At 44.9% G+C, this 72,089-nt stretch overlaps 1 protein-coding gene across 1 annotated transcript; it reads right to left on the bottom strand.

Annotated features, from left to right (window-relative positions):
* Window positions 1–12,183: 12,183 nt before the first annotated feature.
* LOC124046657 (actin-histidine N-methyltransferase-like) lies at window positions 12,184–65,773 on the bottom strand. Its single transcript, XM_046367282.1, has 13 exons — window positions 65,627–65,773; window positions 53,350–53,480; window positions 53,063–53,155; window positions 51,740–51,888; window positions 50,978–51,050; window positions 50,554–50,810; window positions 40,187–40,245; window positions 35,414–35,528; window positions 34,121–34,195; window positions 32,308–32,474; window positions 27,401–27,486; window positions 14,715–14,875; window positions 12,184–13,156 (listed from the first exon to the last, which is right to left on the bottom strand). The coding sequence occupies exons 2-13, from the start codon at window positions 53,450–53,452 to the stop codon at window positions 12,479–12,481; spliced, it is 2,016 nt and encodes a 671-aa protein (XP_046223238.1). The 5' UTR covers window positions 53,453–53,480; window positions 65,627–65,773; the 3' UTR covers window positions 12,184–12,478.
* Between the last annotated feature and the right edge of the window lie 6,316 nt (window positions 65,774–72,089).

Below are 72,089 nucleotides of genomic sequence, written 5' to 3'. Positions count from 1 at the left end.
AATTATTTCCAATGTATCTAGAAATTAACAAAAAAACAGCAAACTATTTGTCCCTAAACAGAGAGAACACAGTGGCAGAATACCTGAGCACTGACTCAAAATTAAGGAACTCTTTGACTATGTACAGACTCAGTGAGCATAGCCTTGCCACTGAGAAAGGCTGCCGAAGGCAAACCTGGCTCTCAAGAGAAGACAGGCTATGTGCACACTGCCCACAAAATGATGTGGAAACTGAGCTGGAATTCCTAACCTCCTTCCAAATGTATGACCATATTAGAGACACATATTTTCTGACCCACAAAGAATTCGAAAACAAATCCAATTTTGATAAACTCCCATATCTACTGGGTGAAATACCACAGTGTGCCATCACAGCAGCTAGATTTGTGACCTGTTGCCACAAGAAAAGGGCAACCAGTGAAGAATAAACACCTTTGTAAATACAACCTATATTTATGTTTATTTATTTTCACTTTTGCACTTTAACTACTGTATCTGCACATCATTACAACACTGTATAATGACATTTGAAATGTCTATTCTGTGAGTGTCATGTTTCCTGTTCATTTTTGATTGTTTATTTCACTTTCACCTTTTATTTATTATATATGTTAAATATAAACATATGTTGCCCATGCAAATAAAGCTTAAATTGAATTGAATAGAGAGAAAAAGAGAGAAAGAGAACAAAGAGAGAAAAGAGAGGGAGAGTGCTCACTATGAAAACATGAATCCAACTGGACTGACAGGAGGTGGCATTAGATGGGCTAATGAACTAATGATCTTACAATGACACTCACTCACTGATTGTAGTTCCCTCAGTGATCTCCTTCCTTGTCTTCTGCCCATGTTTGTGTACTGGAATCTACTTCACACAGACACACACACACACACTGAGCCTGCCACTGGGTGATGTATTGAGTAGTAGAGTGTGTCTGGAGGTTGTTAAATGTAGATGCTGTTGGATGAGAGTGTAACGCAGCGTAGCTGTAGCGTTATGAGAAAGCATGATTAATGTTAGATTGGACTGGATATTGGGCCCTACTTACTCCATCACGATTAGACTAATGGATCTTCATTTGATACTGATCACCCCTTCTATTCTATTCCACCACTAGCACTTCCACTCAGCACACAATGTATAGGGAGACAGGAGTTGGGATAGAATACATTAGAATTAGGGTTGTAAATTAACTGACTTCCCCCAAATTCCCAATTTAACGAGAAATCCTAGTTGGACGGTTCCCTGAATCAAGAGGGGATAAGCAGGAAATTCCAAATTCCTTCAACTAGGATTTCTGGAAAACCAGGGAATTTAAGGAAAGTGACTAATTTTGCAACCCTAAATAGAATAGAGAAATGTACTGTCCACCAACAGTGGATGTAATGGCCCCATTTCAGAGGGAAAATGTCAACAAGACAGCCTTTTCTTCTGGTTGTTCTCTAGGTTTGCAGGCTACTAAACTAGAAACATCTGCAAAGGCCTGATCCAAAGAACAGAAGCTACAGTATTGTTAGTCACTCCTCTACGTCTAAATCTGCATTAATTCCAATGCAGTGCAAATTAAGTTCGTTGTGCAAGAGATGTTATAGCTAAAACGACAGTAGCATGTTGTTTTTAAATGTGTGCTTTTCTCCTCAGGGCTGATTCAAAGGGGGTGCGGCAGATTTGAAAACTTTTCAGAGAAGGACTCAGGTGGGAGACACGATTATCCTAAATGAAAAGGTGTCTATCGAGGAGGGCTCTTCCGTTAGCCTACTAACGAATCGACATCTCCTTGACCACTCAACCACTCATCGGTTTCAAGGTAATGGAGGAGAGAGAACGGAGGAGAGGGTGGAGGACGGACTTTGCCCAAATGAGAAAAGGCCTCTCCTTTGTCCTTGGAAGGAAGGATGGAAGGGCCTGGAAAGGGTTAACCATTCCCCCCCACTTCTCATCCTACTCACTTGCTCCTGACTTTCCCTCTCTCCCGCCATCCCCCTCGCTCTCCCTGCATCCATTTGCAAATGATCTCGCTTGTCTGCATATTGTCACTTGCAGCCTGCCCGGTCATTCATCAGCTGTCGGCCGACTCGCCATGCGCTCCCCCCACTCCCTTCCCTCCCGCTCCTCCAACCACGCTCCCTGTGCCCTACACGCTTAATTGTTCCCTCTCTGACCTGGGAGAATAGAGAATGATGTTCTCCTCTTCTCTCTCTCCATCCCTCTGTCTTCCCCTGCTATCATTCTCTCTCTAGAAGGTGAGGAGGGGCAGAAGGCCCCCAGAATTAACAACTCTGTAGGGACGGCCGTGCCACGAGACTGTCTCTCTCTCCCTTTCTCTCCACCCTGTGTCTTTGGGGCATGGCCCTATCTGATATTGGAGGAGAGATGAGAAGAGGAGGAATCTTAAGAACAAAAAAGTAGAGGACCAGTGGACGAGATAAGGACTTTTCTCTGGCGACTGAGAATCAATCTACCTTTCCTGGTTATTATTTTTTTGGCCCCCCTCCCTCCATCCCCTCACCTACAGCCCTTTATTCCTCCTGTGAGAGTGTGCCTCAGTGTTGGGGAGGGAGTGGGTGTGGGGGGTGTACAGACAGATGACGGCAGAGGGCGTCACACACTGGATTATCAGCATGCCATTTGCATCAGTGTTCAGCTAGCCCTCCATCTCCCTCTTTCCCAGTCTCAGTCTTCCATCTCTCCCTTCTCTCATTCTTCTTCCAATCCTCTATCCACCCTTCAGTCTTATTCTCTCCAGCTCATGCCTCTTCCCCCTTCCCCAAGTCTCTCCTCTCTCCCTTACCTCTCTCTGTGTGACTGGGCAACCAGATTTGATCCATGTCCATAGCGTCTTCCATGCATCACTCTGGCTCTGAAAACATGCCCACTGCATTAGCAAATACAAAGCATCCATTATAGATGCCGTGCAAAATGCTGTTTCCAGTTGGCTTAAATAGGATTAACAATTCAATGTTACTTGCTGTGGAGTAATACCAAATCATCTTGAACTTGTGCCAGTTGGGAGGGTGGCCATTTAGAACACAGGGAGGGAACACAGGGTTGTTTGCATGTGTGTGAGCTCCTCTGTGTCCATGTAACAGAAGGGCATGCAGGGCAGTGCAACCATGCAGGGCAGTGCAACCATGCAGGGCAGTGCAACCATGCAGGGCAGTGCAACCATGCAGGGCAGTGCAACCATGCAGGGCAGTGCAACCATGCAGGGCAGTGCAACCATGCAGGGCAGTGCAACCATGCAGGTCAGTGCAACCATGCAGGTCAGTGCAACCATGCAAAGTTAGATTTAGTTGACACCAAGGTTATTATACTAAACGTAAAATAGAAACGAATCATGAAAAACTATTTCTTGAACTGAAATAAAATTAATAAACCAGTTTGAAAAACTAAAACTATACTGAAACTATTGTTTTTGAGTGCAAAACTAACTAAAATAAACAGTTTTAGTTTTTTAAGGGCCAATGCCAAATCTATTCAGCTGTTGTGCCGTCTACCACGGTGGAGATCTGATTGGTCCATGTGTGATTGGTCTAACATATTTTCTTTCACCAGTCTTGGCACTAATCCTTTTAAATCCAAGTCATATTGAGAGTGACTTTATCATTTAAAACCTTACCAGTGTCCTGACCCATCACCCTATGCATTACTGCTCCTCAATGGCAAGAAGTGACATCACAAAAAAACACAAACAATACAACAAAAAATGGCTTATAGCGAATTCCTGCATGAAACTGAAACGGAATTTAAAAAAACAAATAGAAATGTTAATAAAACTTGAAAAAAATAAAAACTAGTAAAGCAGGTCTGAAAACTAACTGAAACTAAACTGAATTTCAAATTAAATAAAAAGGAAATATTAAAACACAAAACTATAATAACCTTGGTTGATACTAATGTGTACAGAAACCAGTAGCCATGCATATCTATTTCAGAGGTACAAGTCAAAAGACTAAATAATTAAATGAAAAAATCAAATGCAGTGAAAATTGATATCACTTCCTCTCTCTTGCTCAATTCATTCCCAAGATGCCCCTCCTCTCCGTTTCAGTATGGCCTCTTTTACCGTGCTCATACACAGAACACAGCTGAGATTAATCCTGCTTTTGTTGTATCACTTCACCTATTTAAATCTTAAACTAGAGGGAAAGAGCCCGAAAGAGAGCAAAAACGCACCCAAAGTTCCCACCCACCCACTGCCTCGATTCACTTTCTCTCTCTCTGTTCTTAAATTGAGCCACTCCGCTCTCTCTATCCCGTGCACTATTCACACTTTTTCAACGCCAAATACTTCGCTTGTCAATCACTTTTTCCACATGTCACTTTCATGAGGCAGGCGCATGGAGATCCGAGCCGGTCACGCTAAGCCAGAGCCCCTCCAACCCCTCCTCTTTAATAATACATGGACACTTCCATTATGAGCTCTGATGCTGCCTTCAGGCTCAGGCAGACTACGGGGGTGAGAGGGGCGGGGTGAAGATGAGTTTAAGTTGTGGTGAGGGAGGGAGGGAAGAGAGACAGGGGATAGAGCCAAACTCTAGCGAAGCCCACCTCAAAACAGACACACATATACATACACACAAAGTGCCGGTCAAAAGTTTGGACATAACTACTCATTCAAGGGTAACCAAGAAAGTGTTAAACAAATCAAAAAATATTTTAGATTCTTCAAAGTAACCACCCTTTGCCTTGATGACAGCTTTGCACACTCTTGGCACTCTCTCAACCAGCAGCACCTGGAATGCTTTTCAAACAGTCTTGAAGGAGTTCCCACATATGCTGAGCACTTGTTGGCTGCATTTCCTTCACTCTACGGTCCAACTCATCCCAAACCATCCCAATCGATTTGAGGTCGGGTGATTGTGGAGGCCAGGTCATCTGATGCAGCACTCCATCACTCTCCTTCTTGGTCAAATAGCCCTTACAAAGCCTGAAGGTGTGTTTTGAGTCATTGTCCTGTTGAAAAACAATTGATAGTGGGACTAAGCGCAAGCCAGATGGGATGGCGTATCGCTACAGAATGCTGTGATAGCCATGCTGGTTAAGTGTGCCTTGAATTCTAAATCACAGACAGTGTCACCAGTATAGCACCCCGACACCATCACACCTCCTCCTCCATGCTTCACGGTGGGAACCACACATGCGGAGAGATTATCCGTTCAATTACTATTCGTCTCACAAAGACACGGGTGGTTGGAATCAAAAATCTCAAATTTCTCAAAGGACAGATTTCCAACGGTCCCCATGAGAGTCAGTTCATCATAATACTTGATGGTTTTTGCGTCTGCAAAACTTTCAAAGTTCTTTAAATTTCCAGGATTGACTAAGCTTAAAGTAATGATTGACTGTGGTTTGTCTTTGCTTATTTGAGCTGTTCTTTCCATAACATGGCCTTGGTATTTTAGCAGATAGGGCTATCTTCTGTATACACCCCTACCTGATCACAACATAACCGATTGGCTTAAACACACTAAGGAAAGAAATTCCACAAATTAATGTTTAACAAGGCACAGCTGTTCATTCAAATGCACTGCAGGTGACTACCTCACGAAGCTGGTTAAGAGAATGGTACTGTATATATTTTCCCCAGAGTGCACAAAAATTAGGAACACCTGCTTTCCATGACACAGACTGACCAGGTGAAAGCTATGATCCCTTATTGTCACCTGTAAATCCACTTCAATCAGTGTAGATGAAGGGGAGGTGACAGGTTAAAGAAGTATTTTAAAGCCTTGAGACATGGATTGTGTACCATTCAGAGGGTGAATGGGCAAGACAAAAGCTGTAAGTGCCTTTGAACGGGGTATGGTAGTAGGTGCCAGGCGCACTGGTTTGAATGGGTTAAGAACTGCAACGCTGCTGGGTTTTTCACACTCAACAGTGTCCCGTGTATGAAGGACTTGACAGAACTGTGGGAAGCATTGTAGAACGCTTTCAACACCTTGTAGAGTCCATGCCCTGATGAATTGAGGCTGTTCAGAGGGCAAAAGGGGGTGCAACACAATATTAGGAAGGTGTTCCTAATGTTTTGTACACTCAAATAGATAGGTGTGTGTATATATCTATAGTAGTAAATGGCGGGCAGGGAAGCAAACCCAGGTCGCAGGCGTGAAAGACAAACACCCTACGCATTTCACCAATATGATTATCCCACTTGGTGGGACTTGTAATATAGCAAAGATCACTTAAATATACAAACTGTACTTTTCAGATGCTTTACCGGTGCAAAACAGGGTGTGGTGTCTGACGAACTCTTTTCTTGAAATATAGTAAGGCTAACTGACTACAACATGTGTGATTATCAGACAGCCTTTGGTCACACGGACAGATGCCACAATGCATCTTTCACTGACAAAGTTGATCAACTTGTTTTGGAAACCACTTCAAAACAGACAGAAAACAGACCAATGGACAAACAGATGGGTTATCTATGGAGACTGACAGAAGCACAGCGGACATCAGAGAACCCAGACTCTCTGACTGTGGCTTGCGTCAGAAACATGACCGTTAACCCCCAAGACATGCTGCTGTCGTCTTCACAAACCTCCATGTGGGCTTCGTGTATCCACCGAGGTTAAGATGGGTTAGGGGAGGCCCAACCACAAGAAGACAGTAGCATTATATTGTACTCTCACATAGCGCAATCCCACACATACTGTAAAGATAGTGTCTCTGTGTGAGACAATAACAGCCTAACCTCTAGCCAAACTCTAGCTGTAAGCGTGAACAGACTGAACTGTAGTTGGATATAGAAGCGTAATGGGCAGTGAGCAGCTGCTGATGTTTTTAGCACTGTACAGTCCCATCATCTCTTATCCATGTGGTTGCAACAGACTCACAGCCGATGTCTGTCTGTGAGCGATACCGTACATACGAGCAATGGCTCAAGAGTGAATGTGTGTGTAACATGCATGCCTGAGTATGTTTTTGTATCAGTCTGTATCCTACCCTCCTCTCTCCCCATCCCCCAACAAAACTCCCATCTCACCCTTCTCTCTACCACCCCTTCCCCTTCTCATAAACACTTGCATGACAAAATGGGCCCTAGCGTTTGGCTGGGCTGTGGCGGCTGCAAATCTATATTAAATAGGTACAGTTAGGGCCTCCCGAGTGGCACAGAGTGCCACTAGAGATTATGGGTTCGAGTCCAGGCTCTGTTGCAGCCGGCCACGACCGGGAGGCCCATGGGGCGGCGCACAATTGGCCCAGCGTCGTCCGGGTTAATGGAGGGTTTGGCCGGCAGGGATAGCCTTGTCTCATCGCGCACTAGCGACTCCTGTGGCGGGCCGGGCCCAGTCCACGCTGACACGGTAGCCAGGTGTACGGTCTTTCCTCCGACACATTGGTGCGGCTGGCTTCCGGGTTGGATGGGCATGGTGTCAAGAAGCAGTGCGGCTTGGTTGGGTTTGTGTTCCGGAGGACGCATGGCTGTCGACCTTCGCCTCTCCCGAGTCCGTACGGGAGTTGCAGCGATGAGACAAGACTGTAACTACTACCAATTAGATACCATGAAATTGGGGAGAAAAATAAAATGGGTACAGCTGAAGTCAGAAGTTTACATACACCTTAGCCAAATAGATTTACTCAGTTTTTCACAATTCCTGACATTTAATCCTAGTAAAAATTCCCTGTTTTAGGTCAGTTAGGATCACCACTTTATTTTAAGGATGTGAAATGTCAGAATAATAGTAGAGAGATTTATTTCAGCTTTTATTTCTTTCATCACATTCCCAGTGGGTCAGAAGTTTACATACACTCAATTAGTATTTATCCTTTAAATTGTTTAACTTGGGTCAAACGTTTCAGGCAGCCTTCCACAAGCTTCCCACAATAAGATGGGTGAATTTTGGCCCACTCCTCCTGACAGAGCTGGTGTAACGGAGTCAGGATTGCAGGCCTCCTTGCTCGTACACGCTTTTTCAGTTCTGCCCACAAATTTTCTATACGATTGAGGTCAGGGCTTTGTGATGGCGACTCCAATACCTTGACTTTGTTGTCCTTAAGCCATTTTGCCACAACTTTGGAAGTATGCTTGCGGTCATTGTCCATTTGGAAGACCCATTTGCGACCAAGCTTTAACTTCCTGACTGATGTCTTGAGATGTTGCTTCATTATAGCCACAATTTTCCTCCCTCGTGATGGCATCTATTTTGTGAATTGCACCAGTCCCTCCTGCAGCAAAGCACCGCCATAACATGATGATGCCACCCCCGTGCTTCACGGTTGGGATGGTGTTCTTCGGCTGGCAAGCCTCCCCCTTTTTCAACGATGGTCATTATGGCCAAACAGTTCTAATTTTGTTTCATCAGATCAGAGGACATTTCTCCAAAAAGTACGATCTTTGTCCCCATGTGCAGTTGCAAACCAGTCTGGCTTTTTTATGGCAGTTCTGCAGCAGGTGCTTCTTCCTTGCCAAGCGGCCTTTCAGGTTATGTCGACATAGGACTCGTTTTACTGTGGATATAGATACTTTTGTACCCGTTTCCTCCAGCATCTTCACAAGGTCCTTTGCTGTTGTTCTGGGATTGATTTGCACTTTTCGCACCAAAGTACGTTCATCTCTCGGAGACAGAATGTGAACAGAATCCTTCCTGAGCGGTATGACGGCTGCGTGGTCCCATGGTGTTTATACTTGTGTACTATTGTTAGTACAGATGAACATGGTACCTTCAGGCGTTTGGAAATTGCTCCCAAGGATGAACCAGACTTGTGGACGTCTACAAAAAAAATGTCTTGGCTGATTTCTTTTGATTTTCCCATGATGTCAAGCAAAGAGGCACTGAGTTTGAAGGTAGGCCTTGAAATACATCCACAGGTACACCTCCAATTGACTGAAATGATGTCAATTAACCAGAAGCTTCTAAAGCCATGACATCCTTTTCTGGAATTTTCCAAGCTGTTTAAAGGCTCAGTCAACTTCGTGTATATAAAATTCTGACCCACCGGAATTGTGATACAGTGAATTATAAGTGAAATAATCTGTCTGTAAACAATTGTTTGAATAATGACTTGTGTTACGCAGAAAGGAGATGCCCTAACCAAATTGACAGAACTATATGTATGTATGAAACTTCTGACTTCAACTGTAGGGGAGTTTATCATTTATGGCAAAGGATTACTTTGGAGTCACTGGTCCCAGGCCTGCTCCTGTCCCTCTCCTCCTCATCCCTCCTTCCCCCTGCTCTCCCACTACAGTAGGCTGCTGACACAGAGAGTACTAACAATAGCGGACATGTGTAGGACTGCCGCTCTCTCCACTGCCCACCCCCACGGCCATTATAATAATATATTCAAGGATTAAAGGGGTTTTATCTTGGAGCTCCAATGCATTATGAATGGGGAATTTCAAAATTTAATTGCCCCGAATTAAATGATTCAAGATAATGTTTCTTTTATAAATTTGTAATAGGGCCAGAGAAAGGGAAAATACATTAAATAAAACTTTTTCCCCCAACAAAGGAGAAGAGAGGGAGAGAAAAAGTGAGAGAAAGAGAGAGAAAGATCAAGAGAAAGCGACATCAGAAGGGATGGTGACCTTGTGTCTCTGGAGGAGAGGATGGGCTGAAAGACAGGAGACAATGAGTGAGAAATTAGAACTTTAATCTGTTTCCATGTGGACAGTTTCATGACTGTATTCTGTCCTCCATAGTTAGTGTACATCACAACCTTCGGTATCTCTCACAGTCAGAGAAACAAGCCCAAAACTGCTGCATATCTGGATGTGCTGTAGCACAGTGTAACAACTATTGTACTTACTACATTTTTCACTGTACTTACACTGTATTTAGGGTAAGGGTTAGGGTCGGCTGACACAAATCTTATGTGGTTGACAGAATGTGAGAAGCCTTGGCTTCCGAGGGTTGAGGGGCCACAGTAGCTGTGCGCTACAGATTTCAACGATGAGTATGCCGTTCCTCCTCTCTAAAGCCCAGGAAGCTCCAATTCAAACTCCCATTAGACAGCTCTGCAAGCGTTATGTCAAAATACTTTTGTTACTCACCAAATATGGAGTGTCACTGAGCAATCGTCATCATCATCATCATCATCGTCATCATCATCATCATCATCATCATCATTTGAACTTCCAAAAAAAAATCTAGATCAAATGCCCAAGCAACTGGAAAAAATACAAATTTGGCGTCTCATTACTGCCACCCACAGGTCAGGAGTCTACAACAGCTTAATATAGTGGAGGCATGGTTTTCAGTTGCTTCTCAGGTAGCCTTCCACAAGTACATACCGGTCATAATGGGACGAAATGAAGAAATGTCTAATGGGAGTTTGAATTGTAACTTCCCGGGCGTTGGAGAAGAAGCACGTCATACTCATCGTCAGCATCTCTAACACACAGATACTGTGGCAGGGTTGGGGATACTGCTGTACGTACATTAACAATGTTCATACATTGTACTTGCAATATTAATCAAACAGTAATGAGGACACTAAAGTCCAATGTTACCACTAACTATTAATGTCAGAGGACGCACGTAGAGTACAGACGTGGGACCAGAGTACCAGTCCGTTTGTGCCATCATGCCAACTCCTTGTCACTCATTGGTTGGACAAGGACAGCTCTGGATACACCAGGTGCTGTGAATTGCTTGGAGAGTGCGATTGGTTAAAGCAGTCGGTAGATTCTCAGTAACAAGAAAAAACAAAGTCTTTAGAAAAGCAGCAGGTTGATTTGACCGGTAGAGAATGGTACAAATGATGAGTGAATGAAAATACAGAAAGGAAACAGTCCATGATGCAGAAACCAACATGGTGATAGTTCAATTAAAAGTTACAAAACTAACCCCTTTTAGTTTTAAACTACACAGTAGAATAGACTCAGATCTCAGAACTCTTTCACTTTGAGGTTGGTAACAGCATCAACTTATAGATAGACAAGTTATAATAAGCAGCACTAGCTAACACTTTGGGAGTAAGGTTAACTTTAACTAGTGAGGTGGTAATGGTGCCCCTCATATCCACCATCCATCACATGGCTTATTCACAGGGGGAGAACGCAGACACCAATATTCTGAATTAGCTCCCTCGGCTGTCCCGACATGATAACAGATAACATGATAATATTAACAACAGCTGGTGTACTGAAGCTAAGGGTTATTTAAGCGCTTTACATCGAACAACGAGAGCAAGCTAGACCTCCTCATGTCTCACTGCTATTCAATGCTAATAGAAAACCAACCGAGGCTTTGAAATGCAGAGCAGAGATCATAAAGACAAAATAAAAACATGGAGAAATAGCGACTGGATGAGAGACCGCGTTATCGATGTTCTGTTTGTTTTCTTTCTGGAGTGGAGAAAGGAGGAGTCAAAAACACTAAGGATGTCCAACAAAACAATAATCTAACAGAAATGAGTTGAAGTCCTTCATGTGAGACACGTCTAGGAGGTCACATGACATCTCTTGCTCTGTCTTGCTGATGAAGAGGTTTGAATTAGTTTCCATTCTGACTGTTATGGCTTTTTCATAATAGACTATAGCATTAGTCATATTCTTCATCAAAGCCGCAACGCATCCTCAGGCGATTAAACTGCAACTTGGAGAGCGGAGGTACATTCATAATAAAGTTGAACATTTTAAACATTGTTATTATTTAACGTTTTCAAAAACGACCCAAAACACCTTTTAGTCATCTAATTTCGCTCAATAAACACACTTATTATCCTTCAATTTTCCATCACATTTCAAAATTGTACATTATTCTCCGAGTAGAGAAATAAAATGCTGATTGCTCCCAGAACAAGAGCACAGGACATATCCGCGATTTTGTGTCAAAAGTTTCCTTCAGTTGTATTTTAAATGCTATTGAGTGAAACCAGGAAGTGTAACGTGAAAAGAGGGGCAGCGATGGTCTCAAACAACGAGCAACAAAGAACCGAATACACCACTGAAGAAGATTGTCAAGTGAAATTATAGCAGTCGTATATGGAGATAAACCACAGTAATAAACTGAGTGAGGAGTGAGGGGTAAAGCTGTTAGGATAAGATTTGGCTTGCTGAAGATAACATTAAACTCAATTCAATCTGCTCTTTCTTTCTGTTCACCCTACAGTAGTGGAACTGAAACCAGCGCTGCCATTGTTACTAACTACCATTGTCTCACAGCTCGTGTGTCAATAATCTCAAGGTAAACCAGTGAAGCACTGTAAAATAAAAAAAACAAAGCCAGTTGTTCATAAAACATTAGAAACGTTTACTGCTCAGATAAAAGGGAAAGGGGAGGGACATTGACTGGCACTGTGCAGTCTGCTGCGGTACGGAGGTAAAACTAACAAAGCAGTGGAAGGAGGGATGAACCAACCAACAGTGTTCAGTTTTTTACATCGGAATTCTTCATTAATTCTCCTTTATTTCTGTGAGTCACTTAAGAGACAACACTGACTGGCTGACTGACTGGCTGACCGACTGGCTGACTGGCTGGCACTGCTCTTCTTCTGCAATAAGGCCTAGCTAGATGATGATTACACCTATACACTGTTCACATTGGGCACGTCTCCAGTTCGTTCTGCACTCAGGTCCACGTCCACTTCCTGTGAGAGAGAAGCAGTAGCATTGTCTCCTCCGTTCTCCGTTTGGCCTTCTTGTTCCCGGGTGGTAGCTGGGTCAGCAGCGTCTGGCGTGGTGAACTTAGCAACCATACCATCCTCCTCCTGGGCAGGGCTAGCACTTTGGCCAGCGTCCAAGGAGGTTAAGCTAACTTTTTTGCTAGCCTCCTGATTCAGGCTAGCGTCCACACCAACCTCCAGGACTGGGCTAGCGTCCGTACCATTCCCGTTGACTACCACCTTCCCACCATCCCCGTTGACTATGAGGGAGGCTAGTTCCCTGGCTGCATCCCCTTGTCCCAGCTGCTGTACCTGGGCTAACACCCGTTCCACCGCTGCCTGGTCGTCGTCCTCCTCCTGAAGTTTCCTCAATATGAGAGGCAGCTTGGTGTCGGCCTCTGCGTTCTCCAGAAGGGAGATGTCGCTCTCCTCATAGCGGGGCAGCGGAGCGCCCTCCTCCTGCTGCTGCTGGAAGTGCAGGCGCCTGGCCTTGCCGCTGGCCACAACCTTCTCCAGGATCTGCTTCTCAGCCAGGCGTAGCTGGATGGCCACACGGGAGTGGAAGGAGAGGTCAGGATTCTCCAACACACACTGGTCATCCTGGAGGACGGAGGGAGGTGGGGAGACATTGGGCAGAGAGGAAGGGAGTGAGGTAGAGCAGACACACACACACAGAGACAGACAGAGACAGCGGGGAGAAAGCAGAGAGAGAAAGGGAGTGAGGTAGAGCAGACACACAGAGACAGACAGAGACAGGGGGGGGGGGCAGAGAGAGAAAGGGAGTGAGGTAGAGCAGACACACACACACACAGAGACAGGGGGGAAGCAGAGAGAGAAAGGGAGTGAGGTAGAGCAGACACACAGAGACAGACAGAGACAGGGGGGGCAGAGAGAGAAAGGGAGTGAGGTAGAGCAGACACACAGAGACAGACAGAGACAGGGGGAAGCAGAGAGAGAAAGGGAGTGAGGTAGAGCAGACACACAGAGACAGACAGAGACAGGGGGAGCAGAGAGAGAAAGGGAGTGAGGTAGAGCAGACACACACACACAGAGACAGACAGAGACAGCGGGGGAAAGCAGAGAGAGAAAGGGAGTGAGGTAGAGCAGACACACACACACAGAGACAGACAGAGACAGGGGGGGGCAGAGAGAAAGGGAGTGAGGTAGAGCAGACACACACACACACAGAGACAGGGGGGAAGCAGAGAGAGAAAGGGAGTGAGGTAGAGCAGACACACAGAGACAGACAGAGACAGGGGGGGCAGAGAGAGAAAGGGAGTGAGGTAGAGCAGACACACAGAGACAGACAGAGACAGGGGGGATGCAGAGAGAGAAAGGGAGTGAGGTAGAGCAGACACACAGAGACAGACAGAGACAAGGGGGGAGCAGAGAGAGAAAGGGAGTGAGGTAGAGCAGACACACACACACAGAGACAGACAGACAGCAGAGAGAAAGGGAGGGGGGAAAGACAGACAGAGAGAAAGACAGACAGACAGAGCAGACAGACACACAGAGACAGACAGACAGACAGACAGACAGACAGACAGACAGACAGACAGACAGACAGACAGACAGACAGACAGACAGACAGAGACAGACAGAGACAGACAGAGACAGACAGACAGAGACAGACAGAGACAGCAGGGGGAAAGCAGAGAGAAAGGGAGTGAGGAAGAGCAGACACACACACACACAGACAGACAGAGACAGGGGGGAAAGCAGAGAGAAAGGGAGTGAGGTAGAGCAGACACACACACAGAGACAGACAGACAGACAGACAGACAGACAGACAGACAGACAGACAGACAGACAGACAGACAGACAGACAGACAGACAGACAGACAGACAGACAGAGACAGACAGAGACAGACAGAGACAGACAGAGACAGACAGAGACAGCAGGGGGAAAGCAGAGAGAAAGGGAGTGAGGTAGAGCAGACACACACACACAGAGACAGACAGAGACAGACAGAGACAGGGGGGGGAAAGCAGAGAGAGGAAGGGATAACATACAGAAGGCAGAGGAAGAGTTTGTTAACTTATCAGGTTGAGAATGGGTCCTGTTGAAATATACTAAACATTACTTTATACAACACTGATACAGAGTAGACACGCTGACCCAAAACAACACAGTGAGGTGGGTGAAATCTTCACTGACTTGGGAGCTGGTCTTGTAGGTCTGGAGCAGCAGGGCAGCCCTGGTCTCCAGGAATGTCCAAAGTTTCATCTCATTGTCCCAGCTCACTGGGAACTCCGTGTTACCTAGTGTGAAAACCTTATTGATGGCATGTTCACCTACCAGGTAGTCCTTCAGCTCCTCTGTGGAGAGAAACAGTTAAATGGCAGTGAACCAGAATGGCAGGACCAATATGATTACAGAGGGAAAACACAAGTACACAATTCAGGTCTATTCATCCTAGGGACAGATTTTTATAGCTAAACAGGTACACATATTTGTAAAGATGTCCATTTAGTTTGGTGACATTAATTTAAAAGAATATCAGACTAAGGTTAAGATAAGGGACTGTTATTCTACAGGTTGACTGGTAGCCAACTGCTGTTTTCCAGATCTTTCTTTTGATCTGCGATATTATGTAAGGCTCAATTACGCTGGAGGAGGAGACATGAAAGGAGAGGACATAAAAGGAGGGGAGGGTGAAAAGGAGGCGAGGGTGAAAAGGAGGGGAGGATGAAAAGGAGGGGAGGGTGAAAAGGAGGCGAGGGCGAAAAGGAGGCGAGGGCGAAAAGGAGGCGAGGGCGAAAAGGAGGCGAGGGCGAAAAGGAGGAGGGCGAAAGGAGGGGAGGATGAAAAGGAGGGGATGATGAAAAGGAGGGGATGATGAAAAGGAGGGGAGGATGAAAAGGAGGGGACATGAAAGGAGGGGAGGATGAAAAGGATGGGAGGATGAAAAGGAGGGGAGGATGAAAAGGAGGGGACATGAAAGGAGGGGAGGATGAAAAGGAGGGGACATGAAAGGAGGGGATGATGAAAAGGAGGGGACATGAAAAGGAGGGGAGGATGAAAAGGAGGGGACATGAAAAGGAGGGAGGATGAAAGGAGGGGACATGAAAGGAGGGGAGGATGAAAAGGAGGGGAGGATGAAAAAAGGAGGGGAGGATGAAAAGGAGGGGAGGATGAAAAGGAGGGGAGGATGAAAAGGAGGGGACATGAAAAGGAGGGGAGGATGAAAAGGAGGGGACATGAAAAAAGGATGAAAAGGAGGATGAAAAGGAGGGGAGGATGAAAAGGAGGGGAGGATGAAAAGGAGGGGACATGAAAGGAGGGGAGGATGAAAAGGAGGGGAGGATGAAAAGGAGGGGAGGATGAAAAGGAGGGGAGGATGAAAAGGAGGGGACATGAAAGGAGGGGAGGATGAAAAGGAGGGGAGGATGAAAAGGAGGGGACATGAAAGGAGGGGAGGATGAAAAGGAGGGGACATGAAAAGGAGGGGAGGGTGAAAGGAGGGGAAATGAAAGGATGGGAGGATGAAAAGGAGGGGGAGGATGAAAAGGAGGGGACATGAAAGGAGGGGGAGGATGAAAAGGAGGGGACATGAAAGGAGGGGATGATGAAAAGGAGGGGACATGAAAAGGAGGGGAGGGTGAAAAGGAGGGGACATGAAAGGAGGGGAGGATGAAAAGGAGGGGACATGAAAAGGAGGGGAGGGTGAAAGGAGGGGACATGAAAGGATGGGAGGGTGAAAAGGAGGGGAGGATGAAAAGGAGGGGACATGAAAGGAGGGGAGGATGAAAAGGAGGGGACATGAAAGGATGGAAGGGTGAAAAGGAGGGGAGGATGAAAAGGAGGGGAGGATGAAAAGGAGGGGACATGAAAGGAGGGGACATGAAAGGAGGGGAGGATGAAAAGGAGGGGAGGATGAAAGGAGGGGAGGATGAAAAGGAGGGGACATGAAAAGGAGGGGAGGATGAAAAGGAGGGGACATGAAAAGGAGGGGAGGGTGAAAGGAGGGGACATGAAAGGATGGGAGGGTGAAAAGGAGGGGAGGATGAAAAGGAGGATGGGAGGATGAAAAGGAGGGGAGGATGAAAAGGAGGGGACATGAAAGGAGGGGAGGGTGAAAGGAGGGGAGAGTGAAAGGAGGATGGGAGGGTGAAAGGAGGGGAGGATGAAAAGGAGGGGATGATGAAAAGGAGGGGATGATGAAAGGGAGGGGACATGAAAGGAGGGGAGGATGAAAAGGAGGGGAGGATGAAAAGGAGGGGACATGAAAGGAGGGGAGGGTGAAAGGAGGGGAGGGTGAAAGGAGGGGAGGGTGAAAGGAGGGGAGGGTGAAAGGAGGGGAGGGTGAAAAGGAAAGTATATTTTAGTAATTACATTTACTTTTGATACCAAAGTATATTTGAAACCAAATAGTTTTAGACTTTTACTTAAGTAGTATTTTACTGGGTGACTTTCACTTGAGTCACTTTCTATTAAGGTATTTTTACTTTTACTCAAGTATGATGGGGGGGAACTTTTTCCACCACTGCTCATCTCTGTACCCCACACATACAGATAATTGTAAGGTCCCTCAGGCCGAGCAGTGAATTTCAAAAAAAGATTAATCCACAAAGGTTTTCCAATGCCTCACAAAGAAGGGCACCTATTGGTAGATGAGTAGAAATCCAATAAAACAAGGCCAAATATACAACGTAGTTGCTTACCAAGACGACATTGAATGTTCGAGTGGCTTTAGTTACAGTTTGGACTTAAAATCATTTTGAAAATTCTATGGCAAGACTTGAAAATGGATGTCTAACAATGACTAACAACCTACTTGACAGAGCTTGAAGAATAAAAAAATGAATGTGCAAATATTGTACAATCCAGGTGTGCAAAAGCTCTTTGAGACTCTGTAATCGCTGCCAAAATGTGCTTTTAACACATATTGACTCAGGGGGTTGAGTAGTTATCTAATCAAGATAGTGTTGTATTTTTCATAAATGATTTACAAACGTTAGAATTTTTCATCCACTTTTACAGAGTATTTTGTGTAGATCGTTGACACAAAAATACATAAATACAATTTTTTTTTTAAATCGACCAAGTCGTCGTCTGTTCTTTCGTCCAATCGATTGGTCAATTTAAAAAAATCATATATTATTCAATATGTTGACACGTGTTTTAATCAAATCAACTATATTCACTGAGCTTGTCTGATGCTTTAAGCACACTGTTTGATTAAATAATTAAGACACACAAATAACTACATGTACTCCGACCAGCAATTGATTTGATTGTGCCAGGCTCAGACTTGCGAGTGACTGTGACTAGAACCAGTTGTCTCTCTCTCCCCCCTGCTGTAGCGACCACCACTGAACATCAAAGTGTTTATCGAGCTGTCCATGTTGCTGAAACTGCAAGATAATTACAGCTATTTCTGACTGAAAAGTTCTGTTACCGAAATCCCCAATTTGTTTAGGAAAAACTTTCCATATTCCCTCAATCCTTGCTCTCTTTCCGTGACACAAGTATGCATCTCATGCACGTGACCAAAGACCTAATGGCACGGGACTAGTATTCCTACAGATCGTTGATCGTTGGTTGTGTTATTATTACTCCAGAACGTCCATTATTCAGGATAACTAGTTGGGCGGGATAGTTTTTTCCCTAAACTAGTTGTTTTTTCTAATAAATGGACAGTTATGACGAAAGCCTGGAGGTTTTATTATAGGTGTCAAGATGCTGTATTTCCACATGTCCAGGTGACAGGGCCACACTGATAACTCCAGCTTGGATCCCAAGTTTCTAAACCATACCAAACCAGCTTTCCTATAGTGTCACCATATTACTGGAATTGAGGAAGTGTGATCATAATCATTAGGATATTATAGCGATCTGTAGTACGTCCTAAATGCCCCCCAGTCTTCAGATGTGAGCTAAACAGTGCAATTGCACTTGAGATGCCTTTTAAAGTGAACTCATCATTTCCAAACGTTTAGGGCAGTTGAATGCTGCTCTGTGATCTATTAACAGCAAGGATTGCATTAAATAGACTGAGTTTGCTTTAGCCTGCCTGGAGTACCAGGACTTTTCCCATTAACTTACATTTACATTTAAGTCATTTAGCAGACGCTCTTATCCAGAGCGACCTGCAGGGGCAGTATTGAATAGCTTGGATGAAAAGGTTCCCAGAGGAAACTGCCTGCTCCTCAGTCCCAGTTGCTAATATATGCATATTATTATTAGTATTGGATAGAAAAACACTCTGAAGTTTCTAAAACTGTTTGAATGAAGTCTGTGAGTATAATAGAAGTCATATGGCAGGCAAAAACGAGAGAAAAAAATCCAACCAGGAAGTGGGAAATCTGAGGTTTGTAGGTTTTCAACTCATCACCTTTCGAATACACAGTGGGATATGGGTCATTTTGCACTTCCTAAGGCTTCCACTAGATGTCAACAGTCACTAGATGTCAACAGTTAGAACCTTGTCTGATGCTTCTACTGGGAAGGAGGAGCGATTGAGAGCTAATTGAGTAAGGTCTACCATGACCTGAACATGCGTTGACCACGAGCGTTCATGTGAGAGCGAGCTCTGTTCTATCCCACTTCTGAAGACAAAGGAATTCTCCAGTTGGAACATTATTGAAGATTTATGTTAAAAACATCCTAAAGATTGATTCAATACACTGTTTGACATGTTTCTACTGACTGTTACAGAACTTTTTGACATTTCGTCTGCTTTTAGTGAACGCGCTTCGTGACTTTGGATTTGTTTACCAAACGCGCTAACAAAAGTAGCTATTTGGGCATAAATGATGGACATTACCGAACAAATCAAACATTTATTGTGGAACTGGGATTCCTGGGAGTGCATTCTGATGAAGATCATCAAAGGTAAGTGAATATTTATAATGTTATTTCTGACTTCTGTTGACTGCACAATATGGCGGATATATTTTTGTCTTGATTGGGCTGAGTGCAGACCTCAGATTATTGCATGGTGTGCTTTTTCCGTTAAGCTTTTTGAAATCTGACACAGCGGTTGTATTAAGGAGAAGTGGATCTAAAATTCCATGTATAACACTTGATCTTTGATCAACGTTTATTATGAGTATTTCTGGAAATTGACATGGCTCTCTGCATAATCACCGGATGTTTTTGGAACTACTGAACATAATTATACTGAGATTTTTTTTATATAAATATGAACTTTACTGAACAAAACATACATGTATTGTGTAACATGAAGTCCTATGAGTGTCATCTGATGAAGATCATCAAAGGTTAGTGATTAATTTTACATCTATTTGTGCTTTTTGTGACTCCTGTCTTTGGCTGGTAAAATGGCTGTGTTTTTCTGTGATTTGGAGGTGACCAAACATTCATTTGTGGTGCTTTCGCTGTAAAGCCTTTTTGAAATTTGACACTGTGGTGGGATTAAGAACAAGATTACCTTTAAAATGGTATAAGGTAGTTGTATGTTTGAGGAATTTTAATTATGAGATTTCTGTTGTTTGAATTTGGCGCCCTGCACTTTCACTGGCTGTTGTCATACCGATCCCGTTAACGGAATTGCAGCCCTAAAATTTTCAACAAGTTAGCCAATCAAGTAAAGTATTTGAAATGATTTCAAACTGTATTTGAATCCTGGTCTGCCCAGCTTCTAGCCAGAGGACGCTAGCCTGGCAGTGAGATTTATGTCATCAGTCACTAGGTGTTTCAACATGTGAATGAATATTTTTCAGACCCTCTGAATGTGGATAACTCCCAATTCACAACTGGTGTCATGCCTTGTTTGTTTGGGCTCACTGAGTGTGTGCATGTATGGGTGTGTATGTATGTGTGTGTGTGAGAGAGAGACAGAAACAACAGAGAGACAGACAGGCATACACTTATAGACAGACAGGCAGACAGACACTTCTAGACAGACAGGCAGACACTTCTAGACAGACAGGCAGACACTTCTAGACAGACAGGCAGACAGACAGACAGGCAGACAGACAGACAGACAGACAGACAGTCAGACAGACAGACAGACAGGCAGGCAGGCAGGCAGGCAGGCAGGCAGGCAGGCAGGCAGGCAGGCAGGCAGGCAGGCAGGCAGGCAGGCAGGCAGACACTTATAGACAGACACTTATAGACAGACAGACAGACAGACAGACAGACAGACAGACAGACAGACAGGCAGGCAGACAGGCAGGCAGACAGACACTTATAGACAGACAGACAGGCAGGCAGACACTTACAGACAGGCAGACACTTATAGACAGACAGACAGGCAGACACTTATAGACAGACAGACAGGCAGACACTTATAGACAGACAGACAGGCAGACACTTATAGACAGACAGACAGACAGGCAGACAGACAGACACAGACAGACAAACACACACTTAGACACACAGACAGGCAGGCAGGCAGACACTTACAGACAGGCAGACACTTATAGACAGACAGACAGACAGACAGACACTTATAGACAGACAGACAGGCAGACAGACAGACAGGCAAGCAGGCAGACAGAGACAGACAGACAGACATAAAGGCAGACACTTATAGACAGACAGACAGACACAGACAGACAGACAGACAGACACTTATAGACAGACACTTAGACAGACACAGGCATACACAGACAGGCATACACCGACAGACAGACAGACAGGCATACACAGACAGACAGACAGGCATACACAGACAGACAGACAGGCATACACCGACAGACAGACAGGCATACACCGACAGACAGGCATACACCGACAGACAGGCATACACCGACAGACAGGCATACACCGACAGACAGGCAGACATACACCGACAGACAGACAGACATACACCGACAGACAGACAGACATACACCGACAGACACCGACAGGCATACACCGACAGACACCGACAGGCATACACCGACAGACAGACAGGCATACACCGACAAACAGACAGACAGGCGTACACCGACAAACAGACAGACAGGCATACACCGGCAAACAGACAGACAGGCGTACACCGGCAAACAGACAGACAGGCATACACCGGCAAACAGACAGACAGGCATACACCGGCAAACAGACAGACAGGCATACACCGGCAGACAGACAGACAGACATACACAGACAGACATACACAGACAGACAGACACAGACAGACAGACAGACAGACAGACAGACAGACAGACAGACAGACAGAGACGGGCATACACACACAGACAGACAGACGGGCATACACAGACAGACAGACAGGCATACACAGACAGACAGGCATACACAGACAGACAGACAGACAGACAGACAGACAGACAGACAGACAGACAGACAGACAGACAGACAGACAGGCATACACAGACAGACAGACAGACAGACAGGCATACACCGACAGACAGGCATACACCGACAGACAGGCATACACCGACAGACAGACAGACAGGCATACACCGACAAACAGACAGACAGGCATACACCGACAGACCGACAGACATACACCGACAGACCGACAGACATACACCGACAGACCGACAGACATACACCGACAGACATACAGACAGACAGACACCGACAGACAGACAGGCATACACAGACAGACAGACAGACAGACAGACAGACAGACAGACAGGCATACACAGACAGACAGACATACAGACGGGCATACAGACAGACAGACATATACAGACAGACAGACATACAGACACAGACAGACGGGCATACACAGACAGACAGACAGACGGGCATACACAGACAGACAGACGGGCATACACAGACAGACAGACGGACGGGCATACACAGACAGACAGACAGACGGGCATACACAGACAGACAGACAGACAGACGGGCATACACAGACAGACATACAGACGGGCATACAGACAGACATACAGACAGACGGGCATACAGACAGACAGACATATACAGACAGACAGACAGACAGACATACAGACACAGACAGACGGGCATACACAGACACAGACAGACGGGCATACACAGACACAGACAGACGGGCATACACAGACAGACAGACGGGCATACACAGACAGACAGACGGGCATACACAGACAGACAGACAGACAGACAGACAGACAGACAGACGGGCATACACAGACAGACAGACGGACGGGCATACACAGACAGACAGACAGACGGGCATACACAGACAGACAGACAGACGGGCATACACAGACAGACAGACAGACAGACGGGCATACACAGACAGACAGACAGACGGGCATACACAGACAGACAGACAGACGGGCATACACAGACAGACAGACGGGCATACACAGACAGACAGACGGGCATACAGACAGACAGACATATACAGACAGACAGACGGGCATACACAGACAGACATACAGACGGGCATACAGACGGGCATACAGACAGACGGGCATACAGACAGACATATACAGACAGACAGACAGACAGACAGACGGGCATACACAGACAGACAGACGGGCATACACAGACAGACAGACGGGCATACACAGACAGACAGACAGACGGGCATACACAGACAGACAGACAGACGGGCATACACAGACAGACAGACAGACGGGCATACACAGACAGACAGACAGACGGGCATACACAGACAGACAGACGGGCATACAGACAGACAGACATACAGACAGACGGGCATACAGACAGACATATACAGACAGACAGACGGGAATACAGACACAGACAGACGGGCATACACAGACAGACAGACGGGCATACACAGACAGACAGACGGGCATACACAGACAGACAGACGGGCATACACAGACAGACAGACGGGCATACACAGACAGACAGACGGGCATACACAGACAGACAGACGGGCATACACAGACAGACAGACGGGCATACACAGACAGACAGACGGGCATACACAGACACAGACGGGCATACACAGACAGACAGACAGACAGGCATACAGACAGACAGACATACAGACGGGCATACAGACAGACAGACAGACATACAGACGGGCATACAGACAGACAGACATATACAGACATACAGACACAGACAGACGGGCATACACAGACAGACAGACAGACGGGCATACACAGACAGACAGACGGGCATACACAGACAGACAGACGGACGGGCATACACAGACAGACGGGCATACACAGACAGACAGACAGACGGGCATACACAGACAGACAGACGGGCATACACAGACAGACAGACGGGCATACACAGACAGACATACAGACGGGCATACAGACAGACATACAGACAGACGGGCATACAGACAGACAGACATATACAGACAGACAGACAGACATACAGACACAGACAGACGGGCATACACAGACAGACAGACAGACATACAGACAGACGGGCATACAGACAGACAGACATATACAGACAGACAGATGGGCATACACAGACAGACAGACGGGCATACACAGACAGACAGACAGACGGGCATACAGACGGGCATACACAGACAGACGGGCATACAGACAGACAGACAGACGGGCATACAGACACAGACAGACGGGCATACACAGACATACAGACAGACATACAGACGGGCATACAGACAGACAGACATATACAGACAGACATACAGACACAGACAGACGGGCATACACAGACAGACAGACAGACGGGCATACACAGACAGACAGACAGACGGGCATACACAGACAGACAGACAGACAGACGGGCATACACAGACAGACAGACAGACGGGCATACACAGACAGACAGACAGACAGACAGACAGACGGGCATACACAGACAGACATACAGACGGGCATACAGACAGACATACAGACAGACGGGCATACAGACAGACATATACAGACAGACAGACAGACATACAGACACAGACAGACGGGCATACACAGACAGACAGACGGACGGGCATACACAGACAGACGGACGGGCATACACAGACAGACAGACGGGCATACACAGACAGACAGACGGGCATACAGACAGACAGACGGGCATACAGACAGACAGACGGGCATACAGACAGACAGACGGGCATACAGACAGACAGACGGGCATACAGACAGACAGACGGGCATACACAGACAGACAGACAGACAGACGGGCATACACAGACAGACAGACAGACGGGCATACACAGACAGACAGACGGGCATACACAGACAGACAGACGGGCATACACAGACAGACAGACGGGCATACACAGACAGACAGACGGGCATACACAGACAGACAGACAGACGGGCATACACAGACAGACAGACAGACGGGCATACACAGACAGACAGACAGACGGGCATACACAGACAGACGGGCATACACAGACAGACAGACAGACGGGCATACACAGACAGACAGACAGGCAGACAGACAGACAGACGGGCATACACAGACAGACAGACGGGCATACACAGACAGACAGACGGGCATACACAGACAGACAGACGGGCATACACAGACAGACAGACGGGCATACACAGACAGACAGACGGGCATACACAGACACAGACGGGCATACACAGACAGACAGACAGACAGGCATACAGACAGACATACAGACGGGCATACAGACAGACAGACAGACATACAGACGGGCATACACAGACAGACAGACAGACAGACGGGCATACACAGACAGACAGACAGACGGGCATACACAGACAGACAGACAGACAGACGGGCATACACAGACAGACAGACAGACGGGCATACACAGACAGACAGACAGACGGGCATACACAGACAGACAGACGGGCATACACAGACAGACAGACGGGCATACACAGACAGACATACAGACGGGCATACAGACGGGCATACAGACAGACGGGCATACAGACAGACATATACAGACAGACAGACAGACAGACAGACAGACGGGCATACACAGACAGACAGACAGACAGACGGGCATACACAGACAGACAGACGGGCATACACAGACAGACAGACAGACGGGCATACACAGACAGACAGACAGACGGGCATACACAGACAGACAGACGGGCATACACAGACAGACAGACAGACGGGCATACACAGACAGACAGACGGGCATACAGACAGACAGACATACAGACAGACGGGCATACAGACAGACATATACAGACAGACAGACGGGAATACAGACACAGACAGACGGGCATACACAGACAGACAGACGGGCATACACAGACAGACAGACGGGCATACACAGACAGACAGACGGGCATACACAGACAGACAGACGGGCATACACAGACAGACAGACGGGCATACACAGACAGACAGACGGGCATACACAGACAGACAGACGGGCATACACAGACAGACAGACGGGCATACACAGACACAGACGGGCATACACAGACAGACAGACAGACAGGCATACAGACAGACAGACATACAGACGGGCATACAGACAGACAGACAGACATACAGACGGGCATACAGACAGACAGACATATACAGACATACAGACACAGACAGACGGGCATACACAGACAGACAGACAGACGGGCATACACAGACAGACAGACGGGCATACACAGACAGACAGACGGACGGGCATACACAGACAGACGGGCATACACAGACAGACAGACAGACGGGCATACACAGACAGACAGACGGGCATACACAGACAGACAGACGGGCATACACAGACAGACATACAGACGGGCATACAGACAGACATACAGACAGACGGGCATACAGACAGACAGACATATACAGACAGACAGACAGACATACAGACACAGACAGACGGGCATACACAGACAGACAGACAGACATACAGACAGACGGGCATACAGACAGACAGACATATACAGACAGACAGATGGGCATACACAGACAGACAGACGGGCATACACAGACAGACAGACAGACGGGCATACAGACGGGCATACACAGACAGACGGGCATACAGACAGACAGACAGACGGGCATACAGACACAGACAGACGGGCATACACAGACATACAGACAGACATACAGACGGGCATACAGACAGACAGACATATACAGACAGACATACAGACACAGACAGACGGGCATACACAGACAGACAGACAGACGGGCATACACAGACAGACAGACAGACGGGCATACACAGACAGACAGACAGACAGACGGGCATACACAGACAGACAGACAGACGGGCATACACAGACAGACAGACAGACAGACAGACAGACAGACAGACAGACAGACAGACGGGCATACACAGACAGACATACAGACGGGCATACAGACAGACATACAGACAGACGGGCATACAGACAGACATATACAGACAGACAGACAGACATACAGACACAGACAGACGGGCATACACAGACAGACAGACGGACGGGCATACACAGACAGACGGACGGGCATACACAGACAGACAGACGGGCATACACAGACAGACAGACGGGCATACAGACAGACAGACGGGCATACAGACAGACAGACGGGCATACAGACAGACAGACGGGCATACAGACAGACAGACGGGCATACAGACAGACAGACGGGCATACACAGACAGACAGACAGACAGACAGACAGACGGGCATACACAGACAGACAGACAGACGGGCATACACAGACAGACAGACGGGCATACACAGACAGACGGGCATACACAGACAGACAGACGGGCATACACAGACAGACAGACAGACGGGCATACACAGACAGACAGACAGACGGGCATACACAGACAGACAGACAGACGGGCATACACAGACAGACGGGCATACACAGACAGACAGACAGACGGGCATACACAGACAGACAGACAGGCAGACAGACAGACAGACGGGCATACACAGACAGACAGACGGGCATACACAGACAGACAGACAGGCATACACAGACAGACAGACAGACAGACAGACAGACAGACAGACAGACAGACAGACAGACAGACAGACAGACAGACAGACAGACAGACAGACAGAGTGTGTGTGTGTGTGTCTTACCCTCAGTCATACAGAAGACTCTGAGGAAGGCTAGTAGCTGGGCAGAGATTGGAGGATCGCTACAGTGCAGGGCAAAGATACTGGACCTGATGAGGGGGGAGAGAGAGGCAAAGAGGGCAAGAGAAAGAGTAAAAAGAAACATCACAGTACAGACACAACAACTTCTCCAATTCACATTACCCTTTGCACACACAGATATGACCTCATAAAGCTAGACCAGTAGACCCCACAGGACCTTGTAGCCCCAACCGAAAAACCTTCCACAACGAATCCCTGTATGACGTGAACCATCTAAAAACCCTGATCAGTGGCTTGGTAGGTACAGTAGATGTTAATGGTGGCCAGTGGCCCACAATTAACCCAGGGCCACTCACGTTTAGCATGGAGGCCGAACCCCTGATGCAATTTTAATAGCCACTCGATCAATTACAAGCAAGAGAGAGTGAATGAGCAAGAGACAGAGAGACCACTACACCACGGGTGACCAGGCTGGTGGGGTGACCAGGCTGGTGGGGTGACCAGGCTGGTGAGCCGGTGTGGGTGCTGGCTTCTGTTCCAGCCAAGCAGAATTGTTTTTGGGGCTTTGGTCATTTGAAATCTATCCAGAATAAACATAGCATCATTGTCTCAGAATAGGTCTCTATACCATGAGAGAACCTTTCCATCCTCCCCTTGACATTTACATCAACAGGAAGCTTAATCATTTTATCATGACATTAATATCATGCAGCCCTCCCCTCTTGTCATTTTAAATGCTTTTTAATCTCTTATTGACGGGGCATTCTGGAAATTAGATTAGAAAGCCATTGTTGAACTGAAATTGGTACTTAATGCAGGTATAACCAAGGATGTGATATTTTCCAAAATCACATACTATTTGTCTGATGATTTAGGCATATGTACTTTGGCTGGTGCCCTCATCGATTGTGTTTCCGCTTATAAATATCTGGGCATCTGAATGGATAAAAAGCTATCGTTTAAAAAGCATGTTGAGTAGTTTAGAAATGAAGAATTCAAATAGGCTTCTTCTATAGGAACAGGTCTGGTCTTCATTAAAGAGCAGAAACCTAAATCATTCTGGTTAATGACCATGGCGATATGGTCTATATGAATGCAGCTGCCACTGTACTGAAGCCATTGGATGAACTGTATCATAGTGCATTGTGCTTTATTACGGGAGATGTTTCAGTAGACATCGTAGCATTTTGTATCAGAAAGTAGGCCGGCCCTCTTTGAAGTCTCATAGATCGTTGCAATGTGCCTAGAAAGCCTTCTTGCATAAACTTCCTCCATACCAAACTTCAAACCTAACCTTCAGACGTATAAGTTACCAGACCCCGACTCAATCTCCACCAAGTTAGATAAATATGCTTTAAGTTTCTTAGCACCTCTCATGTGGCATGAGTTGGTACCTCTAGGCCGATTCAGGCAGAGGGCCTTTTAACTGAAGAATCTGTGACTCATATGATTGTGTTTTGCTTTTTGTGTATAGCATAATTGATGTGTGTATACAGTAGATATGTATAGTATAATTGTTGTGTATATACAGTAGATATGTATACTGTAATTGCTGTGTATATACAGTAGATATGTATAGTATAATTGGTGTGTGTATAGTATAATTGGTGTGTATATACAGTAGATATGTATAGTATAATTGATGTGTATATACCGTAGATATGTATAGTATAATTGTTGTGTATATACAGTAAATATGTATAGTATAATTGATGTGTATATAGTATAATTGTTGTGTATATACAGTAATATAGATATGTATAGTATAATTAGTGTGTGTATACAGTAAATATGTATAGTATAATTGGTGTGTGTATAGTATAATTGATGTGTATATACCGTAGATATGTATAGTATAATTGATGTGTATATAGTATAATTGTTGTGTATATACAGTCGATATGTATCGTATAATTGGTGTGTATACAGTAGATATGTATAGTGTAATTGGTGTGTATATACAGTAGATATGTATAATGTAATTGCTGTGTATATACAGTAGATATGTATAGTATAATTGGTGTGTGTATAGTATAATTGTTGTGTATATACAGTAGATATGTATAGTATAATTGGTGTGTATATACAGTAGATATGTATAGTATAATTGGTGTGTATATACAGTAGATATGTATTGTAGAAAAGGCCCATGGAGTTGGTGGAATACTCCTTTACTTAATTGCCATTTACTCAGCTGGGCCAGGGGCGCTTTAATTAGGTCAGGTGGAAATGTCCTACAGATCTCAACTCTATAAAAGGAGGAAATTGCCATCGCCTGGTCTCGCTGCTTTCTCTTCCCTAAATCCATCTGATCCAGAAGTTCTGTGCGTCCATGAATCCACGTAAGTCCACCGACTCTTACCTTTCATCAGAATGATCTGTGGTGATCGGGAGAGTGGGCCATTCAGTTATTGTTTATAGTTATCACCGCGGAGCGCGGCTTGGAGCGCACGCTTGAAACATATTGTGTAATGTGAATTGTTAATAATGACTGCTATGATTTGATCTTTGATTATGAATTTGATTGTATACATGTTATTTGTTTCCTTTGTGATGCAGCACAGACTACCAGTAAATATACCACTTTATGGTTAAAGGAATTCCTGCCTCAGTCTCATACATTCCTCTGTCACCTGACACGTGACCACCTGTTCACCTTCACTGTCAGTCATCCTACCTGTCCAGCACCCACACAGACTCCACTAATCTTTCATGTATAGTATAATTGGTGTATATACAGTAGAAATGTATACTATAATTGATGTGTATATACAGTAGATACAGTGGAGCAAAAAAGTATTTAGTCAGCCACCAATTGTGCAAGTTCTCCCACTTAAAAAGATGAGGCCTGTAATTTTCATCATAGGTACACTTCAACTATGACAGACAAAATGAGAAAAAAATCCAGAAAATCAGATTGTAGGATTTTTAATGAATTTATTTGCAAATTATGGTGGAAAATAAGTATTTGGTCACCTACAAACAAGCAAGATTTCTGGTTCTCACAGACCTGTAACTTCTTCTTTAAGAGGATCCTCTGTCCCCCACTCGTTACCTGTATTAATGGCACCTGTTTGAACTTGTTATCAGTATAAAAGACACCTGTCCACAACCTCAAACAGTCACACTCCAAACTCCACTATGGCCAAGACCAAAGAGCTGTCAAAGGACAGAAACAAAATTGTAGACCTGCACCAGGCTGGGAAGACTGAATCTGCAATAGGTAAGCAGCTTGGTTTGAAGAAATCAACTGTGGGAGCAATTATTAGGAAATGGAAGACATACAAGACCACTGATAATCTCCCTCGATCTGGGGCTCCACGCAAGATCTCACCCCGTGGGGTTAAAATGATCACAAGAATGGTGAGCAAAAATCCCAGAACCACACGGGGGGACCTAGTAAAGGACCTGCAGAGAGCTGGGACCAAAGTAACAAAGCCTACCATCAGTAACACACTACGCCGCCAGGGACTCAAATCCTGCAGTGCCAGACGTGTCCCCCTGCTTAAGCCAGTACATGTCCAGGCCCGTCTGAAGTTTGCTGGAGAGCATTTGGATGATCCAGAAGAAGATTGGGAGAATGTCATATGGTCAGATGAAACCAAAATAGAACTTTTTGGTAAAAACTAAACTTGTCGTGTTTGGAGGACAAAGAATGCTGAGTTGCATCCAAAGAACACCATACCTAAGGTGAAGCATGGGGGTGGAAACGTCATGCTTTGGGGCTTTTTTTCTGCAAAGGGACCAGGACGACTGATCCGTGTAAAGGAAAGAATGAATGGGGCCATGTATCGTGAGATTTTGAGTGAAAACCTTCCTCCATCAGCAAGAGAATTGAAGATGAAATGTGGCTGGGTCAGCATGACAATGATCCCAAACACACCGCCCGGGCAACGAAGGAGTGGCTTCTTAAGAAACATTTCAAGGTCCTGGAGTGGCCTAGCCAGTCTCCAGATCTCAACCCCATAGAAAATCTGTGGAGGGAGTTGAAAGTCCGTGTTGCCCAGCAACAGCCCCAAAACATCACTGCTCTAGAGGAGATCTGCATGGAGGAATGGGCCAAAATACCAGCAACAGTGTGTGATAACCTTGTGAAGACTGAAAACATTTGACCTCTGTCATTGCCAAAGGGTATATAACAAAGTATTGAGATAAGTATTTGGTCAATAACAAAAGTTTATTTTCCACCATAATTTGCAAATAAATTCATTAAAAATCTACAATCTACAATGTGATTTTCTGGATTTTTTCCCCTCATTTTGTCTGTCATAGTTGAAGTGTACCTATGATGAAAATTACAGGCCTCATCTTTTTAAGTGGGAGAACCTGCACAATTGGTGGCTGACTAAATACTTTTTGCCCCACTGTATGTATAGTATAATTGATGTGTTTATACAGTAGATATGTATAGTATAATTGGTGTTTATTGATGTGTTCATGCAGGTGGTATCAGCAGGACTCCCTGCTTCAATAAAGGTTGAATAAAAATAAGATCTATGAAGAAGACGGATGAAAGGAGTTGTGAGCCACATCGGGCTCTGGTCAAATGTAGTGCATTATAAAGGAATAGGCTGTGGTTTGAGACACAGCCTTAGTCTCCCAGTGTAGCCTTTGTTTTAATAGTAAACTCTCCTGGATCCACTAGCTCTGGGTAATGTAATAGTAATGCTGCTAGACTAGAGCGGGCCTCAGTAATGTGTTTGCAGTGTAATAATATCGGCCATGTCCTGCCAATTGTCACATTGATTAATTCACTGAAATGCAGGAAAATATTGCCTTCCTGAAATTACCTCCATCTCTGACATAATTGAGAGATACCATCTATTTCTCTCTCACTCTACCCCTCTCCCAGTTTCCCTCCCTACCACTTTCCCCCCCTCCCTACTTACGAGGGGATGCCAGCGCGGGCCAGCACCTCCGCCTTCATGGCGTACAGCCGTTCACTCTTGGACACCCCCAGTTTGATCTTGACTCTGTCATGGGCATTCTCCTGGAAGAAGAAGCCGTTGTGGATCACAAACTCAGCGTTGGATCGCGTCCCGTAGAAGATGTAGATCTGAGGACAGAGAAGAGAACAGCCACTCAACATAAAAGGGATAGTTCAGTATTTTACAACTTAAAATCTTAGCTGCTTCCTCCCCCTGCGGAAAGTATATGGGCCAGGAGTAACTGTTATGCATGGTGTGGCTTTCTTCAAACTTCACTAGATAGCTGAACTTCCCCTTTATCATCTGACTCCAACTCAACCTCTAAAAGGTTATTGTACATCGGTATGGGTTGGCTCAGCAATGTGGTGAACATTCCACCTCCTATTCCCTCTACCATTTTCCCTCATAACCATGATATCATGTCTGATCTAGTGGAAGCTTCACAGGAGCACAGAGAATCCCCACACCACACTCGTATGGCTCCAACATATTACATCCACATTTACAGATAGCAGAAGGGAACAGGTGAGAGGGAAAGCTGGAGAGAGGGGTGGGGGCAGGGGACAGATAGGAGGAGGGAACAGGTGAGAGGGAAAGCTGGAGAGAGGGGTAGGGGCAGGGGACAGATAGGAGGAGGGAACAGGTGAGAGGGAAAGGTGGAGAGAGGGGTAGGGGCAGACTTCCATACTGTAGGGAGGGGGAGCACCAGAGGGTGAGAGAGAGGAGTGGGAGGAAGAAGAGGGAGCAATAGAGGTTGGTTGTGTCGTGATTCTCCAGCCTTCTCCCAAAGTATGGATTTAACAACTGCGGAAACTCCCTCCAGCCAATGCTTACACCAATTCTTCAAACCTCCCTCCAGCCAATGCTTACACCAATTCTTCAAACCTCCCTCCAGCCAATGCTTACACCAATTCTTCAAACCTCCCTCCAGCCAATGCTTACACCAATTCTTCAAACCTCCCTCCAGCCAATGCTTACACCAATTCTTCAAACCTCCCTCCAACCAATGCTTACACCAATTCTTCAAACCTCCCTACAGCCAATGCTTACACCAATTCTTCAAACCTCCCTCCAGCCAATGCTTACACCAATCCTATGCTTTTAAATCCATGACATGGAGTGTGGAAGGGAGGGAGTGAAACAATAACACACTGCTTTAGAGCAGAGGGTTGGACCGTTAAGCCTGGCTAGGTCCAGCTGACTCACACCCAGCTCTGGCATGGCCTTCTCCCTGACATAACATCAACACCAGTCAACCAGTCTGTCAAGGCCTCTCAGAGGTGAACATAACGTCACCCCTACAACACAACGTGATACTCAGGCCAGAGACTGAATCAATTACAGAGTATGGCTTTACAGACAGCTTGAGCTTTCAGGAGTGTGTTTGACTTGTACAGCTGCCTATCAAGCTCGAGTTCATTCAAATGGCAGAATACAATTGAACTCTGAACTGTGTGATTGACAGCAAATAATACATAGGAAACAAACAAAAGAAGATAGATGCAACATTCATTTAGGGAACTGTTGTGCCTGTTGTTAAAAGTAACCCAGATGGAGGGAGTTGACAGTTGATTTAGAACCAACTGCCTTTTGATTGACATACATTATGCAATCAGATCCTACACAACCCAACATGATGTATAGTTCAAATAAATCATGGCCCATAGGGAAGGGTCCTCTTGTTTCTGTAGCATGAGGCCGCTTGGTGTACATGTACACCCCTGGACAATTTGTATAGTAGCTAAAGAGTCCATGCTACCCTGACCCGACTCACCTGTTCATTCTCTTTGTAGTCCTGCAGAGCCACACACTCACACCGGTCATCCTCCAGGTTGTAACCAGTGGTGATCTGAACAACACACAAACTGTAATTCATCCATTCACTGATTGATTTGAACCAGTCCTTGATTCCCTTCAATTAGGTTTTTCCAAAAGTCACTAATCAAACATATTTAAAAATCAAAACACACTGTACAGTCAAAATAAATAGTAGTTATACTATAGAGCTGCAGTGAATTCTGGGAGCTTCTTCACTGACTGACTGGTGATACAATTTGCAGCACATTTATTTTATAATACATGACCAGCTTCTCTTCTAGTATTAAAAGAGTTGTATATCCATCATCCATTCCTTTAATAACAAGACTAACCAACAAAATAAGAACATTTATTTAAAAACATGAATGTATTAGTTTAGCATAAATAATCAAGGTCTGTATCAATACAGATACTTCCCCAGATTCTGAGTTAGTGAGAGGTTTACACAAATAGGCAGAAATGAAGGACATTGAATGAACCCATACAATTATCACCAGTGAGAATAACAACATACTCAAGGAACTGGAGCTAAAGAACAGCAATAAAATGTGGGAATATGTTGGAAGTTGTAACCTATTTTTATTAAACAAACACCAAGGGAATATACAGAAAGACATTTCACTCTTTAAATGACTTGTTTCAGCAATGTATCGGGTCTTCACAAAAACACATCTAATTTGAGGGGCGTAAATGCAGTTAACATGCATACTAAAGGAGGGGATATTATTGCTCTGTTACAATCAGTCACTAAACACAATCAAAGCCAAATGATTCAAATAAGTAACAGATGCCCATGAGATAAGCGTAATCAACTGAGGAAAACGCAGTGTGTGGTTTCTCTCAAATATATAATTATTTTTCGGAATAATTTAAAACCTTTCAAATAGTGGGAAGTGTGCAGTAGTGTGACAGGCATGCTTCAGCCATGCAACAGGCATGCTTCAGCCATGCTTCAGCCATGCAACAGGCATGCTTCAGCCATGCAACAGGCATGCTTCAGCCATGCAACAGGCATGCTTCAGCCATGCAACAGGCATGCTTCAGCCATGCAACAGGCATGCTTCAGCCATGCAACAGGCATGCTTCAGCCATGCAACAGGCATGCTTCAGCCATGCAACAGGCATGCTTCAGCCATGCAATAGGCATGCTTCAGCCATGCAATAGACATGCCTCAGCCATGCAATAGACATGCCTCAGCCATGCAATAGTGATCTAATACGTATGTAGTAGGGTGTTTGTAGTACTCACCAGGCCGTTGGTATGGTTACACATGTCCCAGAGAGGGATGAGGGCAAGGGTGACACGGCTACCGTCTTCTGTAGGGATCTGGTTCTGACGGGTCATCACTGAGGAAACCGCCCATCTATAGGGATTAAAGGTCACGGTAAACCAATCATCAATCAGCAACAAGATTCTTTTCATGGACTAGCCAATCATAATAAGGACCCTGTGTTTTTCCAGACCACGTGACCTGAGCAGGGAAAACTGAGGACCCCAATTATAGCCTCGTGTTTTTGGAAATTCAACTAGTTCCCAAGACAAGTGGCTTCAACCACATCAGATAGTAAACCTTGCTACTAACCATGTTCCCATCCAAACATTTACCTGACGCATGGACAAAAGTCACGACCGGGCTGATGAAAACATGAAATGCTGGTCACAATTTGATAAATGCAGACAGAAAATGTGTTCATTCGACGCGGTGGGATCTTTTTGTGTTGGCAAAATAAATGAGAGAAATGGAGGTGGAAATTTTGATATACTGTATTAACCATCATATCGACAGAAAACCTTCCGGCGCCGACGAAACCCCACCTCTTTAAGGAATACCTAGGATAGGATAAGTATTCCCTCTCACCCCCCCCCCTTTAAGATTTAGATGCACTATTGTAAAGTGACTGTTCCACTGGATGTCATAAGGTGAATGCACCAATTTGTAAGTCGCTCTGGATAAGAGCGTCTGCTAAATGACTTAAATGTAATGTAATGACAGAGATGGCCGCCTCGCTTCGCGTTCCTGTTTTTTTACGTGTTATTTCTTACATTAGTACCCCAGGTCATCTTAGGTTTCATTACATACAGTCGAGAAGAACTACTGAATATAAGATCAGCGTCAACTCACCATCAGTACGACCAAGAATATGTTTTTCGCGACGCGGATCCTGTGTTCTGCCTTACAAACAGGACAACGGAATGGATCGCATGCAGCGACCCAAAAAAACGACTCTGAAAAAGAGGGAAACGCGGCGGTCTTCTGGTCAGACTTCGGAGACGGGCACACCGTGCACCACTCCCTAGCATTCTTCTTGCCAATGTCCAGTCTCTAGACAACAAGGTTGATGAAATCCGAGCAAGGGTAGCATTCCAGAGGGACATCAGAGACTGTAACATTCGGTGCTTCACGGAAACATGGCTCACTGGAGAGACGCTATCTGAAGCGGTGCAGCCAACGGGTTTCTCCACGCATCGCGCCGACAGAAACAAACACCTTTCTGGTAAGAAGAGGGGCGGGGGCGTATGCCTTATGGCTAACGAGACATGGTGTGATGAAAGAAACATACAGGAACTCAAATCTCAAACTCAAATCCTTCTGTTCACTTGATTTAGAATTCCTCACAATCAAATGTAGACCGCATTATCTACCAAGAGAATTCTCTTCCGATTATAATCACAGCCGTATATATCCCCCCCCAAGCAGACACATCGATGGCTCTGAACGAACTTTATTTAACTCTTTGCAAACTGGAAACAATTTATCCGGAGGCTGCATTCATTGTAGCTGGGGATTTTAACAAGGCTAATCTGAAAACAAAGTCTCCCTAAATTTTATCAGCATATCGATTGCGCAACCAGGGGTGGAAAAATGTTGGATCATTGTTACTCTAACTTCCACGACGCATATAAGGCCCTGCCCCGCCCCCCTTTCGGAAAACCTGACCACGACTCCATTTTGCTGATCCCTACCTACAGACAGAAACTAAAACTAGAGGCTCCCACGCTGAAGTCTGTCCAACGCTGGTCCGACCAAGCTGACTCCACACTCCAAGACTGCTTCCATCACGTGGACTGGGATATGTTTCGTATTGCGTCAGATAACAACATTGACGAATACACTGATTCGGTGTGCGAGTACATTAGAACGTGCGTTGAAGATGTCGTTCCCATAGCAACGATTAAAACATTCCCTAACCAGAAACCGTGGATTGATGGCAGCATTCGCGTGAAACTGAAAGCGCGAACCACTGCTTTTAATCAGGGCAAGGTGTCTGGTAACATGACCGAATACAAACAGTGCAGCTATTCCCTCCGCAAGGCTATCAAACAAGCTAAGCGTCAGTACAGAGACAAAGTAGAATCTTAATTCAACGGCTCCGACACAAGAGGCATGTGGCAGGGTCTACAGTCAATCACGGACTACAGAAGAAATCCAAGCCCAGTCACGGACCAGGATGTCTTGCTCCCAAGGCAGACTAAATAACTTTTTTGCCCGCTTTGAGGACAATACAGTGCCACTGACACGGCCTGCAACGAAAACATGCGGTCTCTCCTTCACTGCAGCCGAGGTGAGTAAGACATTTAAACGTGTTAACCCTCGCAAGGCTGCAGGCCCAGACGGCATCCCCAGCCGCGCCCTCAGAGCATGCGCAGACCAGCTCGCCGGTGTGTTTACGGACATATTCAATCAATCCCTATACCAGTCTGCTGTTCCCACATGCTTCAAGAGGGCCACCATTGTTCCTGTTCCCAAGAAAGCTAAGGTAACTGAGCTAAACGACTACCGCCCCGTAGCACTCACTTCCGTCATCATGAAGTGCTTTGAGAGACTAGTCAAGGACCATATCACCTCCACCCTACCTGACACCCTAGACCCACTCCAATTTGCTTACCGCCCAAATAGGTCCACAGACGATGCAATCTCAACCACACTGCACACTGCCCTAACCCATCTGGACAAGAGGAATACCTACGTGAGAATGCTGTTCATCGACTACAGCTCGGCATTTAACACCATAGTGCCCTCCAAGCTCGTCATCAAGCTCGAGACCCTGGGTCTCGACCCTGCCCTGTGCAACTGGGTACTGGACTTCCTGACGGGCCGCCCCCAGGTGGTGAGGGTAGGCAACAACATCTCCACCCCGCTGATCCTCAACACTGGGGCCCCACAAGGGTGCGTTCTGAGCCCTCTCCTGTACTCCCTGTTCACCCACGACTGCGTGGCCACGCACGCCTCCAACTCAATCATCAAGTTTGCGGACGACACAACAGTGGTAGGCTTGATTATCAACAACGACGAGACGGCCTACAGGGAGGAGGTGAGGGCCCTCGGAGTGTGGTGTCAGGAAAATAACCTCACACTCAACGTCAACAAAACTAAGGAGATGATTGTGGACTTCAGGAAACAGCAGAGGGAACACCCCCTATCCACATCGATGGAACAGTAGTGGAGAGGGTAGCAAGTTTTAAGTTCCTCGGCATACACATCCCAGACAAACTGAATTGGTCCACTCACACAGACAGCATCGTGAAGGCGCAGCAGCGCCTCTTCAACCTCAGGAGGCTGAAGAAATTTGGCTTGTCACCAAAAGCACTCACAAACTTCTACAGATGCACAATCGAGAGCATCCTGGCGGGCTGTATCACCGCCTGGTACGGCAACTGCTCCGCCCTCAACTGTAAGGGTCTCCAGAGGGTAGTGAGGTCTGCACAACGCATCACCGGGGGCAAACTACCTGCCCTCCAGGACACCTACACCACCCGATGTTACAGGAAGGCCATAAAGATCATCAAGGACATCAACCACTGCCTGTTCACCCTGCTATCATCCAGAAGGCGAGGTCAGTACAGGTGCATCAAAGCTGGGACCGAGAGACTGAAAAACAGCTTCTATCTCAAGGCCATCAGACTGTTAAACAGCCACCACTAACATTGAGTGGCCGCTGCCAACACACTGACACTGACTCAACTCCAGCCACTTTAATAATGGGAATTGATGGGAATGATGTAAATATATCACTAGCCACTTTAAACAATGCTACCTTATATAATGTTACTTACCCTACATTATTCATCTCATATGCATACGTATATACTGTACTCTATATCATCGACTGCCTCCTTATGTAATACATTTATCACTAGCCACTTTAACTATGCCACTTTGTTTACATACTCATCTTATATGTATATACTGTACTCGATACCATCTGCTGTATCTTGCCTATGCTGCTCTGTACCATCACTCATTCATATATCCTTATGTACATATTCTTTATCCCCTTACACTGTGTATAAGACAGTAGTTTAGGAATTGTTACTTAGATTACTTGTTGGTTATTACTGCATTGTCGGAACTAGAAGCACAAGCATTTCGCTACACTCACATTAACATCTGCTAACCATGTGTATGTGACAAATAAAATTTGATTTGATGATTTGAACTTGTATTTTTACATTCGGTACATAGGAATTTAATGGCAAAAGTCATTTTTATGTGCACTATTTCATCACACACAGCCTTTTACCAGTTTGATGGAAACATCTCTGGTGGGAAAATGTGCATATTGTTTTATGCAGATGAGAATATACACACAGGGGAGGTGGAGGAAAGCCATTTAAAAATCAGGCAGACACACACACCCACACTAACACACACAGGGGAGGTGGAGGAAAGCCATTTAAAAAGCAGGCCGACACACACACACCAACACACACAGGGGAGGTGGAGGAAAGCCATTTAAAAAGCAGGGAGACACACACACCCACACCAACACACACAGGGGAGGTGGAGGAAAGCCATTTAAAAAGCAGGCAGACACACACACCCACACCAACACACACAGGGGAGGTGGAGGAAAGCCATTTAAAAAGCAGGCAGACACACACACCCACACCAACACACACAGGGGAGGTGGAGGGAAGCCATTTAAAAAGCAGGCAGACACACACACCCACACCAACACACACAGGGGAGGTGGAGGAAAGCCATTTAAAAAGCAGGCCGACAGAAACACACACACCAACCTGTAGTCGTCGAACGTAAAGGCATCCTTCAAGGGCAGTTTACTGGTGGTCAGATGAGTCTGGAAATTGGAGAGAGAAGAAAATATGGAGAGAAATGGAGTGAGGAGGGAAAGAAAGGGATAGATGGAGAGAGAAGAAAAGATGGAGAGAAATGGAGTGAGGAGGGAAAGAAAGGGATAGATGGAGAGAGAAGAAAAGATGGAGAGAAATGGAGTGAGGAGGGAAAGAAAGAGATGGAGAGAGAAGAAAAGAGAAGAAACACAAAACAGTGAAATGTTATCATGCTGCTGCCTAAACATCCCAAAAACAGTGTGTGAAATGTCATCCTGACGCTGCCTAACATCCTAAAAACAGTGTGTGAAATGCCATCCTGCTGCTGCCTAACATCCTAAAAACAGTGTGTGAAATGTCATCGTGACACTGCCTAACATCCTAAAAACAGTGTGTGAAATGTCATCCTGACGCTGCCTAACATCCTAAAAACAGTGTGTGAAATGCCATCCTGCTGCTGCCTAACATCCTAAAAACAGTGTGTGAAATGTCATCGTGACACTGCCTAACATCCTAAAAACAGTGTGTGAAATGTCATCCTGACGCTGCCTAACATCCTAAAAACAGTGTGTGAAATGCCATCCTGCTGCTGCCTAACATCCTAAAAACAGTGTGTGAAATGTCATCGTGACACTGCCTAACATCCTAAAAACAGTGTGTGAAATGCCATCCTGCTGCTGCCTAACATCCTAAAAACAGTGTGTGAAATGTCATCCTGCTGCTGCCTAACATCCTAAAAACAGTGTGTGAAATGTCATCCTGCTGCTGCCTAACATCCTAAAAACAGTGTGTGAAATGTCATCCTGCTGCTGCCTAACATCCTAAAAACAGTGTGTGAAATGTCATCCTGCTGCTGCCTAACATCCTAAAAACAGTGTGTGAAATGTCATCCTGCTGCTGCCTAACATCCTAAAAACAGTGTGTGAAATGTCATCCGGACACTGCCTAACATCCTAAAAACAGTGTGTGAAATGTCATCCTGACACTGCCTAACATCCTAAAAACAGTGTGAAATGTCATCCTGACACTGCCTAACATCCTAAAAACAGTGTGAAATGTCATCCTGACACTGCCTAACATCCTAAAAACAGTGTGAAATGTCATCCTGACACTGCCTAACATCCTAAAAACAGTGTGAAATGTCATCCTGACACTGCCTAACATCCTAGAAACAGTGTGAAATGTCATCCTGACACTGCCTAACATCCTAAACAGTGTGAAATGTCATCCTGACACTGCCTAACATCCTAGAAACAGTGTGAAATGTCATCCTGACACTGCCTAACATCCTAAAAACAGTGTGAAATGTCATCCTGACACTGCCTAACATCCTAAAAACAGTGTGAAATGTCATCCTGACACTGCCTAACATCCTAAAAACAGTGTGAAATGTCATCCGGACACTGCCTAACATCCTAAAAACAGTGTGTGAAATGTCATCCTGACACTGCCTAACATCCTAGAAACAGTGTGAAATGTCATCGTGACACTGCCTAACATCCTAAAAACAGTGTGAAATGTTATCATGACACTGCCTAACATCCTAAAAACAGTGTGAAATGTTATCATGACACTGCCTAACATCCTAAAAACAGTGTGTGAAATGTCATCATGACACTGCCTAACATCCTAGAAACAGTGTATGTTAGCGTGGTGTATGTTAGCGTTTGTGTGTGTTAGCGTCTGCGGTGTGAGGATTAGGGTGGCGTTAGCCCCCCATACATCACTGTCAACTTAATGTGTTGTGCCCAGCAGACGTCATCAATCTGCTTCATCAATTTGGGTGACAGAGAACCACCAGTGCCACAGAAATCTACATTTAAAGCCCCACACTGGACGCCTCCAAGGGCTCATTTCCAACCTAGCAGGAGGTAGAGTTGGAGGGAGAGGACTAGTACAATACGCAGCTAGAAAGAGATATAGGTGGGGGGAGATAAGGGTGTGGTGGAGGGGGGAACGCAGGATAGAGATGGAGAGAGAGAGCAGAGCACCTGTGCTTCCCCAACATGCAAAGTGAGCTGCAGCAAAAAGACTCCAGTTCAGTAGGAAGGAACCCACAGGAAGACACGTAACCAAGGCTCTCTCCACAGTAAGAGACGTAACCAAGGCTCTCTCCACAGTAAGAGACGTAACCAAGGCTCTCTCCACAGTAAGAGACGTAACCAAGGCTCTCTCCACAGTAAGAGACGTAACCAAGGCTCTCTCCACAGTAAGAGACGTAACCAAGGCTCTCTCCACAGTAAGAGACGTAACCAAGGCTCTCTCCACAGTAAGAGACGTAACCAAGGCTCTCTCCACAGTAAGAGACGTAACCAAGGCTCTCTCCACAGTAAGAGACGTAGCCAAGGCTCTCTCCACAGTAAGAGACGTAGCCAAGGCTCTGTCCACAGTAAGAGACGTAGCCAAGGCTCTCTCCACAGTAAGAGACGTAGCCAAGGCTCTCTCCACAGTAAGAGACGTAACCAAGGCTCTGTGTGTGTGTGTGTGTGTGTGTGTGTGTGTGTGTGTGTGTGTGTGTGTGTGTGTGTGTGTGTGTGTGTGTGTGTGTGTGTGTGTGTGTGTGTGTGTGTGTGTGTGTGTGTGTGTGTGTGTGTGTGTGTGTGTGTGTGTGTGTGTGTGTGTGTGTGTGTGTGTGTGTGTGTTAGAGACAGTCCGGCAGTGACACTGATTTATCCCAACAGTAAATTGAGGAGAATCACACTCACAGGGCCAACCCTAACCTACTCCCCTCAACACCCACACATTTCACCTGGCACAACCTACTTCCTCAACACCCACACATTTCACCTGACATAACCTACCCCCCTCAACACCAACACGTTTCACCTGACACAACCTACCCCCCTCAACACCCACACATTTCACCTGACACAACCTACCACCTCAACACCCACATGTTTCACCTGACACAACCTACCACCTCAACACCTACACGTTTCACCTGACACAACCTACCACCTCAACACCCACACATTTCACCTGAGACAACCTACCACCTCAACACCCACACGTTTCACCTGAGACAACCTACCACCTCAACACCCACACGTTTCACCTGAGACAACCTACCACCTCAACACCCACACGTTTCACCTGACACAACCTACCACCTCAACACCCACATGTTTCACCTGACACAACCTACCACCTCAACACCCACACGTTTCACCTGAGACAACCTACTACCTCAACACCCACACGTTTCACCTGAGACAACCTACCACCTCAACACCCACATGTTTCACCTGACACAACCTACCACCTCAACACCCACACGTTTCACCTGAGACAACCTACCACCTCAACACCCACATGTTTCACCTGACACAACCTACCACCTCAACACCCACACGTTTCACCTGAGACAACCTACCACCTCAACACCCACATGTTTCACCTGACACAACCTACCACCTCAACACCCACACGTTTCACCTGAGACAACCTACCACCTCAACACCCACATGTTTCACCTGACACAACCTACCACCTCAACACCCACACGTTTCACCTGACACAACCTACCCCCCTCAACACCCACACGTTTCACCTGACACAACCTACCACCTCAACACCCACACATTTCACCTGACACAACCTAGCACCAACACGTTTCACCTGACTAACCTACCACCAACACGTTTCACCTGACACAACCTACCACCTCAACACCCACACATTTCACCTGACACAACCTACCACAACACTCACACATTTCACCTGACACAACCTACCACCAACACGTTTCACCTGACACAACCTACCCCCCTCAACACCCACACGTTTCACCTGACACAACCTACCACCTCAACACCCACATGTTTCACCTGACAACCTACCACCTCAACACCCACATGTTTCACCTGACACAACCTACCCCCCTCAACACCCACACGTTTCACCTGACACAACCTACCACCTCAACACCCACATGTTTCACCTGACACAACCTACTAGTTACAACCTACAACCTACTAGTTACAACCTACAACCTACTAGTAGTTAAATATAAGTTACTACTTTAACTCTTTGACATATGTCCACTTAAATGACAGGGTGTCCCCAAATATTGAAGACAGGGGATGGAATAATACCCCAGGTAGACTGCAGCCTCCTCCCTCCCCCTGGTTTTGACAGAGAAGAAGTGGTAGTGGGATGGAGGAGCAGCGTTGAGCCTCGTCCTGCTCTGCTCTGACAGCCATTAAAAGATAAGCGTCTAGACTAGCGGATGGATCCTAGTGGGAGAGTTGTAGTGTCGACGTGGAGCCCAGCAGCCAGGCCTGATCCTGGGCTGGGCCCTGCCTGCTACCAGCCTGTGGAAGGTTAGACAGATACCTGGAGCTCCTCAGAGAGGAAAGGGAAGGTTAGACAGATACCTGGAGCTCCTCAGAGAGGAAAGGGAAGGTTAGACAGATACCTGGAACTCCTCAGAGAGGAAAGGGAAGGTTAGACAGATACCTGGAGCTCCTCAGAGAGGAAAGGAAAGGTTAGACAGATACCTGGAGCTCCTCAGAGAGGAAAGGGAAGGTTAGACAGATACCTGGAGCTCCTCAGAGAGGAAAGGAAAGGTTAGACAAATACCTGGAGCTCCTCAGAGAGGAAAGGGAAGGTTAGACAGATACCTGGAGCTCCTCAGAGAGGAAAGGGAAGGTTAGACAGATACCTGGAGCTCCTCAGAGAGGAAAGGAAAGGTTAGACAGATACCTGGAGCTCCTCAGAGAGGAAAGGTTAGACAGATACCTGGAGCTCATCAGAGAGGAAAGGGAAGGTTAGACAGATACCTGGAGCTCCTCAGAGAGGAAAGGAAAGGTTAGACAGATACCTGGAGCTCCTCAGAGAGGAAAGGTTAGACAGATACCTGGAGCTCCTCAGAGAGGAAAGGGAAGGTTAGACAGATACCTGGAGCTCCTCAGAGAGGAAAGGAAAGGTTAGACAGATACCTGGAGCTCCTCAGAGAGGAAAGGTTAGACAGATACCTGGAGCTCCTCAGAGAGGAAAGGGAAGGTTAGACAGATACATGGAGCTCCTCAGAGAGGAAAGGGAAGGTTAGACAGATACCTGGAGCTCCTCAGAGAGGAAAGGAAAGGTTAGACAGATACCTGGAGCTCCTCAGAGAGGAAAGGTTAGACAGATACCTGGAGCTCCTCAGAGAGGAAAGGGAAGGTTAGACAGATACCTGGAGCTCCTCAGAGAGGGAAGGTTAGGCAGATACCTGGAGCTCCTCAGAGAGGACATGAAAACGACACCACTGGGACACACACAAAACAAATTCTCATCACACCATGCGCCACAAACACACACATTCCAAGGTTACTTTGCATTGGTTTGCTGCATACTGAGGTCACCTTATATGAGGTCCACACATTCAGCTTCTGGATACTCAAACACACACAGTTACAAACTCATACAGTCCCATTGGAAGGAAGAGGCACTCTTCCTGCTACACTCACTGGGTTCTACTTCAGATGGCCTGCTACACTCACTGGGTTCTACTTCAGATGGCCTGCTACACTCACTGGGTTCTACTTCAGATGGCCTGCTACACTCACTGGGTTCTACTTCAGATGGCCTGCTACACTCACTGGGTTCTACTTCAGATGGCCTGCTACACTCACTGGGTTCTACTTCAGATGGCCTGCTACACTCACTGGGTTCTACTTCAGATGGCCTGCTACACTCACTGGGTTCTACTTCAGATGGCCTGCTACACTCAATGGGTCTACTTCAGATGGCCTGCTACACTCACTGGGTTCTACTTCAGATGGCCTGCTACACTCAATGGGTCTACTTCAGATGGCCTGCTACACTCACTGGGTTCTACTTCAGATGGCCTGCTACACTCACTGGGTTCTACTTCAGATGGCCTGCTACACTCACTGGGTTCTACTTCAGATGGCCTGCTACACTCACTGGGTTCTACTTCAGATGGCCTGCTACACTCACTGACAAAAGCCTATCCCATCCCACCTTCACAGGGGGGTGAATATCTATAGGAGGGAGACGCATGCATTAAAAACACACTGACTGACTACCCAATTCTAACACAAGAGGACTGTGTGTGTGTGTGGGGGGGGTAGAGGGTAGTCCCAGCCACTCAAACATGTACAGAAGGTACAATCAGGTCAATTCAATTCAAAGCCAATGCGACAACTTAATTTTCCAGCCCGGTCATCTGCGGCCGCCTTCCTTGGAAAAGAGAGAGAGAGTGGCTGACATTGACAGTAGTCATTACATTGACACCGGCTCCCAACCTGAGCAGAGGACATGACAGAGGAAAGAAGGAGGGGGGTTCAAAAAGAGGGAGGGATGAGAGAGAAGTAGAGGAGAACAAAAGGAGAGAGCAAGAAAGAGCAAAGATGGGAGTATGGAGAGGGGGAGTGGGCTGAGGAGAAGTAGTGAAGAAGAGGGGAAATATGGACAGTACACACACCTTTCACAAACACGCCCTCTAAAGAATACATCGCTCAAATCAACCCAGAAGGAGAGTTCAACTACAACACCATGGACATGAGGCTTCCAACACATCTTCATTAGAACATTGTGGAATATTACTGATGCTGCTGGAACCACCACCCACCTTCTATTTTATTATCATTACCACAGTTGTTTTTGTTTCCTTATGGTTGCTTATTGAGTCTTTGGTTTAAAGCTACAGTATATAACACTTATTATATAATTATTAATAATGTGATGTTATCAGTATTATTACATGGTAACAGACACCCAACTATACCTATAACTCACTATTACCATCTGGTGGGCATTGATGGTACTGTCTTTTCAGAGACAGGCCACCTGCTGTCTGTCAAGGCAACAAAACAGCACATTTCTGTCAAGTAGCACCCACTTTATGATTCACTCTTCTGCTTAATTCAGTCAATTGTATGAAAGCAAATATTGCAGGGACAAAATAAACTAAAATGCTTCACCTAGATAGCAGGGATTGGCATGAGTACTCAAGTTCCCCATTCAAGATTAATATTAAGAGTAATTAGCAAGTGAAATGTAGGATCCCTGACAAAAATAAAAGTATATCTTAGACATGTTTACTTTTTGTAGACTATGTGAAATATATTGAAAATATGTTTAAAATGACATGCCTTAAATATGGTTTGGTGAATGGATACTAGCATGGACTAGTAATAAACCATCTCGTTCAACTGAGAACTAACATTTAATCAAAAAACATGTCCACACACACACACACACACACACACACACACACACACACACACACACACACACACACACACACACACACACACACACACACACACACACACACACACACACACACACCAGATCAACCAAGAGACAATGACAAACATGAACTATTGCCATCATGAATATTTCATATTTAATGTCTTGACAGTAATGTGAATGTTGTTTTCTCTTCCCTAATTGACAGTTATTTGATGACTGAGTCAGACACACAAAGCATCCCAACTAAAGAATGTGAAAATCATTTGATGACAGAATCAAGCACACAAAGCATCCCAGAAAAAAACTACATGAAAATCATTTGATGACAGAATCAGACACACAAAGCATCCCAACTAAAGAAAGTGAAAATCATTTGGAGAAAAATATATTTTTTTATTTCTCCTTCTTTGATAAAGAGACTAGAGAACCTAGAGTAGTCTTGTCTCTGTCCCAAATGGCACCCTACTCAATACATAGTGTATACATTTTGACTAGAGCTCTATGGCTCGAATGCACTATATAGGGAGTAGGGTTGCATTTAGGACACATCCCTAGTCTTCATTGGTTTGATCAAAGGGAAAGCAAGCATGTCAGTTAATAACTTCAAATTAGCATACTGGGAGAGAGATTTGCATCACTATTTGTCTTGCGTTTCTTCTAAATCATAATAAAATGTAATCACATTGTCTCTCCGTTTTCCTAACTGAAGGTACAGCTACCTACCTACAGATAAACTGGACCTTTCAAACTAAATAGCTATGGAGAGTAGAGGTACTGGCATCAATCCCTAAGAAAAGCACCGTTGGCCATTTAACCATTGTGAATGTTCTATCTATAAAGCCTTTATAATACTATGCTGCTCTCATTGAGATTTGAGTCATATTTTGCTTGGGAACCTTGTGAAAGATTAAATGTGAATAAATATCAATGTGTTGTATTGTGGTAAATAGTACACATCTACAAACACCGTATCCCAAATGGCACCCTATATAGTAACTTCTTTTCACCAGAGCCCCATGGACCGGTCTCAAAATTAGTGCACGACAGTATATAAGGAATAGCAAAAGTAGTGCACTATATAGGATGTATCCACCGATCACACAGGAGTGGTCTTCAGTTCAGACCAGTGGTATTAAAGTTGTAGGGGAACAGCAGTGGGATAGGCTAAACAAATGTTTTTAGGAACAACAAATTAAGAGTACAGATTATTGTATGGAACAATATATAAACGTTTTTGAGAAAGATCATTTAAAGAAAACATTTTTTTTTTAGTAAATGTATTTATTGGTTTATTTTCATTCTGATAAGAGATGAAAATGTTTTTTATTTTTAAGGTTGTGTCATTAGATTTGGGGTCGGGTCACGAGAAATTGTTGTGAAAAAAAATGGGATCCCCAGAAATTCTGGCAGAAAAACATTAGGTCCCCGCTGAGTTTGAATACCACTGGTTCAGACTGTAAGAGGTAAAAAGCTCCCCCTGTTGGTTACTGTGGTATTTAAAAGACAAGTTCCCTGCCACTTTCTATGTTACTGGCAGCTTATCAGGCCTTCTGAAATTGGGTGCAAGAGGCCATTCTGCAGCTGCTCTCCTCATCTCCCTACAGCTGGAAACCTCTTAAAACCTGATCCCTCTCGCTAAGCACGCCTCGAAGCACACCACACATTGACAGATAGGTGGATGGGCAGAGACGGAGTGATGGAAGGACGAGGAAGAGGGGCCAGAGAAAGACAGAACAGAGAGAGAGAAGGAGTCCTGACTTTTAACACGAGCCAAATGAACCCAGCCCAGAGATTTACTCTATACCTGGCTTCAAGGTGAATGTTCTACAGCTGAGTCTTTAAGGAGATAAATCAACTTACCATACCAGGCTTTAGAACTGAGGGTTTGACCATACAGTCCCTAAGAACTGGGCTCTGAAACGGGCCAATCAGTGTAATTTTGTAAATACCGGATCTCTATGGCAAGACACTTCATTGACCCAAGTGTCGTCAAAATCGGGCAAGTGCTGTCAGATATCTAGTGTGACTAACATACGAACGGACGGAACGAGACAGATCCACATTTCCTTCCCCAGTTTCATCGTCGCGGAGGACAATGAATACTGTCTGGCACAAAAACATATCACAGAAATAATGAAATCACCTCTACTCCTCAGTCTGCCCATGTAAAAGACACACTTCAGACTACTTAAGGGGAAAAAAACACATCTATACCCCTGTCTATCCATGGAAAACACACATCTATACCCCTGTCTATCCATGGAAAACACACATCTATACTCCTGTCTATCCATTGAAAACACACACACACACACAGAGGGTTGTCTGTTTCACATACCCGTGACAAACATGTTTCAGGATTTTTGCAAAGTCAGCAGCACCTCATATTGTGCAAAACCTGTGCAGACAGACAGCATCGCGTCCTTTCTGCTCACAATGTTTTGCAATCTGTTCAGGGTAGTGTTGAATTAATATTTGGTTGTAGATGCAACGAAACGCAGCTATTACTATAAAATATCAAATTACTTTGTAAGGACATGACTTTGTAGGGACAGAGCACTATCACTCACCTGGATGACTTTGTAGAGACAGAGCACTACCACTCACCTGGATGACTTTGTAGGGACAGAGCACTACCACTCACCTGGATGACTTTGTAGGGACAGAGCACTACCACTCACCTGGATGACTTTGTAGGGACAGAGCACTACCACTCACCTGGATGACTTTGTAGGGACAGAGCACTACCACTCACCTGGATGACTTTGTAGGGACAGAGCACTACCACTCACCTGGATGACTTTGTAGGGACAGAGCACTACCACTCACCTGGATGACTTTGTAGGGACAGAGCACTACCACTCACCTGGATGACTTTGTAGGGACAGAGCACTACCACTCACCTGGATGACTTTGTAGGGACAGAGCACTACCACTCACCTGGATGACTTTGTAGGGACAGAGCACTACCACTCACCTGGATGACCTTGTAGGGACAGAGCACTACCACTCACCTGGATGACCTTGTAGAAGTAGTGAATAGCAGAAACAGTTAGAACACGACTGTTTCTTCAGAAATCCAGTGTGTGACTGAGTACCTTCCTGCCACTCACCTGGATGACCTTGTAGAAGTATGCGTACTGCCGTGCAGTGTTCTTGTACTGGCTGAGGACGTCCGGGATGGCCTGAGTGGACAGCAGGTGGTGTACCTCTTCCTCCTCGTAATATAGGGGGGTGTCGTAGTCCCCAGGGAGGGTCTTGATGTAGGGCAGCCAGGGGGAGAAGGGGTCAGCCCGCTCACACAGCAGGTGGAGGGCCAGGGTCACGTTACCCATGGCTTGGAGAATACGGTCCTGGCTGTACAGGGGACCTGGGGGGGAGAGGGACGGTTACATAAATAATAGAGTGTGTGTGTGTGTGTAGGGGCCCTAGGGGAGGACCCAGCAGGGGGGGGTTCAAATGTCAGAGGACAAAAGCCTTATAGTCAATGAAGGGTAGGATGGCATCACAGTACAATGGCCTAACACTTCCACTAACCCAGGACAGAGTTCTTGGCTGATTCCACAGTCATCAGCATCGTCCTGGGGATCCACAGAAACAGCTCCTCTGCCTGAGAACAAAATGGACAATGACATCATATGGGAGAAAAGTTTGGCCCGGTGATTTCAGTCTACCTCAGGCTTAATGGAATGTAAGTGTTCATGATGCTTTTAAACTCTTCCGACAGTGTTACGTCACTGATTACACTTACACCAAGACACAGAGCACCTGGGCATCATTAGAACAGCTCTGCTTGTTCGATCAGCTATAAGTGGCTGCCATTTTCAAATGTTACTAATAACAAGAACACCAACTGGAACTGTCATTCTCTTTCTGTTTCCTTCTATCCACAGTGGAACCAGTGTCGTACTTACTAAACACCATAGGGAAGAAAACTAATCGAAACGGATGCACTACCTGCACTTGTCCAATCAGAAACTCTCATTTCAGTTGCTAAAATGTTTCGTAATGTTGTGGTTTAATAGGGAAATTTCACCTCAGGGTTTACCATGAGCAGACAAATACACAGAAAGTCTAAACTTCCTGATTCTACCAGTGAAATTAAAATAAGCTTGTTCAAGCTTATGGTGTGAATAATTCTGATGTTTATGACAAAAACCTAATGTTGTTAATACAGTAATGACTATATACCAGTGGCAGATCCAGGGTGAAATGTCCCTTTAATGAAAATGACCCAGGTGATGTTTCACCCTGACAACTACTGCCAGGAACAGAGTCGGTCCAGTTGTATGGACCCACCTTGATGTCCTTGGTGGCCCTGAGGCCGAAGCCCTCGCCAGCGAAGTTCGCGATCTCAACCCCCTCGCAGGAAGCTCCACTCTCCAGAGCCCACGCCATCAGCTCCGGGAAGAACTCCTCTCTGCTGCCCTCAAATATCACAGAGATACCTGAGAGACAGAGACACACTTATGATTCAACTATTCATATATAAACTATATAGACCATGGCTCAAATCAAGCTGTATGTGTCTCTGTCTCTCTGTGTATGTGTGTGTGTGTGTGTGTGTGTGTGTGTGTACACACGCTTTACTATACTTGTGAGCAATGTTCCCTCAAAACATTGTCTGGCACTGAGCAAATCTCAGGTGTGCCGAGCCAAAAACTTGAATGTTGTGAAAATTATGTGCAACTTCCAGTGTGCGTTTACTGTGAACACTGGCTGTACCCGCTTTAAGTTACAGTTTAGCAGTAGTCAAGTAGGCTACTGTGGCTATTTGATAATAATGAAGGCCTATCAGAGTGGCCTACCATCAAAAACTATGCAGAAAATGCATCCCATAACATGGAAAATAGCTGTTCTTTAATTCAGCCTACATTGGAAATACCTGCTCGATCCTTCTGTGATCAACGTAGGTCTACATTCCATAAAAAACATACAGGGCTTGACGTTATCCTATTTATTCACTTGTCCTTCAGACAAGGTGACTGAAAATGTTGTGTTGTTTAATGCAAGAAACCACTTTACAAAATAAAATGAAACATTATTATAGAGAATCAGACAAATTACGCTACCCTCTGCCTATTGTCTACATAGCTTATTCAAGCCTGTCTCAAAATACAACACTGTCCCTTCAAGAGAAAAAAAGCTATTTATATTACTCTCTTTTCAAAGATGGCTAGAAATACACACATTCTATGCTTTTGTAGGAAGAAATCCCTCCCCCATTGCTGACCACACATAGTTCACTTTGTTTCGGTATGTTGCATTGAAAGTGGCTAATATTTAGTTGATTCGATCACAATTCCCACAGTAAAGGGAAACGTTGATGTGTTAACTAACAGGGAAAACTCTAGAAAGTTGAGTGAAGTTCCATCTCGTGCTTCTCTGTGTGGGCTGATAATTATTCTGTGAGGAAGCCCCAGAGGAGGTGCGCGCCTGCGCGCACTTGAGAGGGAACATTACTTGTGAGTAACAGGAGTCCTCACAAGAACTGTAAACAAACTCAAATTCAGAGAAGTGAGAACATTTTGCCGGTCCTCACTTAGAAAAAAAGGCTATTTTAGGCTTCGGGGTTAGGGCTAGAATTAGGGTTTGTCTGTGTGTGTCTGTGATCCAGCCCACCTTTCTGTTTCTTCCTGATCTTCTCCACCAGTCCTCGTATCTGGATATACTCCTCCCACTCTTTCCCTGGAGAAGGGGCAGCACTGCTGCATTCTAATGGGATAGACATACATATCACACGATAAGTTACATAGCTACAAAAATCACATAAAGCCTGTTTCCCAGACACAGATCAAGCTTAAGAACTCTCAATGGAACATGCTTTTTATTCTTATGGGTCCTAGTCAAAAGTAGTACACTATATAGCGGAAATGGGTTGCCATTTGGGACGCAGCGTTGGAACATACTCTGTAGGAGGTCTGAGATTAGGTTCATCATCTCTTTGGGAGAGACCACGGCTGTGGCGCCTGTCCCCGACTTCTGAGTCTTCACTCTACTCTTCCTTCCCATGGTGCAGCTGGTCAGAGCAGGGCAGGGACTGAGAAGGAGAGACAGACAACACTAAGTCAGCTGGTCAGAGCAGGGCAGGAGAGACAGACAGCACTAAGTCAGCTGGTCAGAGCATGGCAAGGGAGGAGAGACAGACAGCACTAAGTCAGCTGGTCAGAGCAGGGCAGGAGAGACAGACAGCACTAAGTCAGCTGGTCAGAGCAGGGCAAGGGAGGAGAGACAGACAGCACTAAGTCAATCACTCATCTAAAGTGGATTCTTGAGAGAGACAGGAAGAGAAGAAACATTTCTTAATCAAAACAAACCAGATTTTTTGTGCAGGTCGTATTCACAGACGAAGAAAAAATAACTGAAGCAATGAGGGACAAATGACATGAACTTGTCCAATAAAAACATGCTCCGGTGTGTACTAATTATTGACCCAGTCAACAAAATAGGGTAAGCATTCCATTCCAGCGCTCGTGAGCACAAAGAAAAGTTGTATCTACATGCAATGGCCACTAGAGTGCACAAGACACTGCAAAATCTAAACTGGGCCAATGCCTTCAGAGTTAAAGGGATACTTAGGGATTTTGGCATGCTAGTACATCCAGACATTGAGCTAACGCTAGTTAGCATTGGCTCACGAAACTACCTCTAACTTCCTTCATACTAGAAACAGAGACATAAAAATGGTATCCTCACTGCCAAAATCCCAAAGCATCCCTTTAATGTCAAAGCTTCAAGCCATAGTGGTTGGCTGGGCATGTAAAACAAGAGGATATTTTTGTTCATATTGGCTCAATATCAATCCCACATCTACTCTTGATAGTTAAGGGGAAGAACAGGTGCCTATATAGAAATCATACACATATTTCTCAAGAGAAAACGTTCAATTGTGCTTTAATAGTTCAACTGAGAGGACATTACATCATCATAACAGACTACTATGATATTAGCCAGGTATCCGGTATGTATCCTGTATACCCCTTGTTTGTGTTTCTGCAGGTCAACAAGCCTTTCCTGAGAAAACTGAAAGAATAATTATACTATTCTGCTATGTCATCCTGATTAACAAATGTTGATATGCTGATAAGGGCATTGGGCTAAAAATGGTGTACCAGCAGTTCTTGGCTGATAACCTTGTCCTTGTGCAAGTGTGGACTAGGCTATGCACTACTGTCCCCGCCTGTTGTACTGGGGAATCTAAATTCCAGAGGCTTAACCAACACTGGAAATAAATGACGTTGTTTCAACTAACTGGTTCCACAGCCTTAAATTATTATTATTATTTATTTATTTTTTACACTCAACTTTTCAGTCAAAGTGTTACCTGAACTTAACATTTTTAGTTGTCCCAAACTTAGCTCCAACATGAGAAAACGTAGGCAAAAATTCAGTCAAAAAGTAAATATCAGCTCTGTTAAAAATACAGTCAAAAAAAAGATTTTGCAAACTGATTAAGGAGTAATATTAAAACAGAATAATACACTCCATCAACAGTAGACAATTATATGGAAAAACCTCAAATGGCTTAAATAATAAATCAAATGAATGATGAGAGAAAGGTCAGATTACCTAATAATGACACAGATGTGGTGGCGTAGCAGGAAGGTCAGAATGCCATGAACCAAGAGGTTGCGAGTTCAAATCCCAGGTGAGGACATGTTGAATAATAATGACTGTATAAATGAATATGCACAATGTAATCATGTGTGTCAAATATGTATGTTATTTTTTTGTTCAGGTAACACTTGGACTGAAAAGTTGAGTAAACAAAAAAGGCTGTGGAGCCAGTTAATAAATCATAATTTGTGGGTGTTTATTTTTTTTACAGTGAATATCTGAGTGTAAACATTCTAGAATGTTCTACTTAGTTTTCAGTCTAGTAGTGAGCGATATGAGCGTCTCATGCAAAAGAATACCAGTAAACGACATTGCCATGGTAACCTGTGCCTTTGCCAGATTAAAACAGCCTCAAGCAGTCAGTAGAAATAAACATGGTGTCACACAGAGAGAGAAACGACAGTACAATGCCTGTGGTCCAATGTCACAGGCCTACTCTAGTAAACTGACAATGTACAGGGCTCTACAATGCTACAATTTTCAGGGCATATGTGCCTACATATTTTGCTGTGCTACCTGGAATTTTTAATTTGGTATTAAGGATTTTTGTAAGGTTTTCTTCCTTTCCCGCAGCCTCGGTAGTATGCAAAAGTGGTGGCACAGAAAGAAAGGACAAGGTAGAGCTTCTTCAGGAGATGAGCTTCAAAAGTAGCTATGATTCATAGTCTGTGTTTACACAAACAGACCATTTGGATTTTTTTTCTTCCACTAATTGGTCTTTTTACCAATCACATCAGATCTTTTCACATCAGATATTTTTCAGAGCTGGTCTGATTGGTCAAAAGACCAATTAGTGGAAAAAAAATATCTGAATTGGGCTGCCTGTGTAAACACAGCTATGTAGGCCCGATTTAGACTATATCTCAATCTTAAAAATGTTTTTTTTTCTGGGGCTCCTAAAACCTGTATTCTGTAATTGCTGTCAATTGTTATCACTAAAAGGGCCAATCTCTACTAACTACATACATTTTTGGACTTGATATAAACCCATTCAGTGTTTCCCTTTCATGCAGTTGTGCACCAACACTGCAATTACATTTTTTAATTCTGTGTAAACTTAAAACGAATACAACCAGATATAAAATATGTAGAAAAGATCATGGGGCAATATTTTTTTTTAAATCAGATCATTTTTGAGGACTAACAATCACCAAAATCAAAACTAGACAGTCAGGGAGAATCTAAAGTTCCCCAAATGTCATGGCATGTGGCCCCCATTGATTTTATAATGTTTTAGTCACTCAGATAGCATAAACACACATAAGCATGGCAAAATGTGTAGAATTGCAGCAAATTAGCTTTAAAACAAAAATGTATAGAATTGCAGGACTCCGATTCCAATTTACGCTGAGGTTCCGATTTTTCACTTTGAATTGTATGCAAAAAATATTTATTTAAAAAGTTTAACAAACCATACACCTCTATGCACAAACGACAAACAATTTACACAGTAAATAAAATTTACTTTGTATCTGCACAATCCTTCCAGTAAATGTGTTTTTGGCAAATTAGCAAATTGTTAAAAGTAGTCATTGTGCATAGAATTGTATGGTTTGTTAAACTGAAATCAAATGGTTTTTCTTTGGCATACATTTTAAAGTGAAAGATATGAATCTCAGCGTAATTCCATTACCATGGAACTTGCCCTCAGGTGAATGAAACTTCATCTTTTGTAAAAATGAAACAAGAAGTTATTTTTAGTTTTTAACAGTATTAGGCTGCTATGTCCTTCACATTGGCATACTGATTGCTTTAAATAGCCATGGTAGTAGTGTCAAAGCTCAGTTAGCATGACATATGTGGACATTTTAGGAGTCATGCTTATTCATCATTCCTCTCTCCAGCTGCCTCGCTCCCTTCCCTCTTCGTCTCCTACTCACCCTCTCAAGTCAAGCCTTCTCTACTCACTCACCCTAACTTCCTCTCTCGCTCTCCACTTTCTCTGTCAACTTTTAAACCCTATTCCTCTCAGAGGAGGCTGGTGGGAGGAACTATAGGAGGACGGGCTGATTGTAAAGACTGGAATGGAATAAATGGAACGGTATCAAACATCAACATGTGGAACCACGTTTGCCTCCATTCCAATGAATCTATTCCAGCAATTACAATGAGCCCATCCTCCTATAGCGCATGCCACCAGCCTCCTCTGATATCCTCCCTCTCGCTCTCACTTTGTCAACTGCTCTTCTTGCAGCTCCTCGCAAAGGGCAAAGAAATCCGAGACTCAACCACAATCACAACAGTTCAAAGTCAGTTTTGGCAGCAAGAAACTTTACTTTCCAACAGCACATCTGCTCTGAAGGGAAATAAATGGGCACTGAGTGTGCCTGCCTTTCACAGATCAAAATCAAATCAAATCAAATTTTATTTGTCACATACACATGGTTAGCAGATGTTAATGCGAGTGTAGCGAAATGCTTGTGCTTCTAGTTCCGACAATGCAGTGATAACCAACAAGTAATCTAACTAACAATTCCAAAAAAAACTACTGTCTTATACACAGTGTAAGGGGATAAGGAACATGTACATAAGGATATATGAATGAGTGATGGTACAGAGCAGCATACAGTAGATGGTATCGAGTACAGTATATACATATGAGATGAGTGTGTAGACAAAGTAAACAAAGTGGCATAGTTAAAGTGGCTAGTGATACATGTGTTACATAAGGATGCAGTCGATGTTGTAGAGTACAGTATATACATATGCATATGAGATGAATAATGTAGGGTAAGTAACATTATATAAGGTAGCATTGTTTAAAGTGGCTAGTGATATATTTACATCATTTCCATCAATTCCCATTATTAAAATGGCTGGAGTTGGGTCAGTGTCAATGACAGTGTGTTGGCAGCAGCCACTCAATGTTAGTGGTGGCTATTTAACAGTCTGATGGCCTTGAGATAGAAGCTGTTTTTCAGTCTCTCGGTCCCAGCTTTGATGCACCTGTACTGACCTCGCCTTCTGGATGATAGCGGGGTGAACAGGCAGTGGTTCGGGTGGTTGATGTCCTTGATGATCTTTATGGCCTTCCTGTAACAACGGGTGGTGTAGGTGTCCTGGAGGGCAGGTAGTTTGCCCCCGGTGATGCGTTGTGCAGTCCTCACTACCCTCTGGAGTGCCTTACGGTTGAGGGCGGAGCAGTTGCCACCAGGCGGTGATACAGCCCGCCAGGATGCTCTCGATTGTGCATCTGTAGAAGTTTGTGAGTGCTTTTGGTGACAAGCCGAATTTTTTCAGCCTCCTGAGGTTGAATAGGCGCTGCTGCGCCTTCTTCACGACGCTGTCAGTGTGAGTGGACCAATTCAGTTTGTCTGTGATGTGTATGCCGAGGAACTTAAAACTTGCTACCCTCTCCACTACTGTTCCATCGATGTGGATAGGGGGTGTTCCCTCTGCTGTTTCCTGAAGTCCACAATCATCTCCTTAGTTTTGTTGACGTTGAGTGTGAGGTTATTTTCCTGACACCACACTCCAAGGGCCCTCACCTCCTCCCTGTAGGCCGTCTCGTCGTTGTTGGTAATCAAGCCTACCACTGTTGTGTCGTCCGCAAACTTGATGATTGAGTTGGAGGCGTGCGTGGCCACGCAGTCGTGGGTGAACAGGGAGTACAGGAGAGGGCTCAGAACGCACCCTTGTGGGGCCCCCGTGTTGAGGATCAGCGGGGAGGAGATGTTGTTGCCTACCCTCACCACCTGGGGGCGGCCCGTCAGGAAGTCCAGTACCCAGTTGCACAGGGCGGGGTCGAGACCCAGGGTCTCGAGCTTGATGACGAGCTTGGAGGGTACTATGGTGTTGAATGCCGAGCTGTAGTCGATGAACAGCATTCTCACATAGGTATTCCTCTTGTCCAGGTGGGTTAGGGCAGTGTGCAGTGTGGTTGAGATTGCATCGTCTGTGGACCTATTTGGGCGGTAAGCAAATTGGAGTGGGTCTAGGGTGTCAGGTAGGGTGGAGGTGATATGGTCCTTGACTAGTCTCTCAAAGCACTTCATGATGACAGAAGTGAGTGCTACAGGGCGGTAGTCGTTTAGCTCAGTTACCTTAGCTTTCTTGGGAACAGGAACAATGGTGGCCCTCTTGAAGCATGTGGGAACAGCAGACTGGTATAGGGATTGATTGAATATGTCCGTAAACACACCGGCCAGCTGGTCTGCGCATGCTCGGAGGGCGCGGCTGGGGATGCCGTCTGGGCCTGCAGCCTTGCGAGGGTTAACACGTTTAAATGTCTTACTCACCTCGGCTGCAGTGAAGGAGAGACTGCATGTTTCCGTTGCAGGCCGTGTCAGTGGCACTGTATTGTCCTCAAAGCGGGCAAAAAGTTATTTAGTCTGCCTGGGAGCAAGACATCCTGGTCCGTGACTGGGCTGGATTTCATCTTGTAGTCCGTGATTGACTGTAGACCCTGCCACATGCCTCTCGTGTCTGAGCCATTGAATTGAGATTCCACTTTGTCTCTGTACTGACGCTTAGCTTGTTTGATAGCCTTACGGAGGGAATAGCTGCACTGTTTGTATTCAGTCATGTTGCCAGACACCTTGCCCTGATTAAAAGCAGTGGTTCGCGCTTTCAGTTTCACGCGAATGCTGCCATCAATCCACGGTTTCTGGTTAGGGAATGTTTTTATCGTTGCTATGGGAACGACATCTTGGACGACGCACGTTCTAATGAACTCGCACACCGAATCAGCGTATTCGTCAATATTCCCATCTGACGCAATATGAAACATGTCCCAGTCCACGTGATGGAAGCAGTCTTGGAGTGTAGAGTCAGCTTGTTCTGACCAGCGTTGGACAGACCTCAGCGTGGGAGCCTCTTGTTTTAATTTCTGTCTGTAGGCAGGGATCAGCAAAATGGAGTCGTGGTCAGCTTTTCCGAAAGGGGGGCGGGGCAGGGCCTTATATGCGTCGCGGAAGTTAGAGTAACAATGATCCAAGGTTTTACCACCCCTGGTTGCGCAATCGATATGCTGATAAAATTTAGGGAGTCTTGTTTTCAGATTGGCTTTGTTAAAATCCCCAGCTACAATGAATGCAGCCTCCGGATAAATGTTTTCCAGTTTGCAAAGAGTTAAATAAAGTTCGTTCAGAGCCATCGATGTGTCTGCTTGGGGGGGGATATATACGGCTGTGATTATAATCGAAGAGAATTCTCTTGGAAGATAATGCGGTCTACATTTGATTGTGAGGAATTCTAAATCAGGTGAACAGAAGGATTTGAGTTCCTGTATGTTTTCTTCATCACACCATGTCCCGTTAGTCATGAGGCATACGCCCCCTCCACTCTTCTTACCAGAGAGATGTTTGTTTCTGTCGGCGCGATGCGTGGAGAAACCCGTTGGCTGTACCGCCCTGGATAGCGTTTTCCTAGTAAGCCATGTCTCCGTAAAGCAGAGAACGTTGCAGTCTCTGATGTCCCTCTGGAATGCCACCCTTGCTCGGATTTCATCAACCTTGTTGTCGAGAGACTGGACATTGGCAAGAAGAATACTGGGAAGTGGTGCGCGATGTGCCCTTTTTCGGAGTCTGACCAGAACACCGCCGCGTTTCCCTTCTTTTTCGGAGTCGTTTCCTTGGGTCGCTGCATGCGATCCATTCCGTTGTCCTGTTTGTAAGGCAGAACACAGGATCCGCGTCGCGGAAAACATATTCTTGGTCGTACTGATGGTGAGTTGACGCTGATCTTATATTCAGTAGTTCTTCTCGACTGTATGTAATGAAACCTAAGATGACCTGGGGTACTAATGTAAGAAATAACACGTAAAAAAAACAAAAAACTGCATAGTTTCCTAGGAACGCGAAGCGAGGCGGCCATCTCAGTCGGCGCCAGACACAGCAGCACTACTGTATACATGTGCCAGTTGAAATACAGTTGATGCTGCCACACAATTTAGGCTTATTCCAGGTAATATTGGGGACGGAGGATAAATAAGACACAGTGGGACAGCTGCTTGTATGGTTATGGGTGTATTCCAAACGGTCCTATGGGCCCTGGCCATTTGAGATGGACCCTATGGCCTAGCCAAGAGCTCGGTGCAGGGCCAAGGAGGACAGCTGTCACAGCACCCTGTCACGGCCTGTCGTTATGCTGTCTTCCTGTTCTTAACATTCAGGCTATAGGCTGACAACAGTGGCTGGGGGAGTGAGAATAGAGAATGGGAGTCTCCTAAATCCTTTTAACAACATGCATGTAGTAGTGACCTACACTGAGATTATAAATCAAAAATCGAATGCAAAAGGTAACGTCTTACAGGAATCACTTTGGTACATACGAGAACAGTGGCTGGGGGGTGACAACAGAGAATGGGAGGCTTTTAATCATTCAACAGCATTCAGGGACTGACCAACAAATATATAAACTCAGCAAAAAAAAGAAACGTTCTCTCACTGTCAACAGCGTTTATTTTCAGCAAACTTAACATATGTAAATATTTGTATTAACATAACAAGATTCAACAACAGACATAAACTGAACAAGTTCCACAGACATGTGACTAACAGAAATTGAATAATGTGTCCCTGAACAAAGGAGAGGTCAAAATCAAAAAAGTGTGTGTGGCCACCAGCTGCATTAATTACTGCAATGCATCTCCTCACGGAGTACACCAGATTTGCCAGTTCTTGCTGTGAGATGTTACCCCACTCTTCCACCAAGGCACCTGCAAGTTCCCAGACATTTCTGGGGGGAATGGCCCTCACCCTCTGATCCAGCAGGTCCCAGACGTGCTCAATGGGATTGAGATCTGGGCTCTTCGCTGGCCATGGCAGAACATTGACAGGCCTGTCTTGCAGGAAATCACGCACAGAACGAGCAGTATGGCAGGTAGCATTCTCATGCTGGAGGGTCATGTCAGGATGAGCCTGCGGAAGGGTACCACATGAGGGAGGAGGATGTCTCCCCTGTAACGCACAGCACTGAGATTGCCAGTCTGATGATGCTGTGACACACCGCCCCAGACCGTGACTGACCCTCCACCTCCAAATTGATCCTGCTCCAGAGTACAGGCCTCGGTGTAATGCTCATTCCTTCGACGATAAACGTGAATCTGACCATCACCGTGACTCATCAGTGAAGAGCGATTTTTGCCAGTCCTGTCTGGTCCAGCGACGGTGGGTTTATGCCCATAGGCGACGTTATTGCCGGCGATGTCTAGCGAGGACCTGCCTTACAACAGGCCTACAAGCCCTCAGTCCAGTCTCTCTCAGCCTATTGCGGACAGTCTGAGCACTGATGGAGGGATTGTGCAACTCGGGCAGTTGTTGTTGCCATCCTGTACCTGTCCTGCAGGTGTGAGGTTCAGATGTAACGATCCTGTGCAGGTGTTGTTACACGTGGTCTGCCACTGCGAGGACGATCAGCTGTCCGTCCTGTCTCCCTATAGTGCTGTCTCCGGCATCTCACAGTACGGACATTGCAATTTATTGCCCTGGCCACATCGGCAGTCCTCGTGCCTCTTTGCAGCATGCCTAAGGCACGTTCATGCAGATGAGCAGGGACCCTGGGCATCTTTCTTTTGGTGTTATACAGAGAGTCAGTAGAAAGACCTCTTTAGTGTCCTAAGTTTTCATAACTGTGACCTTAATTGCCTACAGTCTGTAAGCTGTTAGTTTCTTAACGACCGTTCCACAGGTGCATGTTCATGGATTGTTTATGGTTCATTGAACAAGCATCGGAAACCGTGTTTAAACCCTTTACAATGAAGATCTGTGAAGTTATTTGGATTTTTACAAATTATCTTTGAAAGACAGGGTCCTGAAAAAGGGACATTTCTTTATTTTCTGAGTTTATAAAGGTGTTGTAGAAAGGAATCACTTGGGTGATATTAAACATCACTGTTGGTGTCTGGGATTTGGGACAGCCTAAATGTGACATTCAAATCCCAATTAAACAGTGTGCAGGCTAAACTCCAACTCTCTTCTTCCACTCAAATGGACAAAGGCTTTGACCCCCTTTCAGTGGTTTTGGCCACTAGCATGCCATGTTATTGTTCACTAGCTCTGGCCCTTGACACTGTTTGAAAGGTTGCCAAGAATCCTCCACCAACACAATCAAGTATGCATCCATTAGGACCAACCAGACCAAATGAGGCATCAGTGAATCAAAGTTCCAAACCCTAAACTACCCTACTGTAAGTCACAAATTGGAGGGGTGATAGTTCCCTCTAAAAATCAACATTTATTGATTGTTGTAAGACCCTCCATTTGGCTGGATCTCCACAACCAACATACAGTTGGTTATTGTCCTGTTGAAAGGTGAATGTCTCCCAGTGTCTGTTAGAAAGCAGACTGAACCAAGTTCTGCTCTAGGATTTTGCCTGTGATTAGCTCTATTACGCTGCCAAAGGTGCTTCAACAAAGTTCTGAGTAAAGAATATTTTTTCTCATGGTCAGAGTCCTTCAGGTGCCTTTTGGAAAACTCCAAGTGGGCTGTCATGTGCCTTTTACTGAGGAGTGGCTTCCCTCTGGCCACCCTACCATAAAGGTAAACTGGTGGAGTGTTGCAGAGATGGGAGAACCTTCCAGAAGAACAACCATCTCCAGAGAGTAACTCTGGAGCTCTGTCAGTGGCCATCAGGTTCTTGGTTACCTTCCTGACCAAGTCCCTTCTCCATTTAAGAATGAAGGAGGCCATTGTATTCTTGGGGACCTTGCTGCAGACATTTGTTGTGTACCCTTCCCCAGATGTGTGCCTCGACACAATCCTGTCTTGCAGCCCTTCGAACAATTCCTTCCAAGCCACGAGTTCATTTTTGCTCTGACATACACTGTCAACTGTGGGACCTTATATAGACAGGTGTGTGCCTTCCCAAATCATGTCCAATCAATTGAATTTACCACAGGTGAACTCCAATCAAGTTGTAGAAAGGATGATCAATGGAAACAGGATACACCTGAGCTCAATTGAGTCTCATAGCAAAGGGTCTGAATACTTATGTAAATAAGGTATTTACATTTTCTTGTTTTAATAAATTAGCAATAATTTTTAAAACCCTGTTTTCACTTTGTCATTATGGGGTATTGTGTGTAGATTGATGAGGAATTTTGTTAAATTAATCAATTTTAGAATAAGGCTGTAACGTAACAAAATGTGGAAAAAGGAGTCTGAATACATTCCGGATGCACTGTGGGGTTGCTACAACCTAGCCTAAAAATTCAAGTTTATAATGTAGGTCCACAGGTCAAGATACAAATTGGAGTAATCAAGGTGTGTTGGTTAGCCTTAGCCAGCTAGCTATCAAGGTGTGTTGGTTAGCCTTAGCCAGCTAGCTATCAAGGTGTGTTGGTTAGCCTTAGCCAGCTAGCTATCAAGGTGTGTTGGTTAGCCTTAGCCAGCAAACAAACATAAATATCATTCCTCTCTGATTGAGCCGGGTGTTTGAGTAGGCTAAATTAGCTAGCTAAGTAAGTGAAAAAAATAATGAAATATGGAGCTCTCTTGCAGCTGCTTCAACTTAATTTTTGAAGAAATTAATTTGTTCAAAGGCCAAAAACTGGCCTCCCTCTCTGAGTGAACTACTCATCACATTTTATGCACTGCAGTACTAGCTGTATTCTCTGATCCTTTGATTGGATGGGCAACATGTCAGTTTATGCTGCTAGAGCTCTGATAGGTTGGAGGACGTCATTTGAAAGTCATCATAATTACTGTGCAAGTCTATGGAAGGGTGTGAGAATCATGAGCCTCCTAGGTTTTGTATTGAAGTCAATGTACCCAGAGGAGGACAGAAAATACCTGGTAACGTGAATGTATAGTACAGCTGTATCTAAAAAAGTATAATTTTCTAAATGTTTCAATAGGATGGTCCTCCCCTTACTCCTCTGAGGAGCCTCCACGGGTTTAAATATCACTCTATTCAACAATCTGTCTTGTAGAGACTTTCATTTTTTTATAGCAACTTCTTTCAGACTGAGAGCATGGAGTAACCATGGTAACAGTCTGATGTTTTGACAAGCTGGCCACCAATCCAAGATTGTTGAACATTATAAAAAGGGCTTTATTCATCCTGACTTCCCTCAGGGAAGCTTGTTGCTTTAAACTAGCTAATCAAGTCCACTGTACTGGCTAGTTTGCAGGATAGCTAGAAAGCAGTTGACACTCACTGGCAACAACAGTTCACTTTAAAACAATTTCCCAGACCAACTGAACTAGCTAGCTTTTCAGCTAGGTCTGTCAAGCTATCTAGGGAGCCAACTGAATCACGCCATCAAACTGGCTAACAGTCGTGGTTTTGCAGTGTACTGTAGCAGACGAGCCCATTCATTTCCCTTGTCCAAGAAACCTATCGTAGAATGTGATTATCAAACTAGTACGTTAAGGTCTCTCGCTCCTTAGTATATAGAAATGGGAAACAACCTGCAACAATAGTGTTTTTGAAAGGGAAAATTATAACACACACTTGCTAGGAAGCTAACCAGCTAGCTTGGCTCGCAAATATTAAAGCGACGTTCGCGCCGCAATGCAGGAGTGACAGGTAAAGCTTTAGCTAAATGGCAAGCATAATGACTAGTAATATCAAACAGTAATTGCATGCACATAATTGCTAATAACTTGCTTTATAAACTAAGTTACCTTGTAATTGAGTGCAGTAGCTTGTTCCTCTCCTGTCAAACTGGAATTCAAGCCTCTTGCACAAGGTAGGGGAGCAAAACCTAACTTGGATGTTGATTTGGGCGAGCCACGAATGTAACATATTTTTTCTAACAATTTCATTGGATCACAAACATTCTACACCCACGTAAACAATGTTATCTTTCTTGATTTGTATTGGTTGTTGGTAAGTGTGCGCTTCTTCATTTCTCTGCCTATTGGCACATCTTTGACGGGTTCTTCGTACGGATTGGTCAAAATGATCAGATTTCGCGAATGGCAGTTTGGCTTCGGAACGTCAACATAAAAACCATCCCTTCGTGGTTTGTGATTGGACGTTTACTTCAGGGGATTTAAAACTATCATAAATTGTTATTTTTACGGCCGGTCGCTTGAAAAGTCTTACAAAGCGGTTTTGGAAAGGTAGGAGGAATGAGTTTAGAGTGCGGGATGAGTCTATTGGTGGAAAGGGTGGAGGTAGAGTAGTGGGAGTAAAGGTTCAGAGTGCAGTGTTGTACTGAGAGTGTTCAAAGTGTTGGTGAAATCTAAGGACGAGGGCGGAGTCACTCCGATCGCGTAGATTAGGCTAGGGATTTGGAGAGTACAGCAGGATATGTTGCTGGAGTTCGTCAATACTAAACAGCATGACAAGGAGCTCCAACTCAAGCATTGTTCTTCTTCTGTGGGTTTTATGGCGGACTTACAACCCACGAGGGTGTATTGCTGCCACCAACGGGTTGAACCCCCCAAAAAAAAATCCGCAGGTAATAGTGAAACTAACTTAAACCACCCCAATAAAAATAGCACATTGCCAAACAAACAAAACTCCCACTTCTTTTTTCCATATCTCCCTTCTCAGGCTCTCGGACCTGAGAGGGTGGTACGGCTTGTGCTAATATTCCATGCATCTCCTTCACTGAGAAATCTTTCAGCCCCAGGAACCGCTCTGCTGCATCCACTATGATTTCTATCTTCCTGGACCTTCTCTCCACCTTGGCAGTGCCATTAATTACCATAGCTATAAAGGCCACCTTCTTAACCTTTAAAATGTCAGGATCCTGCTGGTGAAAGGAAACCCCTGCATCCTGCAGTGTAGGCCCACCACCATGGACTCTTCTGATGCACCATTCAAACCCTCAACTCTTTTCACAGCTGCTGCTGCATATGAAATGCTCTGTACAGCCCTGACTTTGGCTCCCTCATTCTCTTTCACCCTTGTGGGGCATTCAAAAGACGTGGCTTCATGGTTCCCACCGCAATTACAATGTCACATATTCATCACTTTTATAACACATATGTTCTTTTCCACAACTTTGACATCTCGGCTTCTCCCTTCTGCAAACACTTGATACATGACCAAAAGCTTTAAAATGATCACACTGCATTGTTCTTGGGATAAATGCTCTGACTCTGTAGTTAATCTACTCTAACTGCACTTGAGAAGGGAGAGACTCCATATCAAAAAAGAACAGATAGACTCTTCACTTTTTCACCATTCACCACACGATTCATTTGACATGCTTCAATCACTCCAGGGATACTTTTTATCTCTTCAAAATCGACTTCCAACGAGATGCCAGACATAACACCCTTGAGGGGTGCCCTGTTCCGAAGAGACACACACCACACTTCAAACTTCAAAGCATTTCACTACACCTGCAATAACATCTACTAAACACATGTATGTGACCAATAAGATTTGATTTCCTTCAGGTCCGCAAAAGCACAAAAAATCTTGTGATGCTCACAGCCTTCACTTTACCTAGCACCCTAATACTCTAATTCTCCTTGATTCTACTGCCATTGTATTCAGAATCCACGTCATCTGCTTCCGCCATCTTTCCTCGCTGGTTCCAAACCTCCAACTCAAGCAGCCATGTAAACATGCGGTTAATAGTAGCATGCCGGATCAAACCAAACAGTAGTGGGTGAAGGGAGTTATTACAGCAGTAGCAGAAATGAACAATTCTGCATGCAGGATTTTGCAAAAATATCCTCAGTGTACAATGTAAAAAAAAAAAAATAAGTGTATGGAGAGCAGAATTAGGCTGATACCTGCTAATTATCAAAATGAAGAAAAGGGCTGTTATATTTTAAAAGAAAGCGATTCCCAAGACTTCCATAACAAAGCCATCACCTACAGAGAAATTAACCTGGAGAAGAGCCCCCTAAGCAAGCTGGTCCTGGGGCTATGTTCACAAATACAAACAGACCCCCCAGGAGAGCAACACAATTAGACCCAACCAAATCATGAGAAAAAATAAATATAATTACTTGACACATTGGAAATAATTTACAAAAGAACAGAGCATACTATAATGCTATTTGGCCCTAAAATGAGAGTACACTGTGGCATAATAACTGACCACAGTGACTGACCCAAAATTAAACAAATCTTTGACTATGTGCAGACTCCGTGAGCCTTGCTATTGAGAAAGGCCGCCGTAGGCAGACCTGGTCTCAATAGAAAACAGGCGATGTGCACACTGTCCACAAAATGAGGTGGAAACTGAGCACTTCCTAACATGCTGCCAAGTGTATCACCATATTAGACACATATTTCCCTCAGATTACACAGACCCACAAACCCATTCAAAAACAAATTCAATTTTGATGAACTCCCATATCTATTAGGTGAAATATCACAGTGTGCAGGATGTGAGCTGAGTGGGCATTCTATGTTGTATGTCTAGTTTGTCTATTTCTATGTTTGGCCTGATATGGTTCTCAATCAGAAATCAGATTGTCTCTGATTGGGAGCCATATTTAGGTAGCCTGTTTTGTGTTGGGTTTTGTGGGTGGTTGTCTTCTGTCTTTGTACCAGATAGGACTGTTTTGATTTTCACATGTATTGTTTTGTATTTTGTCGTGTTCTTGTTTGTCATCTATATTAAAGATGTTGAACACTAACCACGCTGCATTTTGGTCCTCCTCTCCTTCAGCGGAAGAAAACGGTTACAGAAACACTGTATATAGACATGACATTTGAAATGTCTTTATTCTTTTGGAACTTTTGTGCGTGTAATGTTTTGTGTAGTTTATTTCACTTTTGTTTATCTATTTGACTTGCTTTGGCAATGTAAACATGTTTTCCATTCCAATAAAGCCCTTAAATTGAATTGAAATAAAGGACCACTTGAAGGGAGGCTCTCTTATTGAGGCAAAGAGCCTCCAGATAACACCAGATGAGAAAAAGGTAGATAGCCTGTCAGTGCTATTAAACTTTGAAGAAATTGTAGACAGAAAAAAATACGATTGGGTATATGAGTTACTATGTCAGAGTTTATGTTGCGAAACTGTTGCGTTGCTGTAATCTGTCAAAGGGCATGTGGCAGCACTGTGTAAAGGCAAAAGGAGATGTGAGACGTGTGGGGAAGGATATGGACATGGGAAATGTGGAGACGTGGTCCAGTTAAAGAGCTGTAACTATGGGGTTTGTGCAGTGATGAAAAGACAAGTGGAATGGGCAGCAGGAGGAGTGAGTGTAAAATATTGTATGCAGAAGCCGTAGTAGTACAGTAGTTCACACAGAAACAAGCACCTAGATGAGTTGGTATTCCAGGGCAGATTGGGTTGCAGGTTGGACGTGATGGAGGGAGCATAATAGGAGAACACAAGACTGGTAGGAGACATGAAGAAGGCTGTTACATTTGTGACAGCAGCAAACAATTGCTCAGAAACATTACAATCTAAGACTAAGAAGATAAAGATGATAGTGGAGCAGGCAGTGAGGTATATTGGAATCACAGGACTGACAGGAGAAAATGTACAGGATGACCTCAATAAGATTGAGAATCAGTCCAGCCAGGATTCATGTATTGGTTCATTTACATAATTGTGTTAATCCTCCAATGGAACGCCTAAAAAATATGACAGTCCGAGTGCAGTGTATCTGACGTATGCTGTTTGTTTTACTGTCGTCATTTTGCAGTGTAACTGCAATTACCTCATCCAAAATACCACAGTCGACTGCAGTTACTGCACTTTTACTGCAGTTTCAAAACTGCAATCTTATTTTGTAAACGCAGAAGTTTGATAGTTCAAAAAGTTTATTGAGGAATTACCAGCGAAACCTGGTGTGATACGTGTATGTCTCCAGGAGACATGGCTTAAACCTACTCTAGGTATTGTATTACAAGGTTATGTTGCAGTCCGTATAGATAGGGGGGAGGAGGAGGGTGTGTTACCTTTATAAAGGGGGCGATCCCATATAGGCGTGTGGAACAGGAGTATCAAATCAAACTTTATTTGTCACATGTGCCGAATGCAAGACATCAATTTATTTATTATTTTTACTTAACTAGGCAAGTCAGCTAAGAACAAATTCTTATTTTCAATGATGGCCTAGAGTTAACTGCCTGTTCGGGGGCAGAACAACAGATTTGTACATTGTCAGCTCGGGGATTTGAACTTGCAACCTTCCGGTTACTAGTCCAATGCTCTAACCACTAGACTACCCTGCTGCCCAATCAATATAGCAGTAGAACAAATATCAGAATATTATATAACTTCAAATCAAATAAATCAATGTCGGCTACAGTAGAACACATGTATGAGAATATGGAAGCACATATTCAGATTACACATTTGAAAGACTACAGTATACTGTATGTAATAATTGTATATGCAATTTCATTGTTATCCTCAGCCAACAGCTGCGGCTCCCATCCGTACTCAGAGGCCTGGATGCTGCTGTTGTGTGCAAAGGGAATTACCTTCAGGTTTTTTCTCCCACCCTTCCTGGTACCAATCAAGGGACTTGCCCATGGCAGTCTTGAGGGTCTGGTTGGTCCATTCACCAAACCTGCAGGAGGGGTAGGAAGGTGATATTTATTGCCAATGAAAGATATTGAAATATGTCTGATTTATGTACCATGGAAAAAGAAAAGCTGTGGGTGTTGAAGATGTCCATCATCGCTTTGGAGGTGGCCTCGCAAGTCTCCTCCTTGAGGGGTATCATACAAAACAAAAATCTATTTTTGGTTCCAAACACCCTTTTTAATGGGCTTACAGAAGGGAATTTAGAGTTCAGCATGTACTCTTCCTTTAATGGCCTTAATGGTTATTGACTCCACTCCACCCATCGGTTACCATCAGACACCAACTGTTGCCATTCCTGGATTTCGTGCAAAACTGATCCTAAATCAGCACGCCTACTCTGAGATGCTTTATGAATATGTGCCCTGTGAGTGATGGACACACCTCTCTCTCCTCAGTCTGTGTACTATGCTGTCCCTGCAGTGGGAGCCAGAGATCATAGCTGTAGCAGTCATGTACCTGGCCGGCCGGCTTTGTTAGTTTGACATCCAGGGGTGGACATCCAAGCAGTCTTCACAGCGATGGTGGGAGCAGTTTGTTCAGGATGTCCCAGTGGAGCTGCTGGGAACGTGGGACTGGCTGGTCTTTCTCTATGAAACAGTTGTGGGTTTATGACATTTGTGCAGGATGTTTTAAATGTTAAAAACAAAAGCATATATAATTGAAAACTTGTTTCATCCAGATCTCACAAGCTTTCATGAATGGTTCATGAATGATACATGAATGGTTCATGAATGGTTCGCTGCCCAGTTTGTGAACAATTTGCGTATCATTCATGTTTTATATCCATCTCTTCATTCAAAGACTCAATCATGGACACTCTTACTGACAGTTGTGGCTGCTTTGTGTGATCTATTGTTGTCTCTACCATCTTGCCTTTTGTGCTGTTGTCTGTGCCCAATAATGTTTCGAGCATGCTCTGTGCGGCTACCATGTTGTGCTGCTACCATGTTGTGCTGCTACCATGCTGTGTTTTCATGTTGCTGCCATGCTATGTTGTTGTTTTAGGTCTCTCTTTATGTCGTGATGTGTTTTGTCCTACATTTGTATTTTTAATCCCAGTTCCATCCCCACAGGAGGCCTTTTGGTAGGCCATTATTGTAAATAAGAATTTGTTCTTAACTGACATGCCTTGTTAAATAAAGGCACAAAAAATAAACAATAATAATAAGTTAGCGAGATCAGGGTGACTCCAAGGCTACTTTTACCCCTCTTAACTTCAGTTTCTGGACTATTTGTTTATGACCATGTTAGTATCATTACTCATGTAGTACCATCATTTAGATCCATATGTTTGAAATGCACTCCTCATTAATGACCTCCTCTGCTCCACAGACATCTGCCACCAGATCCTAGACCTGTACTCCAAGGGCAAGCAGCAGATGCCCCAGACCTCCAGCAAGAAGAGCCCACTCCCCAGCAGCTGCAGACTCTCACCCAGCTCCGGCTCCCCAACCCCCCCATCCTGCCACCACTCAGCAAGATGGTCTCGCCCCAGACCAGCCCTCCTCGCCAGCTCAAACGAGCCTACGTGAGTTTGACATTTGAGTTGTAAGGTTCTTGTGAGGGCAGGCATCATGCTCTTTTTATGATCAGATTAACTCAATTGAGTTTTGACACCCATTTC

This window comes from Oncorhynchus gorbuscha, linkage group LG10 (genome assembly GCF_021184085.1).
Source record: "Oncorhynchus gorbuscha isolate QuinsamMale2020 ecotype Even-year linkage group LG10, OgorEven_v1.0, whole genome shotgun sequence".
NCBI classification, from domain to species: Eukaryota; Metazoa; Chordata; class Actinopteri; order Salmoniformes; family Salmonidae; genus Oncorhynchus; species Oncorhynchus gorbuscha.
The sequence above is the reverse complement of the archived record's forward strand: the minus strand, read 5'-3'. Positions and strand labels throughout refer to the sequence as shown.

Coding starts and splice junctions, on each gene's coding strand:
- LOC124046657 (XM_046367282.1), bottom strand. CDS start 53,452: ATGGGAAGGAAGAGTAGAGTGAAGACTCAGAAGTCGGGGACAGGCGCC. Junction 32,475..34,120: donor ACTACAAAGAGAATGAACAG/GTGAGTCGGGTC, acceptor CTCTGTCCTCAG/ATCTACATCTTCTACGGGAC. Junction 27,487..32,307: donor GCCCGCGCTGGCATCCCCTC/GTAAGTAGGGAG, acceptor CCCCCTCATCAG/GTCCAGTATCTTTGCCCTGC.